This window comes from Neltuma alba, unplaced genomic scaffold (assembly GCF_004799145.2).
Source record: "Neltuma alba isolate B1F8T4 unplaced genomic scaffold, ASM479914v2 tig00003280_pilon, whole genome shotgun sequence".
Lineage (NCBI taxonomy): Eukaryota > Viridiplantae > Streptophyta > Magnoliopsida > Fabales > Fabaceae > Neltuma > Neltuma alba.
Genome location: NW_021633220.1, coordinates 2478 through 66189, shown reverse-complemented (window position 1 = coordinate 66189; position 63712 = coordinate 2478). Strand labels below are relative to the sequence as shown.

Here is a 63712-nt window from a genome sequence, read left to right as displayed (position 1 = left end):
TTTAGCGTGTCCATAACTTCAATTTAGATTCAATGATTTAAAATATAATGTCGACTGACTCTGTCAATCACATCAGCATAAGAAGTTCACAGTTCATTCGATTATTCTATAATTACAAGCTTTCAAATTCCAACCACCCGCTCATGGGTTGAATGCCATGATTAAGTGAGCACGGAAAAATATAAGGAGAGTGACTTACAAGGAACTCCTCAAAATATGGTTAAGATAAACGAGAAGCACAAAAATTACATAATTCACCTAAAGTCTTTAGGAACTTTTTTAACATAAATTTTCTTAAAAAACGACCATATTTCCATTTTTTTTAAAAAAAATTCTCACTCCATCCGTCGAAGCACTATTGACTATAGAATTTTCTCTTCTTTCTTTTTTTCCATAAAGTGACCATAGAATTATTGAAAAGAGGTAATTATATAAATGATTATGAAACATTCAACGGGAAAAAATTATCATTTGCAGCATTCTTATTACTCGGTTATGAAACATCATGTGATTTCTATTCCCTTTAATGGCTTGCAGAAATCACAGAATGCTGCATTTTGTATGTATACTTTAACTTTCATCTTGCACCCATCTTTCATGGAACAATCGAGTCACTGACCAACACATTTTGAACTGACTTTTTGGGACTCAAATTACCGAAGAGGGAATTATATTGACTGGAACAAGGTTGCAGATCGTGAAGACTTCTTCAACCGATCATTAAATGAGCCTAACTAATTCATTCCCTCTCCTTCAATGCAGACAAACCAAATCCCATGACCCCACTTGAGGTAGTTATATGGTGATAGTATATTGCTTTGTTGGCAAAAAAAAAAAAAAATCGTTTTAACATTTTATCATGTTATATTTTTAATAATAATTGGAAATTGGAATCTGGTTATCATATCAATTTGATGTCAATTTATTTAGGATTATGTGGCATAATAATAATTAATAGTTTAATTAAACATATTATTTTCCCACTTATATGTTTTATATAATTATCTAGCATTTGATTATATGGGTAGTCAGATTCAAATATTGCCAAATTCAATTAAAAATATGTAGCTCTATCAACATGAATTCCCCCCCCCCTCAATATTTGAACTTTTGACTTTACTTAAGGATGATCAAGTCTCTTCTATTTAATCCAATCACTCTTAAGTTTTTCCAACTTATAATATTCTGATCTTTTGTACTGTTGTGCATATGTTGTATTAAGTAGGAGTATTCATGGGCAGGGTAGGATCCATACCCAATGCCGAGCTCAAATGATGAGTGTGCTGTATTTTGCAACCTACTACCCGACCCTACCCAATAAAAACCCTAGCCATTTTGGGTTGGGCTAATGGGGGTTGAGCAGGGCGGATGTTTCCTGCCCAAGTGATGACACTCTATTCATACTATATGTGAAAAAAAATCCCCAATTTAATTTATATTGTAATTTAAAGGGAAAAAAATATAATATATATAACAGAAAGATCAAATGGTGCTTCAGGTCAAACTTTACGGGCGAGGTAAGAATTCCTCAATTAGCATTTATGTGAATGATAATAAAATATAATATATATAATTTTTGAAAATATAATATAATAAAATCAATACTAACACAAAAAAGCTATCAAAATCAAACCGACAGAAAGTATGAAATTTGGCTTTACCTCCGTATTCCATTTCATATTCATATCAGTTTCAAAAATCATAATTTTATAATATATTAATATTATAGTATATAATATATATGATCATATATATATAGTTGGCAAAATATAATTATATATATATTTTGGCCAAGGCCAGATAGGCAAGGCAACATATCATGCCCAATGCCTTGCCTATAATTAACTCGGCCAGAAAATGTCCATTTTTCTTTAGGCTTCTTTTTTATTGACTGGGTAGGGTATTTTTTTCTCAGGCTTGAACAAGCACACCGGATAACTGGGTCTCATGAACGAATGCTGGGGCCTCATGAACACCCCTAATATTAAGATAGATTATGTTATTTTGAACCATTTGTGAAATGACAGAAGACAATATAATTAAAGAGTAAAACCAAAAACTCATGAAACTATGCCAAATAATCTAATTTAAATAAAACGTGTTGAGAAAATTCGATTCCCCATAGCTTGTATTTAATAATGAAAGCACTACAAAAAAATAGACTTTAGGCGACGACTTTCGGCGACGACACCAAAAAGTCGCCGCTGAAGAAAGTGGACCTTCAGCGGCGACAAAAGTGTCGCCGCTGAAACGTGGACCTTTAGCGGCACTTTTTTTGTCGCCGCCGAAAGTGGACTTTCAGCGGCGACTTTTTTTGTCGCCGCTGAAAGTTCGCCATTGAAACCAAGACTTTCAGCGGCGACTTTTGTCGCCGCCGAAAGTGGACTTTAGCGGCGACTTTTTTAGTCACCGCCGAAAGTTGGACTTTCAGCGGCGACTTTTTAGTCACCGCCAAAAATTCGCCGCAAAAAAACCAAGACTTTCAGCGGCGACCTTTTTTGTCGCCGCCGAAAGTGGACTTTCAGCGGCGACTTTTTTAGTCACCGCCGAAAGTTCGCCATTGAAACCAAGACTTTCAGCGGTGACTTTTTTTGTCGCCGCTGAAAGTATAATATAATAATATATATTTTATTTTACAATATTAATAAACAAATTCAATCTGGCTCAGCGGCAAGAAGGTTGGACACGAAAGGAGGCGGTCACGAGTTCGAATCTGGAAGAAGACACATTTAAGGTGAAAATATTTAGATGATGACGTGGCGAGGAGGAGTGATGTGGCAATGACGTGAAGGTGGCTAGTGATGATGTGGCGGTCGGCGGTGATGACGTGGCCGCCGACGGCGATGACGTGGAGGTCGACAGTGCTGACGTGGCGGCCGGAGACGATGACGTGGCACCGGCAGTGATGACGTGGCATTGGTAAAGGCAATTCTTCTTAGGCATTACTTTCAGCGGCGACAAAAAAGTCGCCGCCGAAAGTGTTTTCTGCGGCGACATTTGTCGCCGCTGAATGTTCTTCTAAAAGTCGCCACTGAAAGTATCTTTTAGCGGCGACCTTTTTTAGTCGCCACTAAAAGTTTTCAGCCACAGCTGCTACGGCAACGACTTTTCAGCGGCGACTTGTCGCCGCAAAAAACTTTAGGCGGCGACTTTTGTCGCCGCTGAAAGTCAATTTTTTTGTAGTGAAGATTTGCCACAAAATCATCTCTCATAATTTGAGGAAGGTTTAACAACAAAATTATCCCACATCAATCAAATAGCCAAAATTAATTCAAAACTCTATATACAGTATATAACACGAATCAGTTAAAAAAAAAAAACAGAGATATGAGACAAGTGAACTCTAGTTATCCCACCTCAATGTCTCATGCTCTCATTCCCCCTCATCCTGCAGGGATTTGGATTTTTCTCCATTTTTTCCATGCGTCTCTTAAAATACATAATCACATCCGTTCATTTGATTATTCATTTAACCTAATGGTTGTTCATTTATATATTATCACTTCAATACTTGTAAAAATAAGATATGCTTGTTTATGGTATTAGTTAAATGAGTAGTGGAAAGAAAGTATGGAGAGGAACTAAGTTTGTAACTATATTTTATCTCTCATTATTTGAATTATTTTCTCCCCCCAATGATATAATAATGGGACCTAGTGAGTGATATATATACTGAACATATTTATCATTTGCTCTTTAATTTCTCCATATTGAGCTTTTCTTCCTACATATGTTTTCATTTTACTGTGCTGACATGAAAGTACTTATACACACAAGATAGAATAAGAACAACAAAAATATATGAAAATGATTGAAACCTTTTTCTTCGTACATAGGAATCGGAAACCTCGGGTCTTATATTTCAATTTATTAATTAATTATGAATTTATTAATACCACCCCTATCACTAAATACTATTACTTCCGGTCCTAATTATAAAACTTTATTTATATAAATAAATGAGGCTTTAGAATTAAGAGCTGAGATAGTACATTATTAATTCCAAAAAGTCATCAAATGGGCCGGTGCTACGTCCCACACATACACACACGCGTGAAAAAGAAAAAGAAAAAAGAGAAAGGAAAAGAAAACGACCAAAAAAAAAATAATCATAATAAAAGACTGTCTTGTATGGCTCTCATGTCTCTCTTCTTTCATCACAGTCCCAAATCATGTTCACACACTCCCAAGAAGCACCATATAAACTATAAAGCCCCGAAAGCCAAACTAGGGTTTTCCTCCCCTCCCCTTCTTTATTCTATTCTCTCCTCCTCCTTTATTTTCCCTCTCTTCTTTTAGCTTTTTTTATTGATCCAAGAATATCAGGCTTCGATCATAATCAATCCCATTCCTTTTCACTTTTGCTAGCTAGATTTTTTCTGCTCATCATCGAATCGAACTCTAATCTTTAACGTTATATATACTCACATATAAGGGCAAGTTCATGCATATGTGATCTCTCTGTGTATGTGAATCATAAGAATCAATAGCAGAAAGTTAGCTAAAGTGGATCGAGATCATGGAAAGAGATCAGGTTCTTGCGAAGAAGCGCAAGAGAAAGAGGAGGATCACTTGTTCCCAATTTACTCTGATCGTTCTCAGCAAGATATGTCCGCCATGGTTTCTGCCCTTGCTCAGGTCATCGGGGCTTCCCCTAATGCTTATCAGGATCCTTTAACTGAGTCGACTCAGCCCACTTCTGAGCCTAATAACACTCAACAATATCTTCAAGCACTTCAACATCATCAAGGTATATATGTTCATATTTACCTTTGCCATATATGTCTACTTCGCATGCGGATATCGTGTGTGATTCTTTTTCCTAATTGGTCTTGTTATATAATAATTACATTCATATTCACTGATTCAGTATGAAACACGGATGAAAATTGGCGGCTAGGGCTGTCTATTTATGACTTCAATTAGTTTCTCTGTTCATATTTGCATCTTCTACATTAAGTATCCTGTCTATTTCTTAGCCATCATCTATGTTGTCTCTGTTTATGTTTCTGGAATTTTTTCCCCTCTCGCTCTTCAATGTGTTCAGATAAGATCTTCATCTCATATCATGAATTTTCTTTAATCCCCGACGTGGCTCCTTCATATCCATCTATTATCTCATCATATGAAACTTGCAGACAGCTTAGATTTTTTTTTTTAAAGAATATTTGTGTGATGCAACTTGTTCTCTTTCCCAAAAATGGTGTTCCTTTTTCTTAATTATGTCTTTGATTTCGTCCAAAGCTAACAGTTTCTCTCCCATCGCCTTATTGTTTCTCTTCCTCTACGGTACAGAGATCGATCAATTAGTTCACCGGTTATTCTATACCAGTGTCCAAAAAAAGGGTCAAAGTTAGGTCAAGTTCTATAAATATTTTACCATTCTAGTTTACCCGTTCAATCACTCAAGCATTTTAATTAAGCAGTTGCAAAACAAAATCAACTTTTCGTCACAGTCATACATCATTAATTTTTCCTCCTTTTTTGCGGGGAGGGAGTTATGTAAAATAATGAGAAGTCTACTTCACTTAATTGCAGATATTAATTATCTCTGTAAATGTTATAGACAATTACTTCTGTGATTGTAGATGAACTGAACTGTTACATAAAAAATCTATAACTGGCCCTATATATATATATATATATATATATATATGTTAGTGTAAACTGTAAATATATATAGCTCCAATGTTCGTGTGTGTGTGTGTGTGTGTGTGAATGAATGTGAACGGTGCAACTTGGAGCTTTAGAAAGCAGATGAAGTGTTTCAGCCATTAGGCTTAACTGATAAAAGTTAGTTCACTAAATTTGAGTAGATTAAAAATTTTTGTTAAGTTAGTTATTTGTAATAAACAGGTATTGTCTTTCTTAAAATACCGTTGTTAATCATATGTATTAGTTAGAACTAATATTTGATGAAATTTTTAACATGTGTAACTACTACAAGGACCACTTTAAAAAAATAGATAAATATGAGAGACACGATGGACTGGATTCTTATATTTAGAACCAAATTGAATATCAAACTAATTCTTATATTAAAGACCGAAAGCTGTATCAAACAACTCCTTAAATTTTAGTTTAAGTAAGAGGTTGAGTTTAATCTTCTATATATGAATATGATGGGTGCGTGAGTTTGTTTTGTTGGGTGAAAGATGATTGGAAAAAAAAAGAGAAAAAAAAGAAGTAGATGAAGTATTTAGGCCATTGCATTTGAGAGTACTTACGTGGGTATGTATATGTCGAAGAGAGCACAAGGAAGAGACACTACAGAGGGGTAAGACAAAGGCCATGGGGGAAGTGGGCGGCTGAGATTCGTGATCCCAAGAAAGCCGCCAGAGTTTGGCTCGGAACCTTCGACACTGCAGAGGCCGCCGCCCTTGCTTACGACGAAGCCGCCCTCAGATTCAAAGGAAGCAAAGCTAAGCTCAACTTCCCTGAGAGAGCTCAACTTCAGCCATCACCGTCCATGACGACGACGTCGTTTCCTTCATCCTCAGGTGAATTTTCTTTCCTCACAAATCCTCCTCCTCGTCAACCACCACATGTTAATGTTCCACTCGCCCTTGCTCCTCCCACCGCTGTACCCTTCTCTCCACAACAACCTTATTATCATAATTATTATCAATATCCTCAACATCTTCTGGCAAGTTCTGGTTCGAGTCACAATATGTTTTATAATTCTCCTCAACAACAACAACAACCTTATACGGCTCTGTCTTCCTCGTCTTCATCGTCCGGAATGTCCCACCAACAACAAGAACAAGAAGACCTTCTCACGTCTTCGATGCAATTTGGCGGTCCCAGCTCGTCCTCTAGTTCTCATCCTCCTTCCAATTGGCCATATCATGAATTTGATGGTCAACGTTGACGAATTATTGGATGCTCATATATTTAGGTTCAGTTTTTATATATTTACAATCAGATTTTGTAATATATCCCATGACAGAGAGTCGAAAACAAGAATTTGGATTCCTCTCTGTCGTAAGTTATCCCAAGAAAAAAAAAATCTGATGGTAAATATTTAAAAATTTTACCTAAATTCAATCTACAATGTATAAGCATGCGTGTTGTCCTTTACAACTTTTTGTTATTTTAATTTGTGTGTTAAGTCATTTGGTTTGATGTTATGGTTATTTCTGTTTGATGGTTACATCTCAAGTTGATTATCGATCAATATATCTCCATTTTCCAATGAATTATCCATTCGTTATCCCAAGGATTATACTCCTCCGGTCCTCAATATAGGATCCAATTCTTGAGCTGGTTTTGGTCCTAAATATAAGACCCATTTCTCATATTTATCAATTTTTTCTAAATTACCCATATAGATACTCCTTCAACTGTAATCAAGTAGAAGAGGGAGATGAAGTATTAAAAAAGATGATTATGGTGTTTTAGAAAAAATATGTCATTTTTCTTATAATTAACTAACTTACCTAACTTCCTTAATCTAATCAAATTAGTTAAATGGGTTTTATATTAAGGACCGGAAAAGTATTTCATACGTAGTTGCACTAATTACATCAAATGAATTTAGTTTTATATTTATAGACGTACTTGTGTATAGAGACTCCATTCTTTTACCTTAATTAGGATTTAGTTAATTTATTCTTTTACATTAACTAGGATTTAGTTAATGTGTGTGTGTGTGTGTATAAATCCAATCAATGGCAATCATACTGGAGCATTAGCACCATCAAGTAGCTCGATCATTTATCAAAACTTTTCGCTTTCCCATAAAATTTAGATATATAAGTTGAGCTATATGACTTCACAAGGATGAGGGCAAGTTTCATATATAGCTCAAAAAAAGAGCAAGCAAAAGGACCTAGAAGATATATATTATGTACCATGCTAAAATCATCATAAGAGCTAAACCTTAACTACCAATTTAATTAATATGTAGAAACCGCAAAAGCATTATTATGAAATACGGAAGAGAGATTAAAAGCGTGATTCATTTGGATATACATACACACACAAATACATATGTGTTGTGTGTATTATACAATGTCATATGCATATATAAGATTTAAATTATAGCTTACAAAACTGTCTGGACAGAATGGGATGCTTGAGTGACATCCATGTTTGTGTGTCCATATATATAGAGAGAGAGAGAGCTGGAAATCATACCTCACCTCCCCAAAATAAGCAGAGATACAGTGAAGAAGAAGAAGTTTAGCAAGAGAGAAGAACTGAATACATAACGTACACTTACAGAACACAAAAGAAACGTATCGAAACTCGTATATATTTTAATTTATGTGTACACTTGCTGTGATTTATATATTAGTTCATAACTCAGACACACAAATATATATATTTATATTTATATATATATATATCAGTAAAGAGATTATATTGATGGTTAAGGAAGGTGGTAGAGATAGAGATAAATGAATGAACAAGTGGATATAGAATGAGGTTTGAACACGCAGTTGTGCGGTCTAAAGATACATATGAAAAGGATCATCTGATGCGCAGAGTTTTTAGAAAGAAAACGCGTCTTCTTCATATATATTTATGTCGGCCTTCAGCATTTTCGTTTCTTTCATTACTATCCACCATACCTATCTAGAATCTCCTCTATGCCTCCAATCTCATTATTAAATAAATATCTTAACCCATTTTTCAATTTCATTTTATTATTATTTATTGCTGGAACTTCAAAATGACGTTTTTTTCCTTAAAATATATGTTAATTAATTAATCTCTTGAACCATGCATGTTGACTCAATCAAATTACCAAATTAATTAATTAAAGCCATGCGCGCGCGTGATATATATATCCCTTCTTTTTTTGAAATTTATGAATGATGAGAATTTAATTAAAAATATATATGTACATATTCTCTGTTCGCGGAGAAACTATCAAAATTTAGTGGGTATCAATTATTTGCTATTCCTTCAATCCTAAATATAAAACTCATTTTATAATATAATTTATATTATAAAATGGGTCTTATATTTAAGACCGGAGGAATAATATATACAGATATGTTCTTGTAATTTGAGTTTGTTTGGAAAACTTTTACAATGTGTTTCATAACAAAAAGAAATGCGTCGTGTGTAAAGATAAAGTAAGCGAATCGTTTCTAGGAATTAGTTGCAACAGGAAAAGGAAAGTAGAGAGCTTTAGTGGCCCAACACGTGTATACTTACCATAAAAGCATCCTTTCAAATGATTTTTTTCCCCGGCAATATATATCACCTCAAGATTAATTAAACTGTGTATCAATTACGGGGAAAAACAACATCTCAATCTGTCTAATTATAATTGAAGTAAAATCTGATCTTCAAAATTTGAGTAAGGGGGAAAAAATATATACGTTTGTTCGGACATGCATGTTGTCTAGGGGCGATTCTCTTTATAGGTTTGGACAATTTACCTAATTGATTTGAAATATAATTAAATTAATAGATTGATCCAATAGATATTCAATTTGGTATTGACCACATAGAAATGAATAGATTAAATCCAATTTAATTATACCAAATTCAGATTAAAACTGCGGGTGAATTACGTTGTTTTATTCTAAAACAAAGGAAAAGAACAGCTTGTTTCACGTGGCATTAGCTTATGTGAAATCAAACCCCAAAAAAAGACATGTAGTTAGCTTAGGACCGTTTATCGAATGGAATCAATTATATATATGAGTTGACCCAAAAAAATAGTTGATTGATTATAACCGAGTAACAAGACTAAAACCCAACGAATCTAGTTTTGACCTACGCCTAGCTTTAAATTGAATCTGAATATTAATTGTATGTTAATACTCCTCTGCTTATTGATATAAGAGCTATTTATTTAATTAGAATAAGTTAAGAAAGTTAAATAAATTTTTTGATTGCAATATACGTGACCTAATCTCTTTAAAATAATTTCAGGTAAAAATGATAAATATGCGATGTAAAATGTATTAAAATTTTATATTTCAGACCAAAACTCATCTCCTAATTAGATCATATATTAAGATCATAACAGTATATAAATACACACGATACCCTGGCAATTATTCAAAAATAATGGAGGAATGATTCAGACATTATCGGATGAGACTTTTTTAAAAAAAAAAAAAAATACAAGTATCAACTTGTGAATATATATTATTGAAATTATTATTGGCAAAAAGGATTTCTTTCACAAGTATCAGTAAGACTTGGTCCAATTAGTATGAAATCAGCTTATAACCCACAAGCGTGCGAAGTTGAATCATGATGCTAGTGTGAGGACTATGTTGATATGCGATTTGTAAGTATCTCTATAAGTGCTTTTTGAGTTGGAATTCTATCCTGACCCTAGTGAGCTTCGATTTCTGGACTCAGCTCACATTTTTTGTGTGTTCAGAAAAAAAATGATTTGTTTCGCAAGTCAATGCAAAATCTGTTGGAATGAAATTATTAAGGGAAAACGTCAATTTGGATGAATTGATGATTGGAATACTAGGACTGGATAGTTGAAGATAATGGTAAATAGTAAAGTTGACAAGAGCATGCATGAGGGACGAATAACGTGAAGCATGAAAATACAAAGGAATATTTGGAGCGTAGCAGATTGGTCTCCGAATTCGGCATTGGAGTCAAAGTATGAAGCTCCGTCTTGTCCTCCTCAATATCACAAGACTCCACAGACACTGATTTTGATATTTTTGGTTGTCCTCTTACTATTTAGACTTCTTATGTTAATTTTATTTGAAAACGTAATTCACAAATTTTTTTTTGCATGAATTAATACTCGGTATAAAAAATCAGGGGATATTTTAAGGGTAAGCTGGTAAGAGGGATGATGAATGTGTTGTGACTAGAACTAGTTTTAGTATTTATCATATTGATGAATATCTTGATGCTTATTGCTCTAGTGAGATACACATCATCTAAATATAATTTTAATTGTCTAAATTTAAAATTTTTAATTGATAATATTTAAATTAAAAAATTATTTTTGAAAAATTAACACTGAGATATTGTTTTTATTTTATATTCTATATTCATTAAAAAAAAAAATAAAAGTATAAAAACATTAAATCTAGACCATCCATATTAAATATAAGCAGCATGATGCTGATCACTCTTATGAGTGAAACAATTTCAATGTTTATTGCACTGATGAATACTATGATACTCATCAAATCTCAAATATACAAACTCAAAATGGACGGCCAAGATTTAATATTTAATATTTTTGTTTTTTAAAAAATATTTTTCTTTTAATAGGTGCATAATCCAAAGTAAATATAATTTTTTAACCGTAAGTTTTTTAAAGAAAATAAAAATTTTATTAAAAAATTTTAAATTTAAATCGTTAAAACTAATTTCGAATGATTTGTATTTTATCAGACCGATGAGTATTATAATACCTATCAGTGCAAGTCTGTGATAAAAGACTGAAATTGGCTGCCCCATGGGCGCTGAAAATAGCTGACTTTTTAAATCCATGTTTCTCAGGGAAAAAATGAAATCCCAATTTGGGGTCCGAGCCTTGACCGGAGACCGAGTCCGATGGGGAAGGGTTTGAACTCTTCAAGTCCGCAGTGCGATCCTGACGGCTCTTTTTTTCAACGCGCCAAATTATGTCCCACTTCCAATAGTTCTGACACGTACACGCATTTAAATGGGCAAATTATACATCTAAACTTTTAGGAATCACTAAGTAAACAAGTTTGCATATATAACTAATTAAAAACTTTAACATATCATTAAAAGATTTTAAAATGTAGGAATTAAAAATATTTCCCACCATATATGCATGAGAGGGTTGGGTAGCAACAAATTAAAACTGGTTCACTATATTTTATGTGCTGCTTTGAGAAATCAGTTGGCTCTATTTAATTTGCGATGAATTCTCTAATTGGTTGGAGTAAATGGTCTCTGACCTCTACAATTAAGTCTCCTGTTGCAATAATTATTAACCATATTAACTAAACGCACGTGTTAACAATGGCAACAACCACCGCTCTATGAAATGAAGCCATCCCCCCAACAAACATTGATGAGACGACCCCTTCAAAAACACTACTCATTCATGGCGCCAGGGCTCGTGTTTTTCATAATTAAATCAAGATTTTCAAAACTTAGGTATACAGAGTAATTATAAGATTATTAATATAAGAAAAGGCTAAAGAGATATGAAATGGCGCTTGAAATGATGAGGGGCAAGAAATTAGAAGAGTGCGTGATACGATTATAATGGGAGTGTACTTTTGTCTTCGGAGACATTGATGTGAAAGAAGGAATTTGAAAGTGATGAGTTAAATTAAAGGAGGGGCTTTACGGCCACCGAAACTTTAGAAATTGGAGGCCGCCCTTTTCAAACAGGAGGAGCCTCCTGGAACCAAGTTCTTTCATATCCACTTCTTTTTATCTGCATCTCCTGCACTTACTTTTTAGGACAAAAGATAAAGCAAAAAAAAAAAATTTCCTCTCTTTTTTTTTGGCCAATGGTAATATAATGGATCTTCTCTGGAGTCGTGCAATTTATCAAGCGGAGCTGTTTTTTTCTTGGATCCTTTTTCCTTCTGTTTATATGCACTCCTACGTTATTTCTTTCGTTCTTTTTGGCTGATTTATAAGGAATGTCCCATGGCAGAACCCTATCCAGGGCACATCAATATTTTCTCGTTCTTAACATTATACTACTTCTTATTTTTAATATAAGAGCTAGATAACTAATTTATGAATATTAAAAGATTAATTAAGTTAGTTATTTAATTTGCAACAAATAAGTAATATTTTTTCTGAAATATCCTTGTTAATTATGTATTAGAATGAAAACTCTTTAACATGTACAATAATTATAGGGTCTATTTTAAAATAAATAAATAAATGTGAAAAATAAAATAAATTAGAATCTTATATTTATATTTAAGACTAAATTAAATATCTAACTTACTCTTATATTTAGGATTGACAGTAGTGGTATATGCCAAGAGGTCTCCCGTCTCCCCTTAAAATGTTTAAAAATAGAAAAAAGAAAAGGAATCCATAGTATTATTGACAAAGATTGATCCAATCAATATGGAGTTGACACAAATCCTATAAAAATATCAGTTTAATAACCTAACTGTTGACGTGAAGACTTTATTAGGTAATTTGTAAGTTCTGTGTTTGTAAATGCTCTTTGAACGCCATGCCTTAACTTGGTCAAGACTTTATTAGGCACTCAGCTTATTACCTAAATTTTTATAGTAAAAAATAAGTTATATTATTTATAATTTATTAATAGCTCCAATTGTTATGAATTTTACATGAAAAAAACATAATTATATTGGAATATAAATTGAGCTCAGATATATAATTAAGTCATCTAAAATATATACGAATTGTCTCTCATTTAATTATAACTCAAATGACATACAGTAACAGTATTTTAAACTGATCTATACAAAATATTTTTCAAGCAATTGGGTGCAGCCTACATCACAACACGTCTTGAATCGGTAATATATAGCTTTTACATGAGAAAAATAATAATAAGAATAATAACAGGAAATAATGCATAAAATAATAATTGGAGACGCACGCAAAAGAGAAAGGAGCAGAATTATTTGAGCATAACCGACCAACAACTAGCACGAGAGTTTGAAAGAATCTAAACTCTCTCAGGACTCTGTACATTTGGTCGGTTCCCATGAAAAGATATGCACAAACGTTAACGTACGTGTATTATATAAATATTCATTCAACAGTTGGTGAATTAATTAAAACTCTTGTATAAATTTGTACTACTTGAGAGAGAGAGAGAGAGAGTTTATATTATATGCATTATATTATAGTATTATAGAAATTTAATATACTTGTTAGGCAGGAAAATGAGGAGGCTGTTTGTGTTTGGAAGCTTTATAATTCTGTGTTCTTCAAACGTTGAACCAATACCATGGAAACCTAACAATATTCTTTGCCTACCCAACTTCTACGTGTTAGCTGAAAGTCAAATTCTGTCTTCCTCTTTGTGTGTGTTAATTAATACTATCTCCTATCCCTAATATAAAAGCTAGTTGACTAATTTGAGTAGATTAAAAAATTAATTAAGTTAATTATTTGTAATAAATAAGTGTTGTGTTTTCTAAAATATCCTTACTAATCAAATGTATTGGCTAGAACTACCATTAATATAAAGATTACCTTGGAATAAAATAAATAAATATGAGAGACCGAATAGATCGGGGTCTTATATTTAGGACCAAAATAAAAGTCAAACGAGTTCTAATTTTAAAGACAGGAGGTAGTATAATAAATTTCTTAATTCAGGAAGAACTATATTTATTTTGTAAATATCAGAGTGCGATCTTACAGGAGGGACATCCGTAAATAATAAGGAATAATAATGGTATGTTGATGAGTTAAGTGGAAGGAAGCTTCTTGTGGATAAGATCAAGGTTCAAACATTGTGCCTTGTGGATAAAAAATTTACATTTGGAAGAACTATTTTCAATTAAACCTGTCACAAATGAATCGAACATAATAGTATCGGATATTAAGATAATTATGTGCTAGTATAAAAAGAAAAAAAGATAAGGGTTTTGAAGTTCGAATAAAATACTCAAATTCTAAAAAACTGATTGGATAAATTAATTCGTTTACGTTTATTTTATGTATAAATAATGCATGTAATAAGAATTTTTAATCAGTGCCATCTTATTGAAGGTAAAATATATGGTATGGCATTCAAATTCTTATGATTTTAAAATGGATTTTAGTTAATAATTTGAATAAGTCATGTTATACCTAGCCATTAAAGTCAACAAGACTATTAATTTGATAGCGAAAAATAAACAGAACAATAAGCGGGTAAAAAGAAAAGCTAGAACATATATAAATAGGAAGACCTCAGTAAAGAACATAATTACTAAAGAATATAGTGATAACAAAGCTATGTACAATAACAAGTCTTAGGATAGTAAATAACAACTGTTTATTTGTCATCAGGACTTACTAATAATTCTCCGCACATAAATATACATACATGTGGTTTTAGTAAATAAATACAGATTCAATTTTCAAATAGAAGGACAAAAAGTCGAGGAGGTCGGTCAATAAGGTTGACTTGGGGACGGTTGCTGCGGGGGCTTCGGTCCAGGGAATGATGTTGTCTTTGTGTTCCTAAGTCACATTTTTCGGCCCTTCCATTTTCCAATTTCTTCTCTTCGCTTTCAAATTTCAACCCTCTCATCATCAATTCCCTTCTTTTATACGTTTTCTTTGAATATAATTATATATTACTTTCCCCAGATTTTTAGTTCAAGTGTCACTTCCAATTATCTCTTTAATTTTTATTTTGGTGTAATTTGGTGAGAAAACTAATATGCACTTAGTTTTACCAGATTTTTAATTGGTTCATGTAGTTTACTTTCTTTTTATTATATACTTATAGTTTTATATGATTTTTAATCAAATCTTTGTATTTTTAGGTGACTGATAAAAAGGAAAAAATAACTTGCTTGAAAATCAGGTAAACCATAAGGATCAAATGAAAAAAAAAAAAAAAAGTTTCAAAGACCTGATTAAAAATGTGGTAAAATGATAACAACTTGATAAAAAATAAAAAAAATAAACACTACAAGACCGGATTAAAAATTAGATGACTCTATAAAAACTTGTAAATTAATTTTTTTCCTTATTTGATATCGAAATTACAAATAAGGTTAATATGTTTCTTCCTCCTTTATACTATTAAATTGTTTGATAACAAAGTTCATGTAACTCAATAACTCTTTCATAGTTTATGAAGCGTGTATATGCTCTGTGCTCAGGTCTTTAGATCAACTTAAAAAGTAGAAATCGCGTATATGCTCTGTGCTCAGATCATCTAATTTCATTTTGAATGTAGAGGATGCATTATGCATGAGGTGAATGTCCAATAAAAAACCATATTATTTTCTATCACCCTGTTTTTTTTTGGTGAATAATACGAGGCATTTAGCCTATCTTATTGTATCAAAACTGAACGCAGGAAAGCAAAACCCACAAAGTCATTGTACAAGCATCCTCAAACCTGTCAGGGAGGTTCAGCAAAAACCTTCAGCACCCCATCAATACTAAAACTAATATTAGCTAAACAGTCAGCACTATAGTTTGCTTCTCTATATACATGTTGGATCTTGACTTGTGACAGCTTATTCAATTCAACTTTCACAAGTCTTAACAAAAAGCTATATCAGAACTAGCTATTTTGTGAATGAAAATAACTCAAAAACAGAATTATATTTGAGCTCTCAGACCCGTGACGCCACATTGCAATTTAAAAATATCACATCGAATAATTTTCGCCTTTAAAAATTATGTGACTTGTGATGCCATATTGTCTTGCTCATCATCTTATTTTGTGGTATTTGGTAAAGGCAATCATCAATGTGCACTTTTCCCAAAAAAAAAATCATGGAACAATTTTCGCTTTTTCTGGCATTAGTTTAAATGTATATTATCTCCATTTGATCATTAATATAAAAACTAATTGGGAATTTAATTTAGTCTTAAATATAGAATTTTAATCTACTTTATCTCCAATATTTATCTATTTTGCTATCAAATAATTCTATAATTATTGCACATATTAAGGAGTTTCTATCAATGAGTAGTTCAAAAGCACATGATTAATAATGATATTTTAGGGAAGAAAACATCTATTTATTACAAATAATTGACTTAATAATTTTCTTAATCTTTATAAATTAATTATCCAACTCTTATATTAAGAATTGAGATAGTATGATATCTAAGAACTATTTTTGCCATGCTTAAAAAGCAAAGCATTCTATCATGAACCCTGAAGATTGAACCTCAAATTTATGAAGTCTCTTTAACGTAGTAAGGAGAATGAGAAGGACACATTCTTGACCATGCTTCAAAGGAGGAAGCCCAATGGGCTATGTGCAGGCCCATGTCACATTTGGGTCTGGCTTGCCCTGTCTTTTCTTACTATAAAGCACTTATCCCCGATCCAATGTTTTTGTTTGACCTCTATCCCCGATCCACAATGAAACATTCAGTATTAATACCAAGTGGAGGACAGTATAGTAGCACGAACTTGGAAATCATACGATGTTGTAGTCTTGGTAAGAAAAGTTGACAAATCACATGTAATTTTGTGGTTGTTGTAGTCTTAATAAGAAAAGTTCACAAATCACATGTAATTTTCTGGTCTGTGACACCTGGTCAAAATCATAGAGATGAAACACAAGGTGTGCAAATGGTTGACGAGGGAAGCATCCTGGATGGATGCCGGGGATTATCTCATGAATCGGACGGCCACAATTTCTGTCGGTTTAAAAGAGACAACAAAAGGAAATCACACGAAACCCGCCGTGGGCAATCCGACGGCGGCGTAAAAAAATGGTTGGCTAGGATGTAAGTTCTCAGATCAGAGCATCAGATAACTAATTTTTTTTTCCTGACTGGGATTAGACTATTAGAGTATATGAATGTACGGTGCATCGTATAGATTTAACATAGATTGTTCGTTGCCAGCTATATCATATGAACACATTAGCGAATCATATTTAACCCTAACGTAAGGTCCGAAACAGGGGAACGAGGTTATATATAGAGCGATCAAACTTAAATACACACATATATATAGGTTACATACTCAAGCGAGGTAAATATTAATCAGAAAAGAAAAGAAAAGAGAAAGACAAAAGGTGATATGAGGCTCGAGGTTGAGCTACTACAGTAGACAGCAAAAGAAGTAGGGGGCTACGTTCCTGAATCATGATCAGAAAGGGAGGTGCGCGCTTCCAACAGAGACAGAACTGGAAGCTCCGGCAGTGGCGGCGGCGGCGGCGGCGGCGTTCCTCTCGGCGTGACAAAGTTGACGGAGCTTGGTGGGGACATACCAAATGGAGAGACGAGGATGGGCGTTGAAGATGGCATCGATGTCCCAACCCTGACGCGCGGCGATGGCCACAAGCGGCTTATAACAGGCTTGCCTCCACGCGCCCACGTTCTCACCCCTCTCCTTGTACCTCATCCTCAGTTCGTTCGACACCTCCTCGTCTAAACAGTGCAAGGCATAGCAGTGCACGTAATGTCGCATCTTGGGCTTGTTGATGTAGCTCGCCCCTGCCTTCTTCGCGTACCTAAACACCTGGTTTGTCACCTGCACCTTCCACGTGTCAGCTCACAAACCCCTCCCTATCTAACATCTCTATTTCTTATTTCCTTGGAGCTTTCAAGAGACAGTTAATATTGTCGAAATATACATGTTACTAGCTACAACCCACAACCCCATATGGCATTCCTTCCTATGTATATCCCTGTAATGCATATGAAGTCGCGTTAAGATCCATGAGGAGCATGGTTTTAACTCGCGGTTCATTGTGATAAAAGAAGAAGCTGCAGGACCCCACCAGAGGCCCTGTCTTTGTCACGTGTTTCTTGGAACATCTCGCTGTTGTGGCAATGTTAATACGTTGTAGTACCATGACTGAGAATTTGCGAAAAGCTAAATAGACAAAACAGAAAAGGAACAAGATTTGATTTGATTTGAGTTGAGTTGAGTCGGGTCGGGTGGGGGGGGGGATAGGGTGTAGTATGGATTTTGCAGAATTTTTTGGTACCTTGGTGGGGCATTTCTCGCCGCGTTCCTTGGCCATGTTCTGGACTTGGATTAAGAACTCGCGGCATTGTTCGTAGAGGTGGAAGAGATAATCCAGGCCGTTCTTCTTGCCACGTGCCACTTCCCCAGGCTCCGTCACGATGAATGGGTGCTCTCTCTGTCTCTCGCATCCTCCGCTGTTCATTCCTTCTTCGTTCATGTCTTCTGCTTCGCCATCCTCTTCCGGATCGTCGTTCTCGTCGTCATGGTGGTTCTGGCTTGTCTTCATCCTCGACGCCGTCTTCCTTCTCCTCCGCTGCTGCTTCCTCCTCTCCGTCGCCGCAATCACCTCCCACGTGCTGCCTCCCGCCTCCTTCTCTTGTTGCACCACTGGTTCCTCCGACAAACCTATACACACACACACACACACATATATGGATCAACATGCGTTCTCATCATCACGGTCAATAGCAACACCGGCAACTTAATAACTAATTATTTAGTACATTATCTACAGTATTGTTCATAAAATATTAAATTAAATAGTGCTGTTCGTAAGCCGACTTCAACAACAGTAGTTTAATATAACAGTAATATCAACTCGGTTCAATTTTTCTAATTTCTCTTAGCTCTTTATCTTCCAGTTTCTATCTATAATAACTAGGGATGAGAATTACTCAAAGCCTTCTTATTGCCTGACAGTCAGGATATGAAGTTCACTTCCGGCACAATATTTGAATAATTATTTCTTCATAAGATGTTTAAGACGGCTAACGATAGTTTACCAGAAGAGCAGAGTATATAAATAATGCCGAGAAATGAGTGGAAAAGTGGGTTCACCTTCTTGAGAGAGAGCGTCAAGTGCGTTCGTGGTGGTGTCCGCCGAGAGAGGGTTACGACGCCGCAAATCCTCTTCGTCGATACGTCGTCGTTCGGCTCTCACGGCGGCTTTGATACCGTATCGTTCTCCGACGAGGAGATCCCAGCGAAAAATCTGAGAGAGGCTGTTCATCATCTCGTCAAGCTCATCGTCCTTCATGTTGACAAGAGTGCTCACGGTAAACCCAAGCTCCGCTATCTTAGCCGCCGTGTAGTACCGAATCCCATAAGCTTGGAACAACTCATCCAGCCCTCCCACCTCCCTGCTGGAGCACCTCACGACGGCAGCCGAGGTCGGCGGGGGCGGAGCCATCGTGTACTCCAGAAGCGGCGGGCGGTTAAGCGCGGAAGTTGAGAGGATGGTGCGTGGGTCCCACTTGAAAATGCTGGAGGTGAATGTGTCGGGATCCATGGACAGGCAAAAATCGGAAAATGGAAAGCCAGGAAGCGAGAGAAGTACTGTTTGGGGTGGAAGTTCCTGCGTAAAACCCTTAAAAAAGACAGAGCTGGGAGAAGATGAGGCTTGGGTAAATCGCAGAATGCCGAAAATGCCCTTGAGCGTGAGTTTGATTTCCCCAGACTAGCTCAGGAACAGAGTGGGGTCGTTATGGGAAGTTCAGGGATAGTTAACCAGATGAAACCGGGCAGTCACAAATGAACCGAACTAGCTGTTCGTTGTTCTTTTGTCTCCAATGGTCTGAACCGTAGAGAACTAGAGACGTTGTGCTGCGAGTCTGCGACGACACAGCCTGCGGTTAAAGCCATTGCGAGGGATGGAGTACAAGAAGTGCCACGTAAGCTTTGTCTTGGACCTGGGCTGGGTTTGACCACTGATTTGACTGTTAATTATTTTTATTATTCCATTATTTTTTGTGCTCCTCCCTTCAAGTGTGTGCGTGTTATTCCATAATTAGCATCGATTACTCCGCCATTCTGTCAGCGCCACAATAATCTGCCGCTTTCAAAAAGGTCAACCGCTGCCTAAATTAATCCAACACAATCTAGTTCCAGAAAATTAAATGTCTTAATTAAGAGGGACATCACAAAATAGCGGGAATGAGTGTGCCCGTCTCACTCCATCTTAGATTGGGTGAATTATTCTCAAGGTAAACTTATGCTCACCCAGGAGTTGAGATATGGCCATGTCTATAATTTATAAATACTATACCTTTTTCTTTTCAAAAATTTTATCTCATATGTGTATTAGATACATACATTTCACAAATTTTGGAAATTAAGACGTATTATTCCGGTTTATTAATTGTAAGATAGATTCTGTATTTTATTATAACAAAAATATAGCTCATACTTCTTATTTTTTACAAAAATTATTAATTTAATCCACGAATTTTCAATCGTTATATATCAATTCTGATGGTTTATTGAACTAAGAAATCATAGAAATTTGTGTGTTTTCCGGTTAAGAGACTATAAAGAGAAGGTTGCTTGAATGAAGAAACTAGAGAAGTTAAATTGTTTTGTGTTCAAATTTGAGAACTAAATCAACAATACTACCTCCGGTTCTTAATATAAAACTTCACCTGACTTTTATTTTGATCCAAATATAAGACCTCAATTCATTTTGTCTCTTATGTTTATATATTTTTTTAAGCTAGTCTTTTTAATAATGATAGTTCTAATCAATACACCTGATTACTAAGGATATTTTTAAAAAAATAACACCCATTTATTACAAATAACTAATTTAATTTATTTTTTAATCTTTTTAAATTAGTTAACTAATTGTTATAATTAAGACAGGAGGTACTATTTTATTATTCCATTTGGTTCTTATTAGAGGGCGTCTTTTAAAAAGCAAATTCTTTTCAAGTACGGGTCGCCAATAATGTCACTAATTACCTTTTCTCATTTCGATATTGTCAATAATTGAGGTTTAAAATTGAAGGGGCAGCATTGAAAAGACTTATCCACGTAGGACAAAGCTAATCATTTAACTGTTATTTCTTAATATATGAAAATTAATTGGAAGTGTCCTATAATAAGAACAAGAGGAAAAAATATTGATACGAAAACACTGGCCACATAAATTCATCTTTTGTTCTTATAATTTTAATTCAGTGATAACTTAATCTAATTTGACACAAGTAAGTTTTTTTAGTCATAAACTTTGATTTGATACAATTTAATTTTTAGAGTTTAATCATTAAAAACATAGTCCATGTTTTAGAAAATAAAATTATTTATGTCATGAATTTGAAGTTTTAAAGTTTTAAATGATTAAAATTGTAAAAAGTTAGAACCTAAATTTCAATTGTTTAAAATTATACACGACTAACGGATGAATTTTGCATAATACTATTCTGGTTTTTAATATAAGATCTTATTTGATTTTTATTTTGATTTTAATTATAAGAATCTAATCTATTTTGTTTCTCATATTTATATATTTTTTCTAGATAGTCCGTCTGATAATAGCAGTTTTAACTAATAAACTTAATTAGTAAAAATATTTTAAGAAAAATAATACTTATTCATTATAAATAACTAACTTAATTTATTTTTTTAATTTTTTTAATTTAATCAATTAATTTTTATAATTAAGATCGAGGTGATAATGATCATAGCAGTAATAAATTGATAATAAATGATAAATCCCAGGGGGTGGGAGAGAGAAGGATAGGGGGGGTTAGGCTGGTAGATTGACTGTGAAAAGGATCAGACCAAATCTCACTGAGGCGTTGGAGCATGAGCTATGCGACAAGCCAGTACTGCTTCTCCTGCACAACAATTCATCCTTCTGTTTTCTATTTTACATTTAAATATATACATGGATAGGAAATAATGGTCTCTCCTTGTTATTCATTTAATTAAATTAGATTAAATGAATGTAAGAAATGGCAGTGCCCCCCAAGTACAGCGTTTCAGTTGGCCCCTATTGTCTCTGCCCTAAAGCCTGTCCTCCTCCTGTACTTCTCTCATTACTCCGCCCCACCACTTTCCTTCTTTTTCACTCTTCCATTCATTCATTCCCCTTTTATTATTATTATTATTCTTCTCTTGTTTTTGTCTCCTTTCCCTTCTTCTTAATTTTTAGGCTTTCAGGGTTGGTGGCACTAACTAATTTCCGCGCGTAATGATTTAATGATAATTATGAGACTCTTTTCACATACATAGTCAGAAATCAAATTCCAAAGTAGATGTTTAAAAAATCTAGGTAAGTGTCCTGGTTTTAATTTTATAGCATAGTATATAAATCCAAACTGGACCGACTTGTTTAACCTAAAAACATATAAACTGGCCAGGTAATTGGTCTGGTTGACCATGCAAACTAGGGTTAAATTGACTCAGGATGACCCGGTGTAAACCAAACCAATCAGGGGTCAATCCGGTGTTGCTTTTTTAAAAAAAAAATATTGATTCAAAAACTTGTTCTTCTCTCTTAAGCTATTAATAATTATTAGTTTAGTGATTAGTAGATTGTAAGTGAGAATGTTTTGCTATCATATAGCTATTTTAATAGTTTGCTAGGGTTACTGGATTAGTGTATAGTGATTTTTTTAATATGATACTCTACTATGACGTCAATTTGTCAAATAAATTGTAAGTATATCATTATTTTGTTTGTAATTCAAGGTAATAAATTAATACTTAGTTCTTAGACAATATGATAAAAATTTAAATTATTTTTTAATTTTTTAATTTCTTATTGATTTGATCTTCCGGCTGATTCCAATCCGAGCCACTAACTTTTAACCTACTGAACCGGTCTGGTCTTCAGTCCCTAGTTCTATAGGAAAGGCAGGGGATCGTGGAATGAGAATTGGAAAGGGAAAATGAAATAAAGACGAGGATTAGACTTATCATGGGTGTCCACATGCACGTTACTGAGTTCGCATCACAAATGACGTTATCTTATCTCACCCTGCTATGTGACACTCGGTGACACTCAACCCGGAATTGTTCCGTAGAACTCCAGAGAACGGATTAATAACATAACATGCTTCCTCTATATTAATTTCTTAATTAATTGTCACACGTGTACATATATGGTTTAATATAAGGAAAATGACAAAAAAGAACTGTTGAAATTTGAAATGACCAAATGGGTATGAGATATCAATATAGAATTTTGTCAATTCAGTAGAAAGACTAAAACACCCATAAACCTCTTTGAAGATATGAACTGAAAGAAAACACATAATATACCAGAAGAGAGAGAAAGTTGAAAAGACGAAGCTGGAGCAATAGTCGAAATCTGGAAAAAGAAAAAAGGTAAACAATTTTTCCGTTAAAATGCTAGTATCACCTGATTTCTTGACTCGCTTTGTTGCTGCATGTTCGAATGGGGATGGGCTTGTGAGTGTAGAGGGTTTAGATGAAGAATTTGACTAGGATGAGAGAGTGACGCATCGGAAATGAAAAAATGATGACAAACATTAAGCATGAGGTGGTCAGTGTTGTTAAATTCATTAGCGAAATTGTAAAATCTCATATTTAAGTTGTTAATGGAGTAAGTGGGTGTGTGTATGTGTTTTTTGGGTGTTTCGAAAGAAATAGTTTTTATTTTAAATATGTAAATTAAAGATTAATGTTTTAATATTTAATTATGGGGTTACCATTTAAATTCCTTGAATCAATACTTTTTGTTAATGAAACCAACAGTGTTAATAAAAGGTACAATACAGAAAAGATTAGTATGCCCCTGTGCAAGGATGACACACACAAATCGAGAAATGGTCCAATAAAAGGTGCTGACAATATACTTTATAAACTTAAAAGACTAAATTAAAAGTTGATATAAATTTAGAAAATCAAATGTATGTATTAATTACAAAATTATTAATATTATAACAGTATAATAAAATTTAATAAAAGTCTTTTTTACCAAAACTTAAAAAATTAATTTTTTGCACAGTTATAGGTGCTTTTGCACATATGAAAAAAAAAAGAAAAAAAAAAGTGTTCGACGCACTTTGATTAAAAGTTTACAGATTTTTGTACACCTCAATCTTTTTTGTCTTTTTAAGTAAAAGATGTTTTCGTACCTTTATAAAATTAGCATGGACTCCACTGCAAAAAATAATGACCATTGAGCAAATTTAACGATTTTATCATTTTTGCTCTATTTTTACAAGTCCATGAATGCCTTTGCATCTCCTAAAAGCTTACAGTGATGGATGCATTTTGAGTAAAAATTTATATGTATTTTTGCATATTTATACAACCCAATAAATACACACTCCTCCAGTTCTTAATATAGCACCCAATTATTGAATTGGTTTTGATCCTAAATATAAAACCTATTTTTCATATTTATCAATTTTTTTAAATTACCCTTATGAATACTCCTTCAACCATAATCAAATATAAGAGGGAGAGGAGATATTAAAAAAGATGATTATTATGTTTTAGAAAAAAACCGTGTCACATTTCTTATAATTAACTAACTTATCTAAACTTTTTAATCTAATCAAATTAGTTAAATGAGTCTTATATTAAGGATCAGGAAAACATATCTTATTTTGTTCCCGTGAAATATAGATGGTCGTGGGTCTCATGAAGTGAGAACAGAATGATGTTGGTAGTTCGATTCGATTCCCGACATCCTTGCTATTGGCGAACTCAACCTGTTTATGTGAAATCAACTTTTTGTTGTTGTACTTGTACTACTTCTGATTCTAATTGTAAGATCTTATTTATTGATTCTAACTAAAATATTATAATTAAGATCGAAGATAATACCTATAGATCTTCTGCAAACTAAAATTAAAAGAATCTTTGAATTTAGATTCAAATTTAAAACCACATTGTTAATATATATATATATGTATGTATATTACCTCAATTTTTAATATCAAAGGTAGCTGACTATTTTTTATAAATTAAAAAAATTAGTTAAACTAATTATTTGTAATAAATAAGTGTTTTTTTAAATATCCTTATTAATCATGTGTATTAGCTAAAAATATTATTTAATAAAATATTTAACATGTATAACTATTGTAAAGACTATCTTAAAAATAGATAAATATGATAAATAAAATATACTGAGATTTTATATTTAAAATCAAATCAAATGTTAAAATTAACTTTTATACAACCATTCCGGATCAGAGGCAGTATATATATATATAGATGATCTATCATCCCAAGTAATCTTGGCTTGTCATTTGTGCGAGGTTTTGAATATTCTTTTGCAGTGTATGTAATAAAATTTACAATAATTTTTCTAGATTAAAAATTCATTAAATTTAGAAATTTAGTTAACGCTTCTCTCTATAAGATTTATTGAATAAATAGAAAATAACGAGTTAGTAAATGGGTCGTTCAGATAGTTAAGAAATATCAAATTCTAGCATATAGGAGAAAAATTTAGACCATTAGCACAAAGAGGCTCCTGATTTAACAATATAAAATGACAGTACCTCCAATTTTAAATATAATATTCATTTTCCATTAGGAGAGGAGGTAGTATTGTAATTTACAATTAGCACAAAGAGGCTTCTGATTAAGCAATTTGCATTACAAAATCAAATTTATAATTAGGACCGGAACTAAAAAAGTGTTTGGATAAAAACAAAACTCTGATTTTATAAATGTTTTTACAGTATACAAAGTAAATATGTAAAATAATTTGTCTCGATTTATAAAAAAATACTTCTGAAAAATGTTTCTAGAGTTTCCCAAACACATCCTCATGCTATAAATTTGTAGTAATAAAGAGTATTAGTCATATCCTATCAGAGATTCTCATGGCCTCTAAAGAAAAACACGCTTGGGTTACTTTGACATGATTCTAACCGCGTGAATGTTTCGGCCAAAAAAAAAAACTGTGAATGTATATACTAAAATTCACTAATATGAATGTAAATCGATTAAATTAAAAAAATCTGTTAAGTTAGTTATTTATAATAGCTAAGTATTATTTTTTAAAAATATTTTTATTAATTATAGATATATTAGTAATTGTCACAAATACTATTACCTCTAATCCTATATATAAAAATTCATTTGTAAAATATAAATTAAGTTTTATAATTGAATGGAGGTAATACTTTTTAAGAATTGCCTACAAAAAGAGGAGGAAATAAAATAATAAAATGGAGCTTTATCTTCTTTTAAGAAGGGAGTTAAGAAAGCGTCTTGAAGCGAAGAAGAAAACGACACGTAATGTACGAGACGTCTGACTCACCGTCTTGGGTTCTCAGCACAATGGATCCCAACACAGCTCACCCTATTCTCACCCCGGTCCTTTTTGTTTTTTAGGCAATCTGGTCCTTTCTGATCATTACCCTCAGCTCCATTCCTCCAACTGCCTATCTCAAAACTCACACCTCCTTTCTTTTATTTTATTTTTTTAAAATGCAATAAAATATTTATAAGCTACTTTTCAAAATTCCTACCATCACTTCAAATGAGCACCAAATTGGCGCCTAAGATGATAGTTGATAGCCAAGATGGCATTATATGGGTCAATCGTGTTATAAGAGAATTTAGGTGAGTTGGGTTTTGGATTTCACTAGAATTAGGATATGTTTTCATGCTCAAAGTTTACTTATGTAAATAATTATGAATCTGCTATCAACAAGATCTTCTTATTGATAGCAAGATTTAAACTCACAATTTTATAAGTTATAAGTCAACTCTTTACTAATACCAGCTCGTATTGCTATCATTACAGGTACTTATTTTTTTGGGTTTTGATGTAGCAAATTGAAGTCCAGACACTGTAACACTTCCAATCTCCCATATTGCACTGGACTTGGACTCCTCTTAAATGACATGGAGTGAGGTGCCATGGACAACACTCTTTGATGACTGTGTATACCAATTATGACTTGACTGCCATATATGACATCATTTTAATAGCCTGTATTAAGTAACGTTTGTAAAAATGATTTTTATTCCTGCTTGTTTTTACAAACTAAAATTAGAAGAAAAGTTAATTAGTATAATGTATTTATATTTAAATAGACTGTTAAAAAAAAAGTCATCAATTTCAAATGTTTAAATATAAAAAACATCAAAAGTTAAAAAGGTTTTTTTTCAGCTTTAAGATAAATTTTGAGCAAAAGTGAATTTGTTTATGATATTATTCCAAACATAACTTCTTCTTTTTTTTAAATTCCAATCGCAGTTTGAGCCTTCCTAGCATTATCCACAACTGTTTGTAGAATTTAGTTGTCATATTGAGTCTTGGACGCTATATATCTTTTTCTTTGACCTTGACTCGGACGCTCTATAGAAGTCATCGTTACTTTCTGTTCATAAGTTTCTGCCTCACCCAAAAGTGACCTTTGCAAAGATAAGCAATGGCCATGACTGTGAGACGGTTAACTCGGCAAATAAATTTGGGCCTCAGAGAGTGGTCCAAATAAAAATGCCATTAGGCCCATCATCAGCAATAACAGACATTTGAAAAGTAACAGGTTTTAGCCACTAACAAAGAGTTGGTATAATACTACTTCCGGTTTTTAATATAATATCTCATTTGATTTTTATTTTAGTTCTAAATATAAGACTTCAATTTATATATTTATTTATTTTTTTCTAATATAATCATTCTAATAATGATAGTTGTGGCCAATAAATTTGATTAGTAAGGATATATTAGGAAAGACAACACATTTTTATTACAAATAACTAACTTAACTTATTTTTCTAATCTCCTCAAATTATTCAACTAGCTCTTATATTTAGGATTGAAGATAGTAGTATAAGACCCGCCATATCCTTCTACGTTGGCATCTTTATAGAGAGGGAAACCCACAAATTATGTATGTTGTGTATATGCAAGTGTAAAAGGATTTGTTTCAACAATGTTTGCTAATATGTAATGACATAAGTTGGTTGTGTTCGAATTGGATATAAATTACTAAGGAAGTGGGAACCTGATATAAATTGGATATATAAATATGCTGTGGAGGTAATTGATTTTTCATGATAGCATATCAGTGACAGTCGAACCAAACAAAACTGCTGAACAGCTAGGAGGATCACTGATGAAAACGACGGCGACATTGTGGAGGGCAGGCTACGGAGCCAAGAGATTTGCTTCTTCTTCCGAGTCACATAAGTCACTTACCAATGGTTCATTGCGAAAGCTCTTATCCTCTTCTGACTCACACGATTCCTTCACTGGTATTTTCCCTCGGTTTTTTGAAATGTCTGTGTTTTTTTCCCATGCCTATCAATTTCAGAAAGAAAATCTCGTTGAAACAAATCTTCTTCTTGTTTTGAACATATCTCAGATGATCACAAGGGTCTCTCCCGTGTTCTTGAAGCTTGTAGAATTTCTATGGATTTTAGAACTGCGGCTAAAGCCCACACGAGAGTTATCGTACTTGGATATGGAATCTACCCATCTCTTGCGTCATCTCTAATTTCGACGTATGCGCACCTTCGTCACTATCATATTGCCCAGCAAGTTGTAGATTGGGTTTTACGTTCGGGTCCTGATCTGTTCACTATGAATTTAATGATTGAAAGCGTTGTGAAAACTGGGGAGTGCGATATTGCCAAGAAGGTGTTCAACAAAATGCCTGCTCGAAATGTGGTATCATGGAACTCTATGATTGGAGGCTATGTGAAAAACTCACGCTTTAATGATGCCATAAGGCTTTTCAAGGAGATGCTAAGCTCAGAGGTTGAACCTGATGGGTTCACATTTGCTTCCACGATCACCGGATGTGCACGCCTAGGTGCTCTCAGTTATGCGGAATGGGTGCATAATTTGATGATCGAGAAAAGAATAGAACTAAACTATATATTGAGTTCGGCATTGATTGACATGTATGCAAACTGTGGCAGAATCAATGCGGCTATAGAACTTTTTGAAAGCGCCAGGCGTGACGACGTTTCTGTTTGGAACGCAATGATTAATGGGTTGGCATCTCATGGACTTGCTTTGGATGCATTTAAAGTATTTTCAAGGATGAAGACGGAAAACATTTTCCCTGATTCAATTACCTTCATTGGAATTCTTACAGCTTGTAGCCATTGTGGTTTGGTTGAAGAGGGTCGCAGATACTTCAATTTAATGCAGACTTGTTTCTCAATTCGGCCACAATTGGAGCATTATGGAGCCATGGTTGATCTCTTGGGGCGATCCGGTCTCTTAGACGAGGCTCATGCTATTATTAAGGAGATGCCAATGAAGCCGGATGTTGTAATTTGGAGGGCCCTTCTTAGTGCTTGTAGAACACATAGAAAGAAAGAACTAGGCGAAATTGCCATTTCTAATATAACCCGCATAGAGAGTGGAGATTATGTTTTGCTGTCAAATATGTATTGCTCTTTAAACAAGTGGGATGGTTCTGAGAGAGTGAGACACATGATGAGAATGGGAGGAGTTCGGAAAATCCGAGGTAAGAGTTGGATTGAGTTAGGAGGTACCGTTCATCAATTCAAGGCTGCTGATAAGTCACATGCTGAGATAAAAGCAATTTACAGGGTGCTGGAAGGTTTAATCCAAAGGGCTAAGTTGGAAGGTTTCACGCCATTGACTGAACTGGTTTTGATGGATGTTTCTGAAGAGGAAAAGGAGGAAAATTTAAGTTTTCACAGTGAGAAATTGGCATTGGCCTATGGGATCCTGAAAAGTAGTCCAGGAACAGAGATTAGGATTTGGAAAAACCTTCGGATCTGTCAAGACTGTCATAGTTTGATGAAGATTGTGTCAAGGGTGTTGAGCAGAGTAATAATTATGAGAGATCGAATCCGTTTTCACCACTTTGAAGATGGTTTGTGCTCTTGTGGAGACTATTGGTAGCTAAAGAAATATGATTTCACAGAACTGCCTACAAAGTTACGTAATGGTGTTCGGCGAATGAATGCAAAATCCCCGGGCATTTGATGAACGAGAAATTGTCAGAACTTATACCCAAGCTGCAGAATCTTATTTATATGACAATGATGAAGCAGTGAGGCCTGGTTAGTGTGATTTTCCATGCTATGAGGCTGCCTCCAGAGCATCCATCCACTAGCTCGTGGTTATTCCTGCCGTACGTTCACAGCCCAAGTGGGAGACGGCGACAACGAAGACGCATCAAATTGAGTGTTAAAGACAAGTAATTCATTGACTATTAAATTTGGTCACGTGGGTGGTGAACTGAAATCCATTAAATAGCAACTACTATTCAATTGTGCAAAAGTGTACGAAAGAACTTAAAATGTTAATCATGCAACTGGGCTGTTATAATGAACAGAGGAAGAGTGCACCACGTTGGAAGACAATCCCAAGATTATCACTGGCTTCAATTGAAGCTAGCGTTTGTCGCATTGCCAATAACTCCTGGAAGTTAGGGCACAATTCATCAGTTTCCGTATGCGGCTGCCGAGTAGAGTGGAAGATGGAGGAGGTGATTCATTGAAGACGAAGGACTAGTTCATTCGAGATTTCCTTTGTTACAAGTTTGGATTGCATTCATCTTTAATAAAGGTGGACGTATCATCCCATCTCCTTGTACTTTTCAATTTCTACGTAGAAAAGGTTTTTGATACTGATCAATACGGTTTTATTATTACAATGTGAAGGATGATAGGCAGTAGCAAATTGAATATATAGATATATAACTTGATTATCATGTGGAATTACAATTCTATATAGCATTTGATACAGCATTGGGAGCTATCTAATGCAAAAGAAGATAATACAAATCATAAAATCAAGCATATGGTAGTAAATAAATTAGCTATCCTGGATCGGAACTAATGGAAGTTGGCCTCCATATGTCTCTGGGATTTGACTTTCGTCTATTTCTTCCATCAGTGTTGATTTGATCTTACTCTTCTCCACAAAGGTTATCTGCACCCATATTTAATATAATCGTCGTCGTTATCACATACTCGTTAATATTTCTCATACTTAAACTATCCAACCAGTTAAGGATTTCAAATGCTACCTTCTTCTTGGTTTTGTTATCTATGAAGGGGTATATCATCTTCCAAACTGTCATAAATATGGAGGACGCATGCACTATAAACAACTTCCCCAATCTTTCTGGGTAGTAATCCTGGAAAAAAAGAAAGAAAGAAAGAAAATTCAGACAATAATCGGAAGGTCCTGCTGATAAAGAAAAGCTCTGTTCATTCCATAAATATCGGGACATCAGATTGTCTGGATGTTTTGACAAAGTCACTATGTCAGAGCTATCGTTGATAATTAATTATTAATATTAACAAAAACTAGTTATAGCCCATTTGGTATAGTGGTGTGCAATATCTATCATGTTTTTATGATTATTATTCAATATTTGGCCTTTAATATTTTCGTTTTCATATGCAGGAACACAAAAGTTACTTTTTATTCTCAATTATTTTATTCATTTAATTTTTGGTTGGTGCGGAAGACAACCACAGTTACCTGCAAAATAGAAAGAGCGGCTAGATATCCACGAACGTCACTGTTTGCATATCTCCAACCTTTGAGATCTGCTATTGCAACAAACTTTTCTTGTCCCGGTGGTATCCTAATACATCAAAAGATATTCATTATTTCCCAGTATTCTAGCAAGCTTATGCCAAATTCAAAATTTACAATGCAAGTTCAAAAGATAAAATATTACCTTGAACACACTTTCTCAAGAATATAGGTCACCAATCCTGCACCCACAAAAAGTCACTCGTCACTGAGAAATTTGCAGGTGAGTTTGAAACAATGAAATTATATAATGTGGAGGGGGGAAATACAAAGAAGCATACGTCTGAATTCATCGACGCCATCTGGGTTTTGATAATGTTTTGCACCAAAGGCGACTATTATTGGTCGTCCTAACTTATCGACTCCTTGCACGTACACCTTCTCGTGGGCTAACTCATTGGGAATCTCTGATTCAGATACGAAGCCATTAGGAACAAATGATCTTCTCCATTTCAAAAACTTGAGAAACATTGCTGAAGCCTTCTCTATATCTAGATCACGAGCTCGCAAGAATCTCCTGATCATCAAATCATCTGCTTCCTGAATATTATTTTACCCATAAAGTTTTGTACTTTATCCACCACCGTTCCTAGCTAAATGTTTAAAAGCATTTAAATTCTCAGTTCCTTGCAAAAAATATATAAGCACCAGACTAATTAATATTAATTAATCAAATTTCTGGAAATAAGTGCCCATCACATTCAAGTGCCGATCAATTAATACTGAGAAAGACTACTCGGGGAAGACTTCAGTGTTCTCGTCGATGCGCCTGCTCTCTTCGAAGAAATTGGTTAGATTTCACCGGAAAAATGATTAGTTGATCCTCTCCGACCGCGGCCGAAAACTCGAGAAAAAAATAAGGGGGGTCCCCGGGGATGTCCCAGAAAATTGGAAAGAGACTGAGAAAGATGAAAGGGCTAAAATTATTGAAAACCGAATCAAATGGAACTGGCAGTATAAGCTACCAAGCCGTGAAAGGACAATATGAGCATCGTAAGAAATGCATGATACTAACATATGGTTTTAACTTTGAATAAACTGGGAAGAACGAGTTCTGAATGAAGTAATGATCGTGCCGATTTCGGAAAACTCGAACCCTATATATTTCTTTGTATGTGAGAATTCATACAATGACGACGGCAATAAAGTCAGAATTTCGTATTGATCTTGGAAACTGGTAGCATAAAGCAGAAGGGGGAGAGGAAATGGCTACCTTAGCGGAGGGATCCTTGGCTTCAACGGCGGCTCTCATGAGAGGGATCTTGGTGAGCTCTGCTTGGGTGCTGTTTTCTACACCGTCTGCGTCTGAAACTTGTGCTTCCGCTTCTGCTTCCTCATATTTAGTTGAAGAGGCCGAATCTGCTTCGGACTCCGATGCGGATGATTTGTGAGGACTCTTGTATGCTTTCTGTGCCTCCATTGCTGAATCTCTGCTTCCACAAGCTGTCTGGTGTTCGAACCGCGGAGGAAGGGAGAGAATCCTCAAGAGGTTGAGATGGTGAAATGTGAGAAGGGGAAATCTGGAAGTTGCATATACCAAAGCCGGCCTTTAAATAAAACGCATTTGGTGCTGGTGTGGTAGGTTACGAACTTACCAATTACAGAAACATGACTTTCTGGTTTCCCTCTTGACCATGGATGCACACAGGTTTGATTTTGACGTGTAAAAGCATTCGTAAGACTTTAGTTTTAGTTTGTTCTAAAACTACTACTATTGTTTTAACTTTCCGCTTTGAAACTTTCAAATTCAATGCTTGGATGATTGTTTCAAACTCACTTGTGTACATGAAATTTGTGCTGTTATCATCTTTTTTCTTAAAGAATTAAAAGGTGTCAGCTATCCTAAATTTTTTGTGGGCATCATTAGCTATCTTAAATTTAGGCAGTGTCACTCTTTTTTTTTTTTTTTTTCCTTCCTTAAATGACTTGAAGGCAGTGTGCCAGTGTCGCCCTTGGAATATTATTAAGAAAGGGTCATCGTTCAATAAAACCAAGGAGAATTACTATAAATCCCAAATAAAAAATATAATTATTAAAAAATCTTAATACTAACACAACAGTCTATAATGATAAGTTTTAATATAGAAAATAACAATTTCTCACTTGTTATTAGAATTTTTTGGTATTTTTTTCTTTTAAGATCTTATGTTAATTCTCCTTTGAAAATAGTTGAACTTTTACCCTAGAAAAATAAATAAATACCTTATAAAAATTGATCGGAAAATTACCACAGAAAAAAAAGAATACAAATTGATTGGAAGAATTACATAGAGAAAACCTTAAAAATTATAATTAAATATCTTATAAAAATTAACGTCAACTGATTTCTAAAAATTATTAAAAAATTATCTTTGTTTTCTACCCTAATATTAATAGGAATCTGATTCTTATTCTGATTCATGATTTGTTGTCGTTGCTTTTTGTGAAATGGGTTTGAATTACTTCAATCGTTGCAAGTCTGGGGAGTTTTTTCCCCCCTTAATAGGTAGAGAAAAATAGGAGCAAAGAAAATTTATTATTTTTGTGAAAATTTTTCTCAATATTTTATAATTTTCCTTTTATCCAAGCTAAAACCAATGATAAGTAATGGTATTAGCAATGATTTAATGGTGGAGAATATTGAAACATTTTTTTTCAAGATTAAGGATTTAAAATTCTCAAGAATAAAAATGCTCTTTAATTAGCCTCAATAATTAATACATCAAAACGTGATGTGTTTGGGGAACAAAAGGATGCAGCTATTGGAAATAAATATTAAATATTAATTTTTTTTTTCTATATTCAGAATGTCCGTGTCATTGCAATATGCTAATTTAGTACTACCTCCGGTCCTAATTATAAGACCCAGTTGACTAATTTGAAGAGATTAAGGAAAGGAATTAAATTAGTTATTTGTAATAAATAGGTGTTGTCTTTCCTAAAATATCCTCACTAATCAACTATATTGGCTAGAACTATAATTATTAAAAGACTACCTTAGGAAAAAAATACATAAATATAAGAGACAAAGTGGATTGGGGTCTTATATTTAGGACCAAAATAAAATCAAACAGGGTTTTATATTAAGGACCGGAGGTAGTATCAAATTTTACAATAGAGATCTTATCAACGAAGCGGGCATATTTCGTTGTCACGGAGTTCCCAACCAACAACTAACTAATTGATGGCTTATTTATGTCTGCTAAAATTTAAAAGGGAATGATAATTACATTAAAAACTATGTAACAAAATAAATATCAAATGAGTGCATGTTTACTACTTAAACCTTTTTTTCTGGTGAAACTACTACTTGAACTTTTGAATCTACTATTCAAAATTTATATTTATAACTTAAAAATTTTTATTGTACATTAATATTTTTATATAGTCATCAATCAAATATTTTTTTGGCCAGAGTCATCAATCAAATATTAAAACCTAATTCACTCGTGTAGCATTCATTAAAAAAGTTCCATAACGATTCTGATGTGACAAATTCGGTCAGCAACCAAACGCCATAAATACAAGAGAAAAAGACCCGAAAAGAAAAAAACAAAAACTGAAAATTGCCAAATTCCAATTCACGTAGTTAACAGTTCAAAATATCAGAAAAGAAAGTGGTGTTTAATATGGTACTTTTTAAATACAATTAAATGATTAAAATGTTTTTGTTTCAAACTTGTGATTACCAGTATATTTTTTATTATGTACTATTCAACATTTATCATTACCAGTTCACAATTGGTTAATAAATAACTTGTCATCACCAATATATTTCTTATTATTTGGTATTTCGTACTTGTCATTGTCAGTTCACAACTTGTTAACAAACTTTTTGAAATAAAAACATTTTAGTCATTTAATTATATTTGTAAAATATCAGATCAGATACCACTTCTTCTCCTAAAATTTTGAAGTGTTAGCTGCCTGAATTAGAATTTCAGAATTTCCAAATTTCTTTTGTCATTTTCCCTAAATACAATGTTGATTTTTTTCTTCGTTTTCTCTGCCAAAATCCTGGCCAAGAAAGGGGGAAAAAAATCTCTTTATAGAATTTTAGGAAAAATAACAAAAAAATATCTATTGAATTTTAAAAAGACAAATAAGTCATGCTGACTATTCTTATAATGATTTTTATCTCTCAAAATCTGTTAAAATTATCTATTTGTCATGTTTAAATTCAGTACGTATTTTTCTATTATTTTTTCTAAAATTTAATGCCGGAAAGGTAATATAGTATTTGCAAAAATGTCTCGACCTTAATTTCTAGTTCCTGCAGACCGAAATGTGTCAATATTTTTTTTCATCAAATTGAATCAATAAACTAATTGAAGTTTTTAAGAAGTATAATATGCAAGGAGCCAAGGAATTATTCTTTTTTTAAAATTTATTTCAATGTGTTACACTTGCACGCATGCTAAACTCGCATTAAAATATCCAATTGTCAATAAAAATCACTGGAGAATTTTTTCTAAAAAAATCTTTTGGCGTTAAAAGGATGTGTTCGAATGATGTGAAAAAAAAAGAAAGAGAATACGGTCAAATCATAAAAATAAATAACCACCCACATACCATCTATCCACCTCCATCATCCTCTTGTAAACAAAAGGAGGATTCTATGCTAAGATTTTTGTCTCCAATTTTTGTTGTTGCCAAGCATAGCTATTTTTTTTATTAGAGACAATTCTGTTCAAAACACGGATAATAAATCTGAGTACTTCTTCCAGTAAAAATTCTAACCTTGATTCCTCACGTTACGAGGAACTAACCCTTTCTATTATTTTTAATTTTATTGGTTTTTTAATTTGTCTCCAACTTGTTTATGTGTGATGTTTGCTCTTGAGTCGTTTCACTGTTGTTTTAGGTTTGTGGTGTATGGAGGGTTAACGTCTCATAACTTTTATTATGCTCCTCCAATCCTAAATATAAGATTCATTTTATAATATAAATTATATTATAAAATGGGTCTTATAGCTATAACAGAGGAATACTTTTTAACTTGTGTTTAATAAATACTTTTTTTTGGGGTTCTGCTTACACGTGAGTAGATCATGCCTACTAATTTCACCCATATTAATTGCCACCAAACCCTTTAAATAGAAAGGGCGATGACTTATTGATGAGGACTGTTGCCAACCTAGCGTCTGCCGTGTTCGCTGGCAAGCAGTTAATGAAAAAAACAAACTCGATCAATGTGGTACGTGCATGAAAACATCAATGTGGTACTAATTTCACCCATATTAATTGCCCAACCCACCCACTAAATACTTGGTCATGAACTCACAGCTCTTCTCTATGATGTGCCATTGGATTAAGCGGTTTTTTCCATTTTTAGTCCTATATATAACTTATCATTTTTACAATAAAATTGATCCTTTTTATGTGTTACACTCTATATGTATATGTTTAAAACTTGGATTATTTTTTTTTTTACTTTCAACCCTGTTGATTACGTGTTTCTAACGGCGCATTGGCGTATAATTTTTCTCTCCTTTTCTCATGCATTGGTCTTGTATTTCTTTCTCATTCATTTTCTTTTATTTACTTCCTCCGCAACTAAGAGTATATTTGAAAATAAATATATTTCGTATGTATTTATTATATTCAACCGATTTTATATCTACAAATTCCTTCTAGCCCACAATATCAACCACTTTAACTTTTTTTTTTTGGCCAACGCACCTTAACTAATTTTTAAGAACCAATAAACGATAATTATTTCATTAAATCTGTTTTAAATTGAGAGTTTTTTCAACTTTATTCTTAACTGAAGTTATAAATAGGAGAGGAAAATTAAAAAAAATCCGATTTAAGCATTAATTGCAAGAATAAAATTAATAAATAACTATTAATTTTTTTCCAAATAACTTATGGGCCTGTTTGCTTTAGTGTTTCCATGAAAAAAAAAAAAGTAACTTATCGACTCAAAACGCACAATGAAACAGATTGAATGAAACTGGGACCATTTGTAACGGGGTTAAAATAGTTTAATTTTTGGATACAAAGTCACCATAAGTCATAAGTAAAAATTTAGAGTTTATCACTTTTGAAAAGTGGAGAGAGAAACTGAAAAGGAAGCTGGATCCCATTCTTTTTAAAGAATTTATCTTAAATCACATTATATTGTCTTGCTTATATTCAAACTTGTACTTATATTCTTACTAGTACAAAATATAACTAATTTGTAAGTATTAAAAAATTTAATTTAATTAATTATATGTAATAAATGGATGTTGTTTTTCATAAAATACTCCCATAAATCATGTGCATTAAAAGCTATCTCTTAATAAAAACTTGCTAACATGTGTAATCACTATAACGTAAGGATTACTTATGAGCAAAATGGATAAATATTAGAAACAAAATAGATTAATATATTATATTCATAACCAAATTGAATTTCTCCTTACCAAAAAAAAAATTGAATTTCTAACTAATTCTTATATTAAGGACCGGAGATAATATTATTTAATAAAAAAATTCATTTTACTACTTTATTATTTTTCATTTTATATTTACATAAATCATGCATAGTAAATTATCCAATTAATTATATAATATTATTTGGTTAAAAATTTTCACATTATTATGATTTCTAATTTAAATATATTTTATTCATTAAAGATAATTTATTCTTATTATAATAATTTAAAATTATTATATTTTTTAAATTCATATTTTTAATAATTTTTTATTATTTAATAAAAATCATACTTATTTTGGTCATTCTATAAACTAAACTTATTTAATCATAATTCAAACAACTTTTCTACTTTATAAACTAATTTTTATAAAAGTCAATCCAAACATAAATTACAATACCCAATTCAATTTTTACTCAATCTGATTTTTCTAAAAATTATATTAAAAATAAATTACTTTTTCTCCTGTTAATTCAAACGAGCCCTATATTATGAACCAAAAAAAAATATTTATAGAAGTAACTTATGGATCGATAACAAAAGAAGTAGACAGAATGATGGGGACTAGTATTTTGTTTAGCCCTAGATGCCAAACCCACTCAATTAATTCACGGATATTAAGATCCATTGAAACAGTTATTTGATATTACCACGTAATAAATATGTGTGACTCCCCTTATAATACCACTCTTTTCAATTCGTGATGACTGAAGTTGATCCTCAACACAGGGTTTCAATATATTTTATCTTTTATATTTATTATTTTTTTAAACTAGTTTACTTAATTTAAAAATTGTTATATAATTGAATATTATCTTAGTTATTTTAAGAAGATCAGACCACATTTATTTTAATTAATTAATTAATCTAATTTTTTTAATATAATTAAATTACTTTGATAGCTTTTATATTAGTATCGAAGGAAATACTCTTCTAAACTTATTCATAAACCAATTAAAATTACGTTTAAATACAGAAGTTAGATAATATATAAAAGAATCAAATTTCTCAAATTAACTAAGCTTTTTATGCATAATCTTTTTACTTAGTTTAAATAATATTGTCTTTTAATAAAAAAATCAACATTTTTAATTCATCATTGACTCATTGAGGGATCTGAAGTTCTGAACTGATTAATTTTCATATGGACAATTCAAAATTTTAATTTTTAGTTTTTTGAACTAAAATAATTTGATTGTCTTTAAATGAGATCGATCGATCAAAATTTTTAGATGGCAAAAATTATGTTAGTAGAGGGTAGAGCCGCCTTCAGCATCGATCACAAGACAGTTAAATAAGAAAATGACATTTATAATATATTATTTTATTATAAAAAAATTAGTTCTAAATTTGAGATAAGAAAATTAAATACAAGACTAAAGTACACGGTAATCTTTTAATTTTATACAAAGTTTTTATTTGGTCTTTTAACTATAAAATATATACATTTGGTTCTTTAATCTTAAAATTATTACACTTAAATGATAATTTTTTGTAACAACTATGGTTATTTTGAAAATTAAACTTAATGCGTTAGCATTTGAGAATTTTTTTTATCAACACTTAAGATATAAATGTCATCATTTCTGGCTAGTAATTTTAAAATTAAAGAACTAAAAGTATGATTTTTAAAGTTAATATATTAAATTAGAACTCCAAGTTAAATGACTAAATATATATTTTAGTCTAAATACAAATACGTATCCAGAATTTCATTTAATACTAATAAATCTCAAGAAATTTAATATTTACAAGTTTAATCTATACATATAAAAATTTGACTTATAATTTTAGGTTATAAATGATGCAGCTCAACTTATAAATATAGAAAATTTCACTTGTAAATGTTAGGTTTCTTAAAAGTTATTAGTGTATTCTCCTATTGAAAGAAAATTTTATTCAAAGCACTGTGAGCACTAAATGTGAGTATATTTTTTTTATAGGAATTCAAATTTTGATTCATCATATATTATATGAGACTAGCTTCTTAAATATTTTAATTTTTTGCCATGCATGGATGCTTTTTTATTGAAACTAATTCTATTTGAGGCACTGTTAGCTAATAAATAAGGGTATCTTTGGATGAATAAAAACTTTTTTATTTTTCCGTTTTTGCGGCCCAGAAATGAATTGAGGGATTTTTAAAGGGGTCCACATTTTCTGGGCCCTAAAATGAAGCCCGGATTTATAAATTTGTCAGCGACAAGAACACAATATCATATGTATCCACCGCTGTATTCCACTGTACTACTTCCGGTCTTAATTATAAGAGCTAGTTGACTAATTTGAGAAGATTAAAAAAAGGGTTTAAGTTATTTATTTGTAATAAATAGATGTTGTCTTTCCTAAATATTCTTGCTAATCAAGTATATTGGTTAGAACTATCATTGTTAGAAAGACTATATTAGGAAAAAAATATATAAATATGAGAGACAAAATAGATTTGAGTCTTATATTTAGGATCAAAATAAAAATCAAATAAAGTATTATATTAAGGACCAGAGGTACTATATATTTATATATCCACCACTAAGACCGATTTCTCCATTTGTTTTCCACTTAGATAACCCTAAGAATATGTTTGCTGCGATGAATTGTTTTCAAATTTTTAGTATGAGAATGAGAATACATTCATAATCTGAATAATTATTTTATCTTCTTTACTTCCTTAAAACTAATGTAAAGCTAAACAAATTCTCCTGGTATCTTTTGCGTTTCTGTCCAAGGTAATACTCCCTCCAATCTTTTTTTTTTTTTTGGGTAAGATTTGTAAATTTTATCTTTTTCTAATAAGTTTTATTGAACAATCTGATGGATACCCAAAGGTAAGTTCTTCCTATAATATCATTATTACCGGGATAAAACTTAAGTCAAGTTGTTCATATTTATTAGATTAAGTTCTCTAGTTACACTTTATCATATATTATTTTTATTATTAATAAGGGACCAACAAAATTTTAAAACTACCATAAACTTTTTTTTATGCTTGAGTTTTTAATGTTTTGACGTGCAATATTTTCTTTGAAAAATTATATTAAAGCATGTTTGTATGAATTTGATGGAACTGCTATTTTTTAACCAGGACAGAACTTTGACTATAGCTACTGTGAAAAGGGGCGGCGCAAGTTTCTATTATTAAGGATGGAACACACCTAATTTGGAGACATTTGATATAATTAAAAAAATAAAGAATATATATAAATTACATAAAAATAACAGCAGCATTCACATTTGAAAATATAATATACTTAAGCTCGCAATATTGTTGCCAGGAATTTATGATTCATTGGTATACGACTGTTTCTTTTAGTGGGCCAGAGTTAAAAAGTTTATATGCAATGTAAAACTTGGTAACTCTGGTTAATTTGACTTCAATTTGAATTTGTGAAAAGCCATTTGTAAGTTGTATAATCCATTATGGATCCGAGTAACAAATTAGGCAAAGTCACGTTTGATGAACTAATTATTATCCAAACTTGGAGAAGCGATCAAACCATTTACAACTTATGATTTGATCTGTGCATACGGCAATTTCACTTGAAACAACATGATCGACGTAATTTTTATTTACCAAATGAGCCGACAAGTAAACATCACAGGATAGAGGGGAAAAGGAAAAAAGATTTCATAATTATAAGTTCAATTTAATTTTTTTTTTAATTTTCATTCGATGTTTGATGCGGTGATGAGATCTGGGCTAGAGTTACATTTGATCTGAATGGTGAAAATTTAAAGTTTTTGATTTGTAGTGCTTAATGGTACATTTACTTTTTAACAGTTAAAAGTGGTAGTTAATGATTTCCAATTTCATTTCCATCATAATAAAAAAAAAACATGAGAAATCTGACAAAACTATATTCAAACTATTTAAGTTTAATTTGGATGGTCTGAATTTATGATAAGCACCCCCATAAGAAATGTCATTTCCCTTTTTAACTAAACATAGATATTATTTTATCGTAAACAATTTTGTTGGAGGTATTGTCAAGCATTAAATGTGGATATTTCTTCTAATGAGAATTTAAATCTTGGCTTGTCATGTAATGAGAAATTAAGTTCCATTAATACGAAGCATTGAAAATAAGAGATAGGGACTAGGATTATAATTAAAAAAAAATCATTTAAAAAATCTTTTACATGAGTAATTACTTGTTATATGGGATTAAACAAAGTTATGAAAATAGGATTGGGGAATACCACTTCTCCCTATGATATTTCCCAATCTCACATACATGGATTTATCTAATCCCATATAATAAGTAATCTCTCATACTAAATATTATTTTCTCAATCTCAATCACAATCTCAAGTCTCAACCTCTCGTTTTCAATACTTCGTATTGAATAGTACTTTAATTTCTTCCACTAATACTGTCAATGAAATATCATTGGCCCATTGATGGTTGATTTCAATTTCATTTGAATTTGGGTATAGTTTGTGTAATTTTTGTTGGGTGCATGGCCTCTTAGTGGGCAGGACAAAAACTTACCATCAAGCTTCCAAAGAGGTTTGCTGTCCACACAAATTCAAGTTAAATCAAGTGTAAACTTTTTCTGCCAAGACCTTTTATCGGTATCATCCAAGCAAAATTTTGTCCTGGGATAAAATTGGAGACAACTAAATTTTTCATAATAATTTAACAATCACATGAATTCTTATAGATGACATAATAAAAAAATTAAAAAAAATTAATCATTTTGGTCCTATGATTTTGATTAATTTAAAACTTATTTATTGGCCATTGACTTAGTAGCACTCAACTCGTACAAAACTGCGTCGTTTTATTTAAATGGAGAGGAAGTGGAGACGAGGTGTAATGGAGATATTCCTTGCCGCTCAATTCTAATGGTTTTGATTTGTTTGAAATTCAATTATTAAGCTGAGTCAGCATAGTTCATTCTTTATAATATTAAACATTTAAACTGTTAGTCTTCGGATTTTAGAAAATAAAAATTATAAGAACTAAATTTATTTTTTAAATGTGAAGGATCAATATTATAAACCATTAAAACTATCTGAAAATGAGTTGCGTGGAGTCAAAACTGTACGCATTAGATCGTATTGAATCAAAGTTTATGAGCTGAGATTTAAATAAGTTACAACTATAGGGATGAAATGATTAGTTTTTCTTAAACAAATTGACAAAGAAATAATTTAACAAAATGGTAATTTCAATATAAAATTCTGACGATTAAATAAAAAAACCTTTACGTTAAAAATAAATCTTAATGATGATGGCTAAATCATTAATTTATTTTAAATAAAAAATAAAATTTAAATTAGTTCTTGAGATTTTATGGTACAATATAATTTTTAAGTATTTATTACGATAGTCATTAAAAAAAAAGACATCACATTTGGACTTTTTTAACAAACTATCACATTAATGATTATTAAAAGAATTGTTATTCTGTCGTAGTTGTACCTTCATATATTATTGCATTCTTTTTTTGCCAGACAAAAAATGTGATAATTTATATTTGCCACAGTGACATTTTTTCGGTCAATAACTTTTCAACAATAAATGAAAGCGAATTGAGCACAAGAGCGTAACGTGCTTGAGGTGTGGCGTGTTTATGCCTTTATGGTAGTCTGAGATTGACTGCTCATCAAACTAGATAATTTTGCACATTCTGCTGCTCCAGCTAGTTCCTTCTTCTTCTATAATCAATCATCAATCATTTCCATTATTTATTTATTTTTCACCGAATCGTTGAGCTCGTTTTCTCTGTTTCTTCAAAGCAAATTCATGTTTATTTTTTGTGGGTTCATCTAATCTGTCTCTCTCGTTGCTGCTAGGAAGAACCCATATCCCTTTCTTCTAGCTGAGCCTCGCAAGCTCAAATCCTAAGAAATCTCCCACAACTGCTTTCGCTTGCGACATCTTAACTGTCATCTTCTTCTGCTGATTAAGCTTGACTTGCTTTCATTATTCGTCCCGTCTTTTGAGACCATGTTTGTATAAACCTTTCGTTCTTCCTGCGCGTCTGCAAGTGAGCACCCGAGTATTAGGTTGTGAGGATTCAAAAATGGATGCTTGGAATCGGGTTTTTCTTTGGCTCCTTTTAGCTGCTGTTCTCTGTACAACTGGTGCTGTGCAGCGGGGTGGTAATCAACCTACTGAGAGAATTTCAGGTAGGATTTCTTTGATTTGTCATTTTTATTTTTTCAGTTTGTCCCATCAGCAACTTTTGATTGGAGTTGACTATGTACAATCTATTTCGATTTAATTAGCCTCGTCTTTTTTGCAATGTATCGATTAGATGTTTTAATTCTGGTCATTTATGCGCACTATCTGTTTCATCCATTTCAATTTAATTTGTTTCAGCAGCTTTCTGGCTTTTTTGGGTGGATTTGAATTCAGTAAAGATCTAATTCTGATTGTGGCGGCTATATCAGTATGGGGACATTGAACATGCTATAGCCAATTTTCAGTTACATCACGTTATGTAGGATGGCATGAGTTCTTGGTAAACCTTGTTTTGAAATTCTGTAGCCAGACTCACGCAAATAGTGAATCTTGAATGAAATGTCGGACTTTGTTCCGTACTAGGAAAGTGTTGTCAAGGAGTATAGACCATAAATTTCATCATATTTTTCCCCATTAGACGGTTCATTTTTCACTGACTCATTGAAGGGGACCTTAGCAATTAGATTGTGATCTCGGAAGGAGAATGTAATGCCAAGGAAATGGGGCTATAAGCTTTTACTTGCACCCTGATTTCCCACTAGCATTTACAATCCCGAATTATTTTATACATATAAGAAGTCTGGTTGCACAGAGGTGCAGAAAAACATAAAGGATATCTTTTTGGGTATCTCTACTGGCCCTGGCTTGTTCTCCCTGATTTGCTATGCTTGGAGCACAGGGAAGAGGAGTTGTAACATTGTACGGTGTAACTGAAATGATGCCTTACTGGAGCACTATATTTCACAAACGTTAGTATCAATGGAGTAAAGGCCAGCTGTTCTGATTATTCTGAATTCTGAATTTTTTTTTTTGATATATAGGCATAGGTGTAAAATATAATTTCAGGATTTTATTATCATTTTGAACTTTGAGGTTCCCTGACCGCCCCCCCCCAAAGGATTTACTGCAGACACGAGTTTCAGTTTTGAAATAGAAATTACAGATCAGTAAATCCATTGTTTTCCTCTTCCTTTTTCCCACTTCGTTTCCTGCTTCTTAATTTTCCCTGTGGCTCTATTTAAGCTTAGCTTCTAGGAAATCATGGTGGTGGGTTTGTATTAGAAATCTTGCAAACCTTTCATTCGGTAAAATTTATGTCACTACAGTGATATGGTTTGCATCTCCAGGTACTTCGCATCATGTCAAACAATACTTTTCCTGTTTTTGCTGGGTCTCAATTAGAGGGCCATGACTAACCTTTGACTGATATTAATGCAGCATCAGGTTTTCATTCTTTATGATATTTTTAGTGTCATTTTTCTCTCATGTGGGGAAATTTCGTTGACACAATAAAGAGAAACATTAAAGAATTAATATTTGGATCTCAAATACCTTTATGGTTGATGAGATTTATATGCTAATTCTCTCTTGCTTTGTAAACCTCATCAAGTGAAAAAGAGAGAGAGGTTTCAATCTGAGATTGTGTTGTCTGCTCTGTCTGCATTAGCTCTTGCTAAGAAGAGAACTATCTGATAATATTAACATTAGACCAAACAAAAAAAATAATAATATTAACACACAAGAATACACTTGCAGTCTTGCACATGCCAGATTGTTTGAACTTTCAAGGTTCTAGCAACCAGCCTTCTCCATTAATTCTCAAACGCCTAATCGAACAGTCTCATTGAGGAGATAAGCTGGGACTTATTGCATAACTCCTCTTCTAAAAATGAGAGCGTTAAACTTGTTATGATTGGACCAATTGTAGGTAGTGCTGGTGATGTACTTGAAGACAATCCAGTGGGCAGGCTGAAGGTCTTTGTTTATGAACTTCCAAGCAAATACAATAAGAAAATTCTGCAAAAGGACCCCAGATGCCTCAACCATATGTTTGCAGCTGAGATCTTTATGCACAGATTTCTTTTGTCTAGCCCTGTTCGGACCGTTAATCCTGAAGAAGCTGATTGGTTTTATACCCCCGTATACGCTACCTGTGATCTGACCCCAAATGGCCTTCCCTTACCTTTCAAGTCACCACGAGTGATGAGAAGTGCTATCCAGCTTATTTCTTCAAACTGGCCTTACTGGAATCGGACAGAAGGGGCAGATCATTTCTTTTTGGTTCCTCATGACTTTGGAGCATGCTTCCATTATCAAGTAAGAATTTTAGAATATCGTGATTATTTCTACCTGTATAACTATTAAATGCCTCTGGAGTTTCTGAACAGAATGTGGTGTCTTACAGATGTTACTATCACTGCTGTAGATTATGCATCTACTAATGTGCCTCTTGATCATGCTATTTTGTTCCAGGAAGAGAAGGCTATTGAGAGAGGAATTCTTCCATTGCTACAGCGTGCAACCTTGGTGCAAACATTTGGTCAAAAGAATCATGTGTGCTTGAAGGAAGGTTCAATCACCATTCCTCCCTATGCTCCTCCGCAGAAAATGCAGACGCATCTAATTTCTGAAAAGATCCCTAGGTCCATTTTTGTTTACTTTCGAGGACTGTTCTATGATGTTGGAAATGACCCTGAAGGGGGCTACTATGCGAGGTAGGTCTCATCACAACTTTCAGTATGTACACAAGTTTTCTTCACTCGTCAAACTAATTGTTTATTGCAAATCTACACAGAGGTGCAAGAGCAGCAGTTTGGGAGAACTTCAAGGACAATCCACTTTTTGACATTTCCACCGAGCATCCAACCACATACTACGAGGACATGCAGCGAGCCGTGTTTTGTTTGTGCCCACTTGGCTGGGCCCCTTGGAGTCCAAGACTGGTTGAAGCCGTCATATTCGGTTGCATCCCTGTTATCATTGCAGATGATATTGTTCTACCATTTGCTGATGCAATCCCATGGGAAGAGATTGGAGTGTTTGTTGATGAGGAGGATGTTCCCAAGTTGGATACCATACTCACATCTATACCCCCAGAAGTAATACTAAGAAAGCAGAGATTGCTTGCTAACCCTTCCATGAAACAAGCCATGTTATTCCCTCAACCTGCTCAAGCAGGCGATGCATTCCATCAGATTCTGAATGGGCTTGCTCGTAAGCTGCCACATGACAAGAGTGTATACTTGAAACCTGGCGAGAAGATCCTGAATTGGACTGCTGGTCCTGTCGGTGACTTGAAACCTTGGTAACAAATTATGACAGTTTTCTTCACATAGCCATTTGTGATTCTTCACATATGTCTTGGTCAATACTCCAAATGTTCATACGGTTGGGTTGTAATTGAGAAGCCAGTTTTTCTTTGATACTGTAAATTTTGGCATTTTCTCGGACAGTATATGAAATCATAAAATCTTTATTTTGGAGCTCTGTTTCTCCATATTTGTTTGTCACACAGGCTGCATTTATTTGTAAGTGTTATTTGTTACAGAAATTCCTAGTTTCACTTGGTGAAAACTAGTTTCGTCTGGAGTTCAATGGGAGACTCTAGCACTTGACGCATTCACAAAAAAAAAGGTTTTTTGAGTTTATTATACCACTTCTTGTCCTTAATATAAAAGCGAGTTGATTAATTTGAGTAGATTAAGGAAACTAGTTATTTGTAACAAATAGGTATTGTCTTTCTTAAAATATTCTTACTAATCAAGTGTATTGATTAGAACTACTATTCTTACAAGGGTTATTTGAGGAAAAAAAATGGATAAATATGAGAGGTGGATTAGGGCATTATATTTAGGATCAAAATAAAAATCAAATGAGTTTTTATATTAAGAATCAGAGTAGTATGATCGATTGGTACTTTATGTGGATCCTAATTTTTTTCACCATTTCTAATCTTTTACTGGTATTTTTGTTCACCTAAATATTGTTTTCAAGCAATATGTATTTAGGTAATACCACCGTAGTACCTATTTTATTTTCTTTTAAAAAAAGTCACTTCTATTAATAATAAAATGATTAAAATACAAATGATCCAAGTATTATAGTCCAAGACGAAAAGATGAAAGTAATAAAAATGCAGTCACTGTGCAAAAAAAAATGAAGGTTAAAATATATAAAATCTTCTTAAAAAAATTAAAATTGAGAGCTTGAAATTTCATATTTCGATGATACTAAAAATATCTATTCACAGGGCATTGCTATCCAACATGGGAGACTTTCCTTTCTTAGAGGATGTTTCATGGGCCCTAACAAACAACTTAACTTACCTCATAACTCTCCCTTCTCATTTTTCTTGCCCCATCTTTCCACCCAATTAATCACACCAACAACCAACGATTGGATCTAATAGAAAAGCTAGTCCCTCACAATATTAAAAATAAAAGTTCAAATCCTTGTTAAGAAAACTCATATTTAATATCTGACAATGTCTTAGACAAGATTGTTTCTAATAGGATGATACTGCTTGTGCTTAGAATAAAAAAATAATCACACCAACAAAGAATATTTTAATTTTGTATTTGCATACATGGAACCATTAAAATTTGAAGGAAGCATCCATCTTAATAAAATAACAAAATACTGTATTAAAAAGGACATTTATTTATATAATAAATATTAAATAAATTGTGAGAAAATGATTATTTAGTGATTGTGCCTTGAAAAAACACGTGTTATGTGCATCTTAATTTTAATAATTCGTTTCCCTTCCTGCACATGAACATGGAAGGAAGATATGATATTATTAGCATAAGACTGACTAATTCCACACAACCAGATGCAACCTCATGAATCAAACCAAACTGAATGTAGAATTCGAGTTTTTTTTTTTAAATTAAACTGAAAATTTTTAAGTGTAATTCAATTCAGTTAAGTTAATGATATTAAAAAAATAAGCTTACAACATGTACGATTGTACGCATGACATAAAGACGCCAATTTTGAGTGAGTCTCTATGATTCCAAGTATTGCTTTCCCATGTTGATATTATTGGACATATTTAACGAACAAGCAAAATAAGGTCTTAATTAATTCAGTTTCACACGGAAAATTGAGTAATCTTATCTCAATCCATACGTTACGTATTCACATGGTAGCGCATACGTATTCGCATGCTCATACCGTCATACGTAACGTATGCTTAAATCCTCCCTTCATATAACAATAACCACGTTTTTAATGCAAAGCCAATTACATCGTATCATATATAATGTCATTTGAGTTAGTTGGATGATTGAATTTGATTTAAATACTACTTCTTATTCTTAATATAAGAATTAGTTGACTAATTTGAGAAGATGAAAGAAATAAATTAAGTTAGTTATTTGTAATAAATATGTATTGTCTTTTCTTAAAACATCCTTGCTAATTAAATTTATTTGCTAGAACTGCTATCGTTAGATGGACTACATTAGAAAAAATACATAAATAAGAGATAAAATGGATTGGGATTTTATAATTAGAACTAAAATAAAAGTCAAACGAGGTATTATATTGAGAATCGAAGGTAGTATAATTTTTTTTGTGAAAGACCAAATTTAAGTGTAGTTTGGATTTGCTTATGCTTTACATAAACTGAAATAAAAGTCTTATTATATGCTTATCTTGTATTCCGTAAATCATAATTAGAAAATTATTTATAAATCATTTCAAATAAACCTTGTGTTCTGGGACACCATCTGCTTAAAAAAGCTTGGGTACCTTAGGACTCCTTGTCTCATGCAGTTATTAAATTTTGGTATCTATGTTGACGTAACCTCAGTTAGCCACATCGTTGATTAAAGTTTGTTAATTTAATTTAAAGGAATTCCTCACGTTGATTCTCGGGTTAGGATGTTATTGGCCGAAAAGTCCCCAGTCGGGGCAAGGTTTTCAATTTTAAAATAGGGTTAAGGTGCAATTTTAACAAAAAAATTTACCGTAAGGAGCACTAGGCACCATAAAGTTTATTTGAGTGCAAAAATATACATGAAGTTGTCAAAAGGGAGCATCTGGCACCATGCCGTTAACCTCCATCAGTTTACCGTTAGAGGGGCCCAGAAAGTCAGTTTTAAGGTATATTTTTAACAACAAAGTTTGCATCAAGGGGCATTAGGCACCATGAAATTTACTTGGGTGTAAAAATATAAATGAACTTTGTAAAAGGAAAAAAATAACAAAATTCTTCAACTTCCATAAACATCCATTAATTTTATTCTTTTCAGTCTCACCAAATGCTATATTTTCTCTCTATAAATTTCCACTTTCAAGCCGATCCATCTTTCTCTCATCATAGTCAACACACACCCACACACTCTCTATCATGTCGTTTTCTGAGCCTCTAAGCCTTTTATATGTATTTAAATAAAACACATCTTTCCCTTCTAGGATATGAGGTTTATTGCTTGCATCCAAGTACTACCTCCAGTTCTTAATATAGGATGCAATGGACTAATTTGAGGAGATTAAAAATAAATAAATAAATTACTTTAAAATATTATATTTATTGTTTTTTCTCCAAATTAATTTTCTTGGCTTGTAAACTAATATATAATTTAATGATGCATATAAATATTTTAGAAAGATCATGTACTATATGCTATTGCGTCAAATAAATAAATAATATAATATTTAATGTAACTTATTTATTTATTTTAATATCCTCAAATTAGTCCATTGTATCCTATATTAAGGACTGGAGGTAGTACTCGGGTGCAAGTAATGAACCTCATATCCTAGAAGGGAAAAATGTGTTTTGCTTAAATACATATAAAAGGCTTGGAGGCTTAGAAAACGACATGACAGAGAGTGTGTGGGTGTGTGTTGACTATGATGAGAGAAAGATGGATCGGTTTGGAAGTGGATATTTATAGAGAGAAAATATAGCATTTGGTGAGATCGAAAAGAATAAAATTAATGGATGTTTATGGAAGTTGAAGAATTTTGTTATTTTTTTCCTTTTACAAAGTTCATTTATATTTTTACACCCAAGTAAATTTCATGGTGCCTAATGCCCCTTGATGCAAACTTTGTTGTTAAAAATGCACCTTAAAACTGACTTTCTGGGTCCCTCTAATGATAAACTGACGGAGGTTAACGGCATGGTGCTAGATACTCCCTTTTGACAACTTCATGTATATTTTTACACCCAAATAAACTTTATAGTGCCCAGTACTCCTTACTGTAAACTTTTTTGTTAAAATTGCAACTTAACCCTTTAAAATAACTCCGTGATCATAGTTTAATTTTAACAGATTTGACTTAGGCTGCTTGTCTATTTATCTTTATTATTTTATTACCTGACAATGATGAGGCGCTATATCCCGTTGGATTGGGGTGGAGTTATATTTGTTTATCCTGCTCTCTCGTCCCATGCGTTGCTGATTGGAGAGCACCTTCCTTATTAGATTTCTCCTCCTCGACTTCTCCAGAAACTTCGCGCTTGTAAGAATCTTTCACCATTGCAATGGCTTTCACTGTTAGATTCAATGTCTCCCCTTATTCAAGTTCGGGTGGTCAGCGAAGTTGGGTGAACACTAGACCCTTTAAGTTAGTTCTTTGATTTTCTTCGCCTCGCTCCAAATCTTTCTGGAAATTCGCGTTTTCAAATTTTTTCTTTTCTCTGTTCTCGTTCGTGTTTTGTGCTGTTTCACAATCGCAGTTTTAAGTGTTGGGGGGTAAAAATGGATGGTAAAAATGGGGCCAGCGCCAAGAGAACGATTTTGCATGATCTCTACGAGAAGCAAAAGCAGAGCCCGTATTATGATAATCTTTGCCGTCCCGTTACAGATTTGCTTCCATGGATTGCAAGAGGAGTCAGAGGTGTCACCAGCAATCCTGCGGTAATTAGTGTTGTCACTTCATTAAGTGCTATCTTTATCTGAGAATGTATTGTTTTTGTCCAATTTCTGTGTGACAAAGTAGGATTTTTATTATAGTTTGGTGCTCAAATATGCAGATTTTCGACAAAGCCATATCGTCATCCAATGCTTACAACGACCAATTGAGGTAATTTCTTTCGTACTTGTACCATTGCAAGAATTGCTATCAGGGTAAGGCAAAATTGCATGTGCAAGAAGGTGCTAAAAAGTGCCAAATAGAGTAATTAGTTATAAAGTCAGGTCGAAATTGCGGTCTATGGCTTAATGGGTTTATGGATAGCCTAACACTAACTATAACGTTATTGGGACTATTTTGACTCCCGTATAAGGGGGAGAGACCCAAAAGTTTAACAATGGAGTTTGATTTTAGGATAATATAAGGGTGTTTAGAACTTTGAATAAGGGACTCATTTGTTTGAATACTATTTCTCTTGGTCCTACATCAATTAAGAGATTGAGAAAATAGATGAGTGGTTGGTTTTTAAGCATATGATTGGCATAGCTGTGACAAGAGTTTTGGAAAATTGTGACTTGTTAATAGTGTTTTATAATTTTTTCATTCATAATTGTATCCATATTTGGCAAATTTTTCTTCTTCACCTTTGTATAAAGAGAGGTTTGCAATTTTCTTGCTAAAAAAATCATAGGAATCGTAAACTTATATGGGGTAAAGAAAATTCAAGTCTATTTGAGGAGTCAATTAATCAAATCACGTTAAATATTCATGCTGTATTCTCTTTTCTCTGTCTTGTGTATTTCTGCTTAGTAGTATTATTTATTTGATTTGTGTTCAAAAAGGGAACTAGTTAAGTCAGGGAAAGATGTAGAAAATGCCTACTGGAATTGGTTTGTGAAGGACATACAAGATACCTGCAAGCTCTTGGAGCCTATCTACGATGAACAAGAAGGGGAAGATGGGTACGTGTCTGTTGAAGTCTCGCCCAAGCTTGCTGATGATACAAAAGGAACAATTGAGCAGGCAAAATGGCTCCATAAAAAGGTTGGATGCCCTAATGTGTATATAAAGATTCCAGCAACTGAAGAATCCCTTCCTTCCATAAAGGAGGTCATTTCTCAGGGGATAAGTGTAAATGTCACTGTAAGTGTTCATGTGCATTGTCCTGTAATGAAACTTTGATCCTCTCTAGCTACAAAAATGACTGTGGTCTGTGTTTGAACAGCTCATATTCTGTCTCTCTAGATACGAAGCAGTGATTGATGCTTACTTAGATGGGCTTGAAGCTTCTTCCATGACTGATCTTTCCATGGTTCAAAGTGCGGCAGCTTTCTACATCAGTAGAGTAGATACTGTAATTGACAAGAAACTTACAGAGATTGGTACTGATGAGGCTCTACGCCTGAGAGGGAAGGTATGGAGCACCTATCAAATTAGTGGAAGGAAATCCAAGTGTTTGTCCTCTTTAATATTGGCTTCTTTTTCCCTGACAAGTTTTAAAAATTGTTTAGGCCGCAGTAGCTCAAGCAGTTTTAGCTTACCAGATTTACCTGAAGAAGTTTTCTGGTCCAAGATGGGCGCGTCTGGAGAAGAGAGGTGCCAAAAAGCAGAGGCTGATGTGGGCCTCGACAAATGTGAAAAATCCTACTTACCCCGACACCTTATATGTTGCTTCTCTTATTGGACCAGATACGGTGAGCTATCTCACTTGCTTTTCTACTGCCTCCATTGACGAATTTCTAAAGTATGCACAATAGAATTGATTGTGTGTGTGTTTTCCAAATTAAATCTTTTATAGTCATATAAAATCATGTACTTTAGAGTAACATAATAGAATTGATTGTGTGAGACTTGCAATTCTTCAACGTAACAAATGGAGTTACTCGTGTAATTGCAAATAATCTAAATTGAAATATATAAATTAGATCCTCTATAATCATACAATCATGCCGTTGAAGAGAACAGTGACGCACAAAAGTATGACTTTGTATTCAGTTCACTTATATCTACACTCGTCTTCTTTTATAATCTCTCTCTCTCTCTCTCTCTCTCTCTCTAAATGTGATGAGTATCTAAGTGAAAGCCTATGAAAGTTGGTCTAATTAGTAAGAATACAACTCATACGATGTAAAGATATGGATTGGAATTCCATTTTTAACATGTGGACCTTATTGGTAGGTAATCTGTATGTACCTCAATAAGTGTTTATAGTCTTGAGGCTTATCTTGATCTTGATGAGTTCCTAAAATTCAGTTCATCTAAACTTTGGTTCACAACTTTTTTTTTTTTTTAATGGATAGTTATTGAAGTAGGAAAGCTAACCTATTCAAATATCACATTGAGGCCGGGCGTTTTATATGACTCAATGGAAGACTTAAACATCCCATATTGCCTTAATTTTCATCAGGATGCTTTGTATTTGCAAACAACAAAAATATCCAAATTGTAGCATGCCAACGGGATCCTCTAATGGTTACACTTTTCGGCAGAATTTCAACATGGTTACATGCTTTTTCTTGGTTGACTTGTTATACAAAACGTTTTTTAAATGAATCATCTGCCTAGGAATTTTTCTATATTTGCAATGGAAGTATGCAAGAATCATAACTAATTTGGATTGATTGTAAGAGAAAGTTGACCATTCACGTGGAAGTTGACTGAAATATCACTGTCTTGTCATTGTTTGCTGTCTGTGCAGATTTCAACCATACCAGAGCAAGCTCTAAAAGCATTCATGGACCATGGTATTGTTTCAAGAACCCTAGACGCAGAAGTATCAGAGGCCCAGCGCATATACAACGCAATAGAGAAATTGGGAATTAATTGGAGTGGTGTTGGATCGCAATTAGAAACTGAGGTGCTGGATTCTTTCACAAAATGTTTTGACAATGTTCTTGAATGCCTGCAGAAAAAGGCTAGAGAATTCATCACTGTTTAGCCTGCTCTTCTTTTCTGTATGATCACCATAACCCTAAATTCAAAATGGTGTAGAGTAGCATATTTGGTTTGTGTCGAATAATGGGAGAAAAGTGTTCTATGAAAAGCCAATTCGGGGGAAAAAATCTTTAATGATTTAATGATTTATTGATTTTCTAAAATGACTCGTATGAAAGACAAAAGTTGCTTGTAACTTATAAATAAGGCCAGACCGACTATATTATTAAATTATTTTTTGTGCTTTTTATGATGTCTAAGAGCAAATTGAATTATTAATGACCTTGGAAACTCCTAATTCCCTAAATAGGAGAATTTCTGTGGTGGATCATGGTCAAATAGATAAATATATGTTAACCTATACTAAAGGTAATCATTGCTATAAATATTAGATAGCTAATTTGGAGATATCAAAAAAATTAGTTGAGTTGGTTATTTGTTACAAATATGTGTTGGGGTTTTTAAATTATTCTCTTTAATCATGTGTATTGAATGTTTGAACCTTTTACAATTAATATGGATATTTTGAAAAAAATACAGGAAATAAAATGGATATTTGTTACAATCATATAGGATTGAATATATTTCCTAACTAGTTTATTATATCAAGGACAAAATGTGGTACTTTTCCGATTCTAAATATAAGACTCTCATACTAGTATGTATAAAGGTGTTATATTTGGGATTAGAAAAGAATTAATTATTACTCATTTCAACCAACAGGAATTGAGTTAAATACATAGAATTCGATCTTCTTTAAACAAGGTCAAATATTGGAATAAGTTGGAACTTCTTATGATTTTTCAAATTTATTTCAATAATTAATTTTTTCTTTTTTAATCTTGAATAATTAATTTGTCTTAAAACTTAAAATTAGTAAAAATTTGATTAGGAAAGTGGTCATTAACATCGTTTTGGCCAGCATCCATTTGCAACATATTTTTCCTTTCGCCCAAACATTTGCACAGTACTTGTAAATTATACCCATGGGTAATTTTATTTAGAGCAGTTTAAAATGACTTATAAGTAATTTTTTAATTGTAATTTATAAAATATGATATAAGTATATAAGAGAAATTTTTTCTTAACTTATATAAAATATACTTATAAATAATTTTAAACACTAATTCAAACAGGGGCTTCACACAGCCGCGTGAACAAGATGGTTCCTCCCTTTGAAAATTAAAAAAAAAAGAAAAAAAAAGAAAAAAAAAACGTACAATCCAAAGATCGTCCCTCATGAGGAAAAAAAAGGAAGAGATAGAAAGTGAGGGTAAAAGGGTCTGTGTATGTGTGTGTGGGAGTGTGAATGCCACGCTTTCCACGTAGGCTTCAGAGCCATTCTCTTATCTTCTTGATCATCTCTTTTTTCCCTTCTTCTTCCATCACTGTTCTGTATCTGTGATACAGACCTAACTCCAACCCAAAATGGCCCTGCACGTGCAGGTTCCCGCACCCACCTTTCACACTCCCAAATCCCTTTCTTCTTCTTCTCCTTCATTAGCCTCCCCCACCAATGCTGGCCTTCGGCCGCCGTCCGAGTCTTTTGCTCTCAAATCATCCTTCTTCTGTGGCTCTGTTAATCTCCTGCTTCTTCCCAATCATCGCAATCTTGTTTCTGCAACTCCCAGGATTTCCATGCGCGTCGCTTCCAAGCAGGCTTATATCTGTCGTGATTGCGGGTTTCCTCTCATCTTTTCCCTCATTTTCATTGTCCCATATGCATCATCATTATGATCACTGGAATAGTAGTTTATATGTGGTAATTTCATGCTTCTCCATTTTGTTGATGCAGCTATGTTTACAACGAGCGAACTCCTTTTGAGAAATTGCCTGATAATTACTTCTGCCGCGGTAATTAATTACTTCACTCCCACTGCTGATATACAGATTTTTTCTCTTTCCCTTTTAAGAACTTCCTTCCTAAATTTTGGTCAATTTTCGAGCCAGAGCATGTAATTTTATCATGTTCGTGAACAATCTCTGTTTGTTCTCCATTCTGAAGGGGAAACAGTGAAGCAGCCACATCCACAGATTTCTAGTCTATCATGATGGGAATGGTCGACATGCTTTTGTCTTGCACTTGTTATTGAAAATTATTCAAAAATCACGTTTGGAATTACTTATTAGCACGCTTCCCAAATTCCTCTCACATGCTTTCTTGTATTTGGTAAATCATGATTGAAAAGCTACTATAATTCATTCCAAACGGTTTGGTTTTCAGATCAATACATAGCATCATGTTTACATCTATATTTTTCTAGGAGATAGATGCTGAAAATTGAGGTGAAAATGGTTGGGGTGTTAGGAGTGAAGGTTTGATTGTGAATTGAGTTGTTGAATTGAAATGTGCAGTGTGCGGTGCTCCAAAACGAAGGTTTAAGCCATATGCACCCGCAGTGACGAAGGATGCAAATAAAACAGATGTGAGAAAGGCAAGGAAAGCTGAACTTCAGAGAGATGAAGCTGTCGGGTAAGAATAAAACCCAAGTCTTGTATACATGATTTTCATGCATAGCATTAAAGATGGATGTGTAGTAACAATGTAATGTCTCTGTGCACAGGAAGGCACTCCCTATTGCGGTAGTGGTGGGAATTGTGGCCCTTGCTGGTTTATACTTCTATTTGAACTCCCAGTCTTGAGACCTTTTTGGTTCCATACTTGTAGTTCCTTCGATGTCTGAATCCTGCACTCTGGATTCCCACTTCTTATTATTTCTCCCTCAACTTTCCTTGCCTCCTTTTTGTTCCTTCTCTTCATTTTCCAATGTTGTAAGCACAAGTATTGATGCAAAAACACAATATTGAATATTTTCTCCAAACTATAACAGTGGAATGTGACTTTTTAGTTAAAAGTCTATAAAAAAAATTTAATTATAGACTCATGCTTTAGTGAAATAAGAGTTGTTGTTGTTATTATATAACCCTCCGTGAAACCCTTAATTTTGTTTTAGTTGTGTTATTAGAATCTTTCTTGTGCTAAAATTTTTATTTATTCAATTGAAATTTCAAAATTAACATATGCAATATATCTTTCCCAATGCTCAACGACTTGACCAAAACAAAATATAAGAAAAGCTTTCATTGCTAATTTGACGTAGTAGTTTCATAATCACATAGCATCAAAAGCATTAGATGTTTCTCTCATCAACTTGCCAAGGGAACCACCATCTTCAGAAGCTTCTAACGGAGGACGATCATTTGCTTCAGCCTCCGTAAAGCAATACGGAGGAGCCTGCCACTTCTCATCCTCAAGCACTGCTCCAACCTCAAATGTTATCACATGAGCAATCATTCCTGCACTCTCGCATATAAGAAAATCTCATAATCCCATTCCAAATCAACTCATCTTCTTTCTATATATATATATAATCGTTTTATAAATTCATATTTGTAATATTAAATTAATACATTGGGTGGATAGCAAGCTTAATTTCGATGTCAAATGTCCGAGGAATTGTGGAAGGAACGGCACAGTACCTGTGTAGAAGATCCACTTGACAGGTCTGCGTGTGAGGACGTCCTCGTAGTACCAGATAAAGTCAACTTTCTCCCACAAATTGCAGAGGAAGTTATCGACGTGGTGCTGGCCCAGGTAGGTGGCGCCGTCGAGCCAATTAGGGCGGAGAATCCCGACGGGGAAATGTAAAACCCTACATTTCTGATTGGAAGGGTCGAGAGTGTAGATGTAGGAGGTACCGTTGTCCCATTCGAGGTCGTATAAGAGCTCTCCCAGCTGATTCTGGATGATGTTGAAGTTGCGACCGTTGGGCCAGTCGTACCAGAGGTCCACTTTCTGGAGTTTTCCGGTGCTGTTCATGAACAGAACCGAGTGGAATTGAAGAGGCCAAGCAGCCGGAGTCGGATCCTCTGTCGGGTTCGTCGCTGCCAGGGAAGGGAAGTGTAATGAGGTCGAAAGGAGCAGGAGTAACGCTGAGAAAGAGATGGCTTCTGCTGTAGACGCCATTCTCGCCTTCCGAGAATTTGAAGCCCCCCGGCCGAAAAAAGAACGAAATTTACCGAAGAGACTGGTGAAAATCGGAGAGGATAAGAGATAGGAGGTCGAGCGATTTCGTCTGAGTCCGCTAGTTCGTCACACAGTGAATCGCAGCTTTTGCCCTTTTGGGTGGGGGAGGATGAAAAACAAACACGTCGCTCTTATGCATACGTGTAAAATGGAATCAATTATTAATTGTTTATTAGAAGACGAAAAAAAATTTAATTATTAAAAGCTTAATGACAAGAGATAACTTGTTCATTGTTTACTTTTCACTTCTTAATAAGTTTTGAGGTAATTAAATCACATCTTTAGAAGCTGATTGTAATTTTCCCTTGTTTACTGGTCATTCCTACTTAAAGGAGAAGTAGACAAAAAAATCAAAATATAAAGCCTTAATTTATTTTTGAGTCAAAATGCAAATTTGTTAATTATCAATGATAGTTTTTTGATGGTAAATGACAAAATTACTACAGTTTTAAAATTTTAAGACAAGTTTGTACTAAAAAAAATTTCAAATATCTAGTACTCTTAAATAAAAACTTTCAAAACAAATTTGCACCTTTTTTTTTTCAAATTATTTCTATTGATCAATAGGGTGTTTCCTATACAAATAATAATTAAAACAGATACTTTAAAAAAATTAGTCTACATTTTTTTCACAAATAATTAAACAAATTTTGGATAAAATAATATATTAATTCTAGTCAATACCGTTACTTCTTCTATTCCAAAATCCCTTTTATTTTACATGTATGTGTAGTTTTTGAAAATTGTTATAAATTTAAATTTTTTAACAAGGTGTTAATATTTTTTCTAATTGCACCTCTCATTTATCACTCTATATTAATTAAAAAAACTCTTGGGTTCTTAATGTAAAAACCTAATTAAAGAGTTGATATTAGTTTATATGAAAGAGTTTTCACATATTTATTAATTTTTTTTTCTCAAATTAACCTTATTAATATTTTCTAAAATATATAACTAAGGAAGATGTTTGGAGGTTTTTTAGAAAAAATATATCATATTAACTAAGTTAACTAACATCCTAACTATCTTCATCTCGATTAGTTAATGAGGCCTTACTTTAAGAACTAAAGGAGTATTTAACAAGGCATTAATTATTCATTGATGTACTTGTTTTGATCTATAACCTCATTCTCCCGACATGTGATTCAAAAACCAATTGGATTATAAAGTATAAAAAGAGGAAAGTACGGCAAAAGCTCACCATTACCCCTTTACCTATAATCGTCCCCTCCTCTATAATGAAGGTGAAGGATGGCAATAGATATAACAAAAAGTTATGTACCTCAAAAATTCACTTAGCCACGGCACTATCTTCCAATTATAGTCACACAAAATTTAGAACGCACTGTGACTCTGATGAATTTACATTCCACTTAGCTACAAGGTGTTGTTAATAAAATGCGTTTATAAATATATCGGTCCTTTCTTTGAACTACAATGAAACATCACAGATACAAAAGAAGGAAATACTCTGGAAAACAAAATAAATACATAAATAAATAAAAGTGTAAACATGATGCATAAAGCCAGAAAATGAAAAACTGCTGGCCAGCTAACTTATGCTTAAATCATCAAACATGTTCTGAACCCACGATCATTTAAGTGCTTAAATATCACATCAATACTTTCATCAGGTCCATTCTAGTTTCTATCATTTTCATCTCAGTGCAAATAACATGAACAAGTCGCTTCCCATTCACTAACCAGATTTCTGATCGAGCTTTCCTTCTGCAGCAACTAAATGTGGCGGCAATATTAATTGAAGCTCTATAACTAATATAAGCTTCTCAAAACTTGATCTCTCTTCTCTCTGCAAAGAACTTTCCAGTAATAGCTTGATCAGGGAGAAGGGAAAGCCATACTCCAGTATCGGCACCTTCCTCAACTGTGATGGTCCCTGCATAGCCCGTGAGAGCAGTCTTCACCCAACCTGGACAATAACAGTTTATGTATATTTTCACCATCTGGCCTCTCTGATAGCTCTTTGCCATGAACCTTGTGTAGGCATTCACAGCCAGCTTCGATACTGTGTAGTCTGTGTGTGATGGAGGCCATCCTCCTTCCTTCCATGTCCCATCCTCTGCTTGCTGCAGAAATTTGTTTACCATCTCATCTATCATTTCCTCTGTCAGGTTGTCCACATCGCTTAGTTGTGCCTTCACTTCTTCATTCTCCAGTTTCTGCCACTCACTCAATCCATAAATCAGTTTCACAGCCAAAATAACAACATCTGTAGAGGACTAAGAATGCTTCTGATATTGAGTCACTTTCGTGTATTTACTATTCCAATGAAAGGAAAGGATATGAAGATGTAGATTGTTAATGGAGAGGGAAGAGATGAGTGTTACATATATTAATTATTATTTTATATTATATCATAATGTTTTGGTTATCCAATTAAAATATCCTGAATGTGTGGCTTGTTAACCAATTGAAGTTAAGGTTCATATTCAGTCTATTTCGTTATTTATTATCTTGATGAAAGGTTATTGACAAGATGGCAGACTGAGTGAGAGCGGTACAAATGAAAATCTAATTCACTACTGTTGGGGGTTTTTTGATTGGTGATGACCCTTTCTAGTTGTCATCATTATGCCTACCTCATAATTAAAAAAGTTCTGATATTCTTTTCTACTAACAATGATTTTTAATGTCAATTATTCATAATTTTTGAGAATTACAGCTTTAGATCCTCTAACATGGCAAGTATTTAATTAAATCTTCCATTGTTATCCTCATATTGTAGGATTCCATATGTATGTTATTGATTATTTTCATGTATGGAAGAGAAGTAAAAACCAAAAGGTCATAGATTAATCAACAGGAGAGGGTGGTATAGTAGAACTTTAAAGGGGGAAAAACAATCAATCACTTGTACATAATATTCCTCCGGTATTAAATATAAGACCTATTTTGTAATGTAATTTACACTATAAAATGGGTCTTATATTTAGAACTAGAAGATACATTCATTGCTATACGGTATATATATGTGCGCGCGCGCGCAAGCGAAAATAAAGAGTTAGTTGCTTACATTTCGCTTGCTACTTAGTCGACTGAGACGAGTGCTGACATTGACAATGCGAGCACAGTGAGAAGAAGGCTTCATCAATGGGATCATAGCTTCAATCATTCTCTTGGTGCCGAAATAGTTTGTCTCACAAACGATTCGGGCATTCTCAACAGAGTTATCAGATCCAAAGTTGAAGTTAATACCAGCATTGTTTATCTGATGCACACATAAAAATGATCATAATACCAATCTTGACGGTTTGAACTGTTAGGTAGTAGAAGGACAAAGTTTGAAGTTTGAAACTAAAACTGACCAGAATATCCAGACCGCCATATTTTTCTTTCAACCACTCAGAAAAATTGCTGATGGATGCGGAGTCTAATTGTCAAGCTGGTGACAGTCGACGTCAAGGCCACCTTTTGCCAAACCTTGGTGGATTCAACGCCCACACTTGCGTCTCTGGATGTGAGTATAACGGTCAATCCATGGCCAGCAAGCTGTCTGGAGATCTCAAACCCGATTCCTCTGTTTCCTCCCGTAACCACAGCAACCGTCTCCTTGGACCACCACCTGCGAATCCTCTCTTTTTGTTAAAAACTGAACTATGATTTATAAACTGTAATAACCGCAATAACTGTCGGGTATGTTCAAAAGAGAAGAGAAGAGAAGAGAAGAACCTCTGGTGATCAGAATAAGGGATGGTTCGGAGAAGGGAAATCTCTTGGCGACGCTTGTCCTTCTTGTCTTTGGATTTCTCTTTGTCTTTGTGCCCCATGTCTGTGTTACGGAGTTGAAGGTGGATTCGTTTCCTTCGGGTAAAAACAAAAAATTTCATTTCATTGTGGCTCTGGGGAAGACAAAGAAAGGCCTGGTCAACGCGTGCCACGTGGCTGGTCCATGCTCTTCGGTCAACGTCGTTGAACTATACTTTAGGTCCTCTTCCACTAACTTTGCTCCCGCTTCCTCGGCTCCCTCCTTCCTTCCACAGCCATCAATTCCCCTGCTTTATGTGCATGTAGTTTATTTTTGTCAGACTATATAAATATATTTATACATATATGTGTGTAGTTCAAATGTATAGATTAATATTTTCACAAAAAAAAAAATATAAATAATTAATATGTAGCGTGTTTGTAGTACTATACTACAAAACACATGCAATAATAGTAGTTTACTACTGTTTTGTCTTATTTATAGGATAGAGAGGGGATTTTTTGGTTTTATTTATACGATAATAAAAATTTTTTTCGTATAAATGTACAATTTACTTCTAATTTATTATTGTGTTGACTTTTTTACATAAAGTATAATATATATATTAAACAAAAGAATTTAAAAAATTGATAAATTTTAAATGAGAGTTAACAAAGTTTAAATTTTTTTTAGTCTATGTAAAACATACTGAACGTAAATATAAAATATCATCAAAAGAGTAAACTTTACCAACGGTGATGTAATGTTGGAGACTCTTGAATTGGACAAGTTTTGACAACATTTGAATGTGATCTAAAAAATATATACTCGATATATTTTTATTGACAAAGTCATTCTCTAATTTAGCCATCTGTAATTGAGCCCTAGCATGCAGGATTTAAATGAAGGTACAAAGAAAAGAGAGGCATATACTTTGATGCCATAATTCCACCTAACATTTGGAAAACTAATCATTTACTGTGTGGCATGTTTTGAAAATTA

General features: G+C 33.3%; 8 protein-coding genes, 1 non-coding gene and 1 pseudogene across 10 annotated transcripts; 6 read left to right on the top strand and 4 right to left on the bottom strand.

Annotated features, from left to right (window-relative positions):
• The first annotated feature begins 4228 nt into the window (after positions 1-4228).
• On the top strand, positions 4229-7202 carry LOC114741131 (ethylene-responsive transcription factor ERF113-like). Its single transcript, XM_028929387.1, has 2 exons — positions 4229-4750; positions 6249-7202. Exons 1-2 carry the CDS (start codon positions 4609-4611, stop codon positions 6869-6871), a joined length of 765 nt encoding a protein of 254 aa, XP_028785220.1. The 5' UTR covers positions 4229-4608; the 3' UTR covers positions 6872-7202.
• A 10514-nt stretch (positions 7203-17716) lies between these two features.
• Positions 17717-19829, bottom strand: LOC114741130 (protein UNIFOLIATA). Its single transcript, XM_028929386.1, has 3 exons — positions 19379-19829; positions 18561-18946; positions 17717-18100 (listed from the first exon to the last, which is right to left on the bottom strand). Exons 1-3 carry the CDS (start codon positions 19827-19829, stop codon positions 17717-17719), a joined length of 1221 nt encoding a protein of 406 aa, XP_028785219.1.
• Positions 19830-24021: 4192 nt separating this feature from the next.
• On the top strand, positions 24022-24126 carry LOC114741137 (U6 spliceosomal RNA). Its single transcript, XR_003739754.1, has one exon. It is a non-coding gene; the product is annotated as a U6 spliceosomal RNA (small nuclear RNA).
• Positions 24127-28376: 4250 nt separating this feature from the next.
• On the top strand, positions 28377-31078 carry LOC114741127 (pentatricopeptide repeat-containing protein At5g50990). The gene is made up of 2 exons (XM_028929382.1): positions 28377-28519; positions 28630-31078. Exons 1-2 carry the CDS (start codon positions 28381-28383, stop codon positions 30147-30149), a joined length of 1659 nt encoding a protein of 552 aa, XP_028785215.1. The 5' UTR covers positions 28377-28380; the 3' UTR covers positions 30150-31078.
• On the bottom strand, positions 30937-33442 carry LOC114741128 (phosphatidylinositol transfer protein 3). The gene is made up of 6 exons (XM_028929383.1): positions 33013-33442; positions 32081-32339; positions 31945-31981; positions 31743-31848; positions 31282-31392; positions 30937-31184 (listed from the first exon to the last, which is right to left on the bottom strand). Exons 1-6 carry the CDS (start codon positions 33217-33219, stop codon positions 31068-31070), a joined length of 837 nt encoding a protein of 278 aa, XP_028785216.1. The 5' UTR covers positions 33220-33442; the 3' UTR covers positions 30937-31067.
• A 10414-nt stretch (positions 33443-43856) lies between these two features.
• On the top strand, positions 43857-47680 carry LOC114741129 (probable beta-1,4-xylosyltransferase IRX10L). Of its 2 annotated transcripts, none has more exons than XM_028929385.1 (4): positions 43857-44335; positions 46099-46483; positions 46640-46885; positions 46966-47680. In XM_028929385.1, exons 1-4 carry the CDS (start codon positions 44230-44232, stop codon positions 47477-47479), a joined length of 1251 nt encoding a protein of 416 aa, XP_028785218.1. In that variant the 5' UTR covers positions 43857-44229; the 3' UTR covers positions 47480-47680. The 2 variants fall into 2 exon arrangements, with proteins under 2 accessions (XP_028785218.1, XP_028785217.1); XM_028929384.1 differs by having other exon boundaries at positions 43858-44335; positions 46099-46487; positions 46644-46885.
• Positions 47681-51556: 3876 nt separating this feature from the next.
• LOC114741135 (transaldolase-like) lies at positions 51557-55162 on the top strand. Its single transcript, XM_028929390.1, has 7 exons — positions 51557-51735; positions 51868-52048; positions 52165-52214; positions 52886-53186; positions 53269-53457; positions 53555-53737; positions 54742-55162. The coding sequence occupies exons 1-7, from the start codon at positions 51695-51697 to the stop codon at positions 54979-54981; spliced, it is 1185 nt and encodes a 394-aa protein (XP_028785223.1). The 5' UTR covers positions 51557-51694; the 3' UTR covers positions 54982-55162.
• Positions 55163-56364: 1202 nt separating this feature from the next.
• On the top strand, positions 56365-57895 carry LOC114741134 (uncharacterized). The gene is made up of 4 exons (XM_028929389.1): positions 56365-56659; positions 56773-56831; positions 57333-57450; positions 57542-57895. Exons 1-4 carry the CDS (start codon positions 56406-56408, stop codon positions 57618-57620), a joined length of 510 nt encoding a protein of 169 aa, XP_028785222.1. The 5' UTR covers positions 56365-56405; the 3' UTR covers positions 57621-57895.
• Positions 57896-57983: 88 nt separating this feature from the next.
• On the bottom strand, positions 57984-59039 carry LOC114741133 (uncharacterized protein At4g14100). Its single transcript, XM_028929388.1, has 2 exons — positions 58458-59039; positions 57984-58274 (listed from the first exon to the last, which is right to left on the bottom strand). The coding sequence occupies exons 1-2, from the start codon at positions 58942-58944 to the stop codon at positions 58090-58092; spliced, it is 672 nt and encodes a 223-aa protein (XP_028785221.1). The 5' UTR covers positions 58945-59039; the 3' UTR covers positions 57984-58089.
• A 1752-nt stretch (positions 59040-60791) lies between these two features.
• On the bottom strand, positions 60792-62792 carry LOC114741132 ((+)-neomenthol dehydrogenase-like; annotated as a pseudogene).
• Between the last annotated feature and the right edge of the window lie 920 nt (positions 62793-63712).

Bases quoted from the DNA above. Each gene is read 5' to 3' on its own strand.
- LOC114741131 (XM_028929387.1), top strand. From the start codon at position 4,609: ATGTCCGCCATGGTTTCTGCCCTTGCTCAGGTCATCGGGGCTTCCCCT. The intron at 4,751-6,248 runs GTATATATGTTC...TATATGTCGAAG, and splicing joins AGCACTTCAACATCATCAAG to AGAGCACAAGGAAGAGACAC.
- LOC114741130 (XM_028929386.1), bottom strand. From the start codon at position 19,829: ATGGATCCCGACACATTCACCTCCAGCATTTTCAAGTGGGACCCACGC. The intron at 18,947-19,378 runs GTGAACCCACTT...GTGTGTGTATAG, and splicing joins TGACGCTCTCTCTCAAGAAG to GTTTGTCGGAGGAACCAGTG. The intron at 18,101-18,560 runs GTACCAAAAAAT...TGGAAGGTGCAG, and splicing joins GCGAGAAATGCCCCACCAAG to GTGACAAACCAGGTGTTTAG.
- LOC114741127 (XM_028929382.1), top strand. From the start codon at position 28,381: ATGAAAACGACGGCGACATTGTGGAGGGCAGGCTACGGAGCCAAGAGA. The intron at 28,520-28,629 runs GTATTTTCCCTC...AACATATCTCAG, and splicing joins CTCACACGATTCCTTCACTG to ATGATCACAAGGGTCTCTCC.
- LOC114741128 (XM_028929383.1), bottom strand. From the start codon at position 33,219: ATGGAGGCACAGAAAGCATACAAGAGTCCTCACAAATCATCCGCATCG. The intron at 31,393-31,742 runs GTAACTGTGGTT...CTTTTTTTCCAG, and splicing joins CCGCTCTTTCTATTTTGCAG to GATTACTACCCAGAAAGATT. The intron at 31,185-31,281 runs GTAGCATTTGAA...ATATGGGTGCAG, and splicing joins ATAACAAAACCAAGAAGAAG to ATAACCTTTGTGGAGAAGAG.
- LOC114741129 (XM_028929385.1), top strand. From the start codon at position 44,230: ATGGATGCTTGGAATCGGGTTTTTCTTTGGCTCCTTTTAGCTGCTGTT. The intron at 44,336-46,098 runs GTAGGATTTCTT...GACCAATTGTAG, and splicing joins ACCTACTGAGAGAATTTCAG to GTAGTGCTGGTGATGTACTT. The intron at 46,484-46,639 runs TCAAGTAAGAAT...TGCTATTTTGTT, and splicing joins TTTGGAGCATGCTTCCATTA to CCAGGAAGAGAAGGCTATTG.
- LOC114741135 (XM_028929390.1), top strand. From the start codon at position 51,695: ATGTCTCCCCTTATTCAAGTTCGGGTGGTCAGCGAAGTTGG. The intron at 51,736-51,867 runs GTGAACACTAGA...TCACAATCGCAG, and splicing joins CGGGTGGTCAGCGAAGTTGG to TTTTAAGTGTTGGGGGGTAA. The intron at 53,738-54,741 runs GTGAGCTATCTC...CTGTCTGTGCAG, and splicing joins CTCTTATTGGACCAGATACG to ATTTCAACCATACCAGAGCA.
- LOC114741134 (XM_028929389.1), top strand. From the start codon at position 56,406: ATGGCCCTGCACGTGCAGGTTCCCGCACCCACCTTTCACACTCCCAAA. The intron at 56,660-56,772 runs GTTTCCTCTCAT...TTGTTGATGCAG, and splicing joins TATATCTGTCGTGATTGCGG to CTATGTTTACAACGAGCGAA. The intron at 57,451-57,541 runs GTAAGAATAAAA...CTCTGTGCACAG, and splicing joins CAGAGAGATGAAGCTGTCGG to GAAGGCACTCCCTATTGCGG.
- LOC114741133 (XM_028929388.1), bottom strand. From the start codon at position 58,944: ATGGCGTCTACAGCAGAAGCCATCTCTTTCTCAGCGTTACTCCTGCTC. The intron at 58,275-58,457 runs GTACTGTGCCGT...GCGAGAGTGCAG, and splicing joins CAAGTGGATCTTCTACACAG to GAATGATTGCTCATGTGATA.